The 72,089-nt window shown below is 33.3% G+C and overlaps 3 protein-coding genes, 1 long non-coding RNA gene and 3 pseudogenes across 5 annotated transcripts in view; all 7 read right to left on the reverse strand.

The window, feature by feature from the left end:
* Positions 1 to 5,590: 5,590 nt before the first annotated feature.
* Positions 5,591 to 8,768, reverse strand: LOC100786440 (kinesin-like protein KIN-14Q; annotated as a pseudogene).
* Positions 8,769 to 10,470: 1,702 nt separating this feature from the next.
* On the reverse strand, positions 10,471 to 21,026 carry LOC121173798 (uncharacterized). Its single transcript, XM_041010983.1, has 6 exons — positions 20,663 to 21,026; positions 20,521 to 20,578; positions 12,161 to 12,453; positions 11,863 to 12,075; positions 11,497 to 11,757; positions 10,471 to 11,236 (listed from the first exon to the last, which is right to left on the reverse strand). Exons 3-6 carry the CDS (start codon positions 12,443 to 12,445, stop codon positions 10,943 to 10,945), a joined length of 1,053 nt encoding a protein of 350 aa, XP_040866917.1. The 5' UTR covers positions 12,446 to 12,453; positions 20,521 to 20,578; positions 20,663 to 21,026; the 3' UTR covers positions 10,471 to 10,942.
* Positions 21,027 to 21,563: 537 nt separating this feature from the next.
* Positions 21,564 to 22,055, reverse strand: LOC112999924 (precursor of CEP9-like; annotated as a pseudogene).
* A 13,475-nt stretch (positions 22,056 to 35,530) lies between these two features.
* On the reverse strand, positions 35,531 to 36,285 carry LOC100306697 (uncharacterized). The gene has a single exon (NM_001248162.3). The coding sequence runs from the start codon at positions 36,200 to 36,202 to the stop codon at positions 35,726 to 35,728; it is 477 nt and encodes a 158-aa protein (NP_001235091.2). The 5' UTR covers positions 36,203 to 36,285; the 3' UTR covers positions 35,531 to 35,725.
* Positions 36,286 to 40,880: 4,595 nt separating this feature from the next.
* On the reverse strand, positions 40,881 to 41,956 carry LOC112999925 (L10-interacting MYB domain-containing protein-like; annotated as a pseudogene).
* An 18,830-nt stretch (positions 41,957 to 60,786) lies between these two features.
* On the reverse strand, positions 60,787 to 64,215 carry LOC121173799 (uncharacterized). The gene is made up of 3 exons (XR_005889193.1): positions 63,639 to 64,215; positions 61,415 to 62,243; positions 60,787 to 61,091 (listed from the first exon to the last, which is right to left on the reverse strand). It is a non-coding gene; the product is annotated as an uncharacterized lncRNA (long non-coding RNA).
* Positions 64,216 to 67,391: 3,176 nt separating this feature from the next.
* The window catches only part of CYP9 (peptidyl-prolyl cis-trans isomerase CYP9), a 5,093-nt gene continuing 395 nt past the window's right edge, over positions 67,392 to 72,089 (reverse strand). The window contains exons 1-8 of one of the 2 annotated variants that reach the window (XM_003550027.5): positions 72,064 to 72,089; positions 71,353 to 71,853; positions 71,032 to 71,119; positions 70,882 to 70,934; positions 70,251 to 70,352; positions 69,821 to 69,896; positions 67,804 to 67,841; positions 67,392 to 67,708 (exon numbers count right to left, since the gene is read on the reverse strand). The exon at positions 72,064 to 72,089 is cut by the window's right edge and continues 395 nt beyond it. In XM_003550027.5, coding sequence (XP_003550075.1) covers positions 67,655 to 67,708; positions 67,804 to 67,841; positions 69,821 to 69,896; positions 70,251 to 70,352; positions 70,882 to 70,934; positions 71,032 to 71,119; positions 71,353 to 71,853; positions 72,064 to 72,089 — 938 coding nt within the window. In that variant the 3' untranslated portion in view covers positions 67,392 to 67,654. Of the gene's footprint in view, positions 67,709 to 67,803; positions 67,842 to 67,911; positions 68,440 to 69,820; positions 69,897 to 70,250; positions 70,353 to 70,881; positions 70,935 to 71,031; positions 71,120 to 71,352; positions 71,854 to 72,063 lie in introns of those variants that run through there. The other variant, XM_041010984.1, reaches the window with a different exon arrangement.

Here is a 72,089-nt window from a genome sequence, read left to right on the forward strand (position 1 = left end):
AAAGCTTTTAAGTTAGAGTTATTATATCATAAATGTTGAGTAAAATTAACTATTGAAATATCAAAAAAATATAAAATTACATATTTAAAAAGAGTAATAAAAAAATTAAATAAATATTTTAAAAATAAAATATAAAAAAACTAGAAACTAACATTTTAAATTTAAAAAGTACTACTTCAAATAATATTTAAAAAAATGTTAAAAGTTACTTTAAAAATTTTGTTTACCCATTAAACAAGTTTTTCAACTATAATAAAAAAAATTAGAAACTAAATAAAATAACTTGTTTAACATAGTCGAATTTGAATTTATTTCATATATTTTAAGTATTTTAATAATATGACGTTTTTAGAAAGACAACACGTACATAGGCTGGATATTATGGTCGAGCCAACTTATATAAAATAAAGAATCATTCCATTCTTGGTAGAATATTACAGTGCGATTGTGAGTAATAATTATTCAGCCCAACTAATATACTTATACAGACTCCCTTTTAATAAAAGCTAAAGAACACTACTATAGTAGTATATTCAAAACTTCCTGCGAATTTTAATTATTTTTAAGAAACTAGGCATTCCACCTATCATATAGGCTTTTTATTTTATACATTTTAATAATAAACCTAATATATTGTATATTCTATTTTTATTGGATCGATTTGTCTAAAGCCCATTAACTTAAATGCCAAACAATTCAATCTAAATATGACGCTGTTATACAACTCATATGAGACTTGATAGGCATCGGAGATTACTTTCATACTTGTGGATTAAATTTTCTTATTTTCGAGGCACGACCTCTCTCTCTCTCTCTCTCTCTCTCTCTCTCTCTCTCTCTCTCTCTCTCTCTCTCTCTCTCTCTCTCTCTCTCTCTCTCTCTCTCTATATATATATATATATATATATATATATATATATATATATAACTATTACTAGAATCGGTATTAGTAGTAAGGTTTGAGTAATTTAAACAAAATCTTATATTTAACTTCATTGCCATTAAAAAAAATCATATATTTTTAATGATTATAATAATGAGATTTAATCCCATGACCTCATATAAAGTATCTTTAGCCCATATTATAGCTAGCAAAATCTTACTGACTTATTCTTCTACACATGTATAGTGAATACTCATTATGAAAATCATATTATTTTATTTTATTTTATTGGTATTTAATTTAATTTAATTTTTTTATTTTATAAGATTTATGAGTCATTAATATTGGTCGTATTAAATGAAGTATTTATGAGAAAAAAATTTGATCTAAATCATAGCTAAGTATTATTCACGAGAAACAATCTTGTTATAATTAGATAGAATTATTATAAGCCACAAAGTTTTTTTTTAATTATTTAACACGGTGGTATATTTCATGAAAAAAAATTATAACAAGAAAATGTAAACATAAATAAATAAATATATAGATCACCAAATCATTGCACGCATCAACTATGAGTGTGCCCTAATTAATCAAATTAAGAAATCATGTTGAAGAGGGGCAACAAAAGTAAAGTCAAGAACGGCATGGTCGCACAGTCCCTACCACTTGAAGCTGTCACCAAACGAGTCGTTGTTGTAATCAATAATAATGCACCAAACAAGAAAAAGAATGAATGAAGCAAATAAATAAATAAAGTAGGGGTGGAAAATGGAGAATCAGCTTCCAAAAAGTTGGCTTCCAGAGACTGGGGAACCCTCACTTCGGTCTTCACTAAAGTACTTGAGAATCAATATGACAGAAAATAATACTATAAGATATTAATTAGTAGTACTATAATTTATAAATTCTCAACTTTATGCTTTTAATTTGAAAAAAAAATTAAAAAAATCATAAGATGCAAAGTGCAATAGGGTATCTGTCAAAAAAAGGGTGCAATAGGGTAGTTGTGGTGGCTAGTGCCTAGATTTTTGTGCTGTAGTGCACGAGGGGTGTTTATTTTATTGGTTAATTACCATCATTAAGATGGTGACACTCAAATTAAAAAATGAGAAAAATTCGAGTCAGGCGTTAGTGAACTGTGAACTGTGATCTGTTGTGCCGTCTTTGACGGGAAGACAAAGGAATCTTTCGGGTCCCTTTCATCGAATCTCAACGGTATGCCCTGTGAGTTCTTTGTGCTTAAAATATCTTGATTCATGGTAGACATGTAGTAATATTCTATATTGCGACTTTTAAAACATTAATAAATAATAAAAAAAGTTTAATGTTAATTCTTTTTCATGAAAGAACAAAGGGGTTACATTAAACACAGTTTCCATGAAAAACTGTAAATTCTTCAAACAGAGATATGTTTAACTAGTTAATGTTGTGAATATTTTAAGAATCACTTTTAATGAGAAATATTATTCTTTAATAGTATCTTTTTCTTCTTCTTTAGTAATCTTGAACATATATATAGTGTATAAACCTTATAGTAGAAGTGATGTGCAAATAACATTGTTTACAGAACAAAGTGTGTTGTTGAATACTCTGATGGTATAATCTCAAAGGTAGTTTTGGTTTACATTGCACAAGATTCTTTTCACAATAATATATATACTAATTTTCTTTTTAATTAAGGCTTAGGTGTATTTTTTATTCTTCTAGTATTATTGTCATTGTAAAATTTTAGTCACATAAAGTCTAATTATACAAATTAGGTTCTCTAAATTTTGTAATTATACAAATTTTTTCATTCATCAATCTCTTATAAAATATTTAACACATTTTATTAACATGACACTGAATTATGATATGTTAATGACGTGTCAGTAACATATTACCTAATACATATGCTTATTTGATTTAATTATATTTTTGAAAAAAAAACACCTGATTTTATGTTAATGTTTATGTTGGTTAACAATTCTTCTCTAACCTTTTTTATCAGAGTTTTTTTTTATTATAGGGACTTTGCTCCTTTTACCCAATAAAAGAAAAAAAACAGCAACATAAACCTTCCTATGATTATGTATGAGAATAGATTTTTTTAATACGTAAGAATAAAAAAGATGTGTGATGTGTGATGTGTGATGTTGAGAACATATTGTTGTTGTTACTACGTATATAATTTTTTACCCGATCCTTATTTTATTTTTAATTATCTTTAACCGTTCTTTCTACTCGCATTTCTTGTAAATATTTGTTGCCGAGACTTTGTATTTTGATCCTAATTATTAGTGCTGTGTATATTCACCTAGCTGGTGAGTATATATTCAGTGAGAGCAAGCACTTATATAACTATGCAAACGCAACTGCTATAACCACTAGTATTCTGAGTTTTCTCAAAGAGGCTAGCCGAAGGAGAATAAGAATTTTGAATAATAGTTTGTCATGTGAAATATTAGTAAGCTTGACTATTTACATGAGAAACTTAAATAAACTGAACTGATTAAGAAGATTCTAAATTAGTCTAAATAAATTCTGTATATATAAACTAGTACAAATACTACTATATATACAAATTTCTAATATTTATGAAGAATACAAGAATACAAAAGCAAGATAGTATGATTGTAAATAATTAAAGAGAAAATGCGAACAATTTGAGTGATACATTAACGAGACCTACCGATCCCCAAGCAATAACAAATTAAAGCCATGCCCATACTACACACATATGGTTGAATATGCAAGAATATATACAGTGTCTATCTAGTGCAGAAGGAAAATCAAATACGTCATTACATATATACGTACACAAGTGGCTTGACTAGTTTTGGTACATTATTGAAGCTATAGTCAGCATGCATGGTTTTAAATTACAGTTGCAGTAGTAATAATGGTAATAATGGTGAGTCAGAAAACTTTTATAATGGTTGCAATTATGGTCATGATGTGATTGTCGTGAGTTGAAATATCTTGACATTGCGGGTGTAATTGTAGCTGTGAACTACAATTTAAAACCATGGACTGCACAACTAATTTTCGCTTCCAATTTTGGTTTTGTAAGCATGACCAACCACTATTACAAAAGCAGCATTTTAAGTCGGTTATAAACGATTTTCTACGTCGGTTAACAACAGCCGTCGTCTCCGACGTAGTGAAAAGCACTGACAATTTCAATGACGGTCATGAGGAACTGTCGTAGACGTCCTTGAATTCTAAGATGGGCAGCTGGACAAGCTCGTCTTAGACTGTACCAAAGACTACGACGGTGACCGGGACAGCACCATCGTAGAGTTCATCGGATTCTACGACAGACCTGTCTAGGTGCCTGTCTTAGACATTGGTGAATTCTACAACGGTCTCGTCCTGATAACCGTGGTAGGAATTGGTGGACTCTACGACGGGCCTATCTAGGTGACCGTCGTAGAGTAGGCTAAATATTACGACGGTCTCGTCCCGTGATCGTCATAGACAAGGATGAATGCTACTACGGTCTCGTCCAATGACTGTCGTAGTCAAGTGTTTATTCTACGACGATCGTGTCATCAGAACCGTCATAGACAAGGTTGAATGCTACTACGGTCTCGTCCAATGACCATCGTAGTCAAGTGTTTATTCTACGACGGTCGTGTCATCAGAATTGTCGTAGAATGGTTTTTTTTTTTAAATATCATTTTAGGCAATAAAAAAGGACTATATTTTCTATCCAAGCCTTGTGGATGGTTGTTGAAGGACTAAGTGCACATTTGTCCTTGAGTAATGAACATGACCCTAAAAATGGGAAAAAAATACACATTTAGTCAAATTTAATCATAAGATTGCATAATTTGAAAGCATGACAACCTAATTTTGTAAGTCAAACAATATAACTAAGGCAGCAGTGTATAAAGATTAATTAATCGCAAATCAGAAAATCACAAAGACATCTCTGGCTGTGAGTCTTCATGGACATTACAGTAGTAACATGAATAGCATAAGGGAAGCCTTTTTGGACACAATGCTATTACAATTTCATCATCACTTTGAGCAAGAGGAACACTGAAGGCAGCTAAAATTGGTGCATAATAGACTGACCTACAAATTGCAAGAGAATAAATATCAATAACACACTTAAGAACATTTCCCCCAAAATGTTTGAAAAAAACCAATAAGAAAAAGAAGTATAAAAAGACGAATTAATCAACTTCAAAATTTAGCATAAGTGATCTAATTGGCATAATAGATCGAAAAGAAAACATAAAAACACCCAATCACCCATATTTAATGTTGACACTTGAATTCAACATAGACCATGTAAAGCAACAAATATATAGTAGTAAAAGTGGTATGCGATTATGTTGGAAGGATTCAAAAGCAAAGAATGTAGTGGTTCCAACAATTACACTAGTTCAACAATAAGTAATAAGGATCAAAATACAATGCATACCTCATGATTATTCTTATATATGTCAACTTTATTCAAGACAAAAATCGCTTTCTTTTTCCATTGCTGAGAATAACGAAGAAAAGCAATCTGAAAACAACATAAAACATGTCATAGCCCTGCCAAGCCAATGATAACCAATACAAATCAAAACAAGAGAGTATGCCCCATCCACAATGACTGACCATACCTCACTTCCAGTTAAAGGGTGATCAACAGAAATGACAAAAAGAAGTAAATCTACATGGGGTACAAATTCCTCTGTAAGACGCTACAGCCTCTGAAGAATCACATTAGTTCCAAGTGTATCAACAATGGTCATTTGTTGTCAGAAGAAAAAAAATTGCTGATAGCATTCTAATTCCGAACAGAATTTTTGTGCTTTGATATGATACCTTCTCTTGGAGATTTTTGTTCTTACTGTCTCTTTCCTTCATCTTGGACTCCAATCCATGGATTGTTTCCTCCAGCTTCTTGATTTGCAAATCTTTCAGCCTTACCTCTTGTTTGACTTTCTCAACCTAACAAAGGAGAGTAACATATTGAAAATGAAACAGACTATCACAGTTAAGCAATGAAATATAGGTACTTTATAAATACAACAACATTACATCAGTCATACCATTTGTTTGTGTCTCAAAAGTTCAACAGTGTCTAACTGCTTTCTTGCTGGTCCCAATTCTATTCCTCTTACTCTACTAGCAAAGTTCAGAGAGCAAATTGTCTCACTCAAATAATTTTCATTAGGACTGATCTGTACAAACATGAGTGCCTTTGAGTCTCCTCCTACAAAAACAAAATTGTCCATCAAATTTTCTAGTTATATTTGCATACATGTGGAGGATAGAAGTCAGGCATACACGTGCAAAAGAAGCAACCCTAAATAAGTTTCTTTGCATGGAGAAACAATTACCTAATGAGTCTTGTAGTAAGTGTGTAAGCTTGGAGTTCCTGCAGCATGAAGAACAAAAATTTCAATACCAACCAATAGACCAAAAGATATTTCAGCATTTGTAATCGAAAACATAAGTTAAAACTTATGTTGACATAACCTGAAAGGAATGTGTGAACTTTTTGTTGCAAGAGCTGATATGACATCACCAAGTGCAGAGAGAGACCTATTAATATTTTGTGTCTCCTTTAGTCCATCACCATGCACTTCTGTCTTTGCCACTCGCTCACTGCCTACTAGGTCCATCAGCCATAACTTGCTTCTCGTGCATTCCCCATTCAACAAATTCTCCCCCTTAACCATAACACAGTGAATGTTGTATACAGAAACAATAGGCCATCATAAGCGGTGTTTATCCAACCAGATGGTTTAGAAATATGATTCAAATATGGTTTAGGAATCTAATTAAAAAAAGTTTAAGCTGACCACTGAGATCGGATGCTATGCTCATTGGAATTGGTTGAGCTTACTGCCCTCGCATTGCTACCGGTTTGTAGGACTTCCCAAACTTCAGTCATATTGTTCACATGTGCCTCAACCAACCCTGGAATGTGATGCATTCCTTCACCAGCTTATCGTATCTCAAGTCTACAATTAACCACATTTTAGTGACTATATCAGTTACTATTCTGAAAAACTTATAGAATAAGCTAATAATAAGTTTCACTTTAATTTCCTTGTCCAACTAATTTGTGGTATACCTTTTTGCAGTTGTTCCTGGATGATTTCCTGCAACCAGCAAATCTCTTATTTGCTCATTGTACACTTCTAAGACACTTACAGAAATATTATAACAGTAGAGCTTATGCCTCTCCTTGATTATGTCAAACATTTTCTCAAGAGTCCTGAAATTAACACCCTGAGCCTCTTTTGTGCCCTCTATTGTGAAAGTTTTTCCTGTCCCAGTCTGACCATATGCAAAAATACATACATTGAACCCTTCTAGAACCGAGGTTGCAAATGGTGTTGTGTCTTTAAAAATATCAGCTATAAAGAAAACAATACTAATCTATCAAAATGAGCATTTGTGTTCATTTCAGAATCCCATCTTAAAGAATTCATGGCATGAAAGCATTAATACCTTGCTCAGCTTGGGGACCAAAGACAACATCAAACTTGAAAGTCTTCTTAGGAGCTCCATTTGACATTATAGTTAAATCACCATCTTTCATAGATTCAAAATCTAAGGCCATTGTTGCTCCTGCATATATCTCGTTGGTGTTGAAAGACCTACAATGGCAAAAGACCCTTATGTTTCCTGTGAAGAAGGATAATTAGTTAGTGATCAATGATCATGCATATTATTTATATCCCATCCAATCCAAATCTATGAAAACAAAATCAACTGCACAACTTACCTCTCAACTCCAAAACCTTATTGTAAAGATCTTTCCGTTCCGTAGCCCCTTCAATATATTTGGACTTGAGATCTTCATGTGACTCCAGCTGTTCATTTACTATAGCATAAATAGAGGAATTAGATTATGCACAAATGCGGAACGGCAAACTATTAACGTGTGTAAGATTGAAACCTATGTTGCAACAAAATCTACTTACTTTTGGACTTAATAATAAGCCCCATTTCTCTCATATCTGCTTGATATTTTTTGCTTGCCTCTGCTTCCTCTAATAGCTTGATGTGTTCCATTTTCATAATCTATGCAATGAAATTGATTAACATGTTATAAATATATCTTTACCCTTCTTAATTTGTTTCTCACTTAACTTTGTTAACATATCAGTACCTTCAATTTCCTCGTGAAGTTTCTTAGTGATGAAAACCACTTACTTTTGTCCTTCACTTGCCCCTCAATGGCAAATGCTGCAGAGCCGAAAATATCAGTTGATCAGATAAAGAAAACCTCAAATGTTTAGTTTTATAATAGTGTAATAATAAATACAGAAAGGGTTATGCATACCCAAAGATCCTACATGCATGGACTTGCACATTAGCTCATTTTGAAGCTCTTTCAAGGAGTTCCAAGCTTCTTGGCATTCTCTACTCTTCTGTTGATTCTCTCTCTTGATCTCCCCCAACTCCCTCCTTGTTTCCGTCAGCTTCTTTCTCTGACTGTCAAAGTCTCTTTTTAGCCTCTTAAACTTCGCTTCCATCCCAATATCCTCGATACCCTACATTGGTCAAAGTCAGTGAGATACCTCATTGGTTACCTGAAGTTTATGTGACTCACAACTCAGTTTATGTCAGTCTTGTTCAACCCAAATGCATCTTTAAGGAAAGCAGCTATTTCCTCTGGTGAATTACCAACTTTGCTGCCATTGATGAGGAATTGAATTCCTTTCTTTGCCTTCCTGTATTTAGTCATATACGTTGCTGCCATAAACTTAGCATTAGTTTCCTACATGTCAAACAGTTGAAGAAATAACAGAGATGTGGTTGCAATTCCAAAATTTCTGCACTTGGTTACCTGAAGTTTGAGTTGATAATGTCGGTGTTGTTCAATACTTGAAACATGACATACCTCATTGGACATTCCAAAATGAGTGTCTGCTCCTTCACTACAGTGACCATATGCATTGTATCTGTAAAAAACACAAGTAGACTACAGCAACATTTGTATACCCATTGGTTAGTTGTTCGTGTAGTGAATTGAAATGCAGGTTACATAGAGCCACTGAGTAGGTTAAAATGAATTTGGATATAGAAATAAAATAAACACTGAAACAATGTACTGTTCAAGGAACATGCCCACAACAAAGGGCTGGATTGAAAATTGGCTCCATCATCTAAATTGAACTTTAATCATAAAATACATATGAAAAAGGAAGATGTCAAAATCAGTTTAAAAAAATGTCCACCTTCAACGAAAAATGTTCCTAAGTTATCTAAATTTTTCTAAGTTCTGATTTCTTCATTTGGAGAAAATATGCCGCCCATTTATGCCAGAGTGTGGTCATGGTCTCTTTTGTTATCGTTGTTCCATCAGAAAACCACTGCACATATGTAAATATGAATTTAGTAAATGACATTGAAGGAGGTCAAAACTAGTGAGGTCTAATTATATTAACAACTAAATGAATAATAACAAACATACGCTAATCCATTCATCCTTCAATCCGGCACTTACGATGCACCATATCCAGTGCATAACATAGTATCCACACTCGTAGTTTCCTGCTTGAACATGACTCTACAGGCAAGACGTGTACACAAAAGGTTGTTAACTCAGTCAAGGCAACCACACATGACATCCACATGGCATTTGGAATTTAAAAAAAGACGTACCTTTACTTCAATCCATTAAGGCCCATGTTGGGGTGGCTTTCCCTCTGCATTTTTGCTTACTATTTTCATTGCACTATTTTAAATATAGAAACAAAGCATTACGATCATTGGTGGTGTGATGTACGATTGCATTATTTCATTGAGTATGCCAGAGGCAACACTAACCTGTTTACTGCACCCTTGATGGCAGCATTAGGCTTCTTTCGCAAAGAACAAAATCGAACCACTAGATTGTCACCTAGGCACAAAACCAGCAGCTGCCAATGGGCACTGAACAGATAAAGGAACTTCATTCAGTCAATATGTGCAACCTAATACACATGTGGAACAACATTAACTCAACTTACTGATTTAAATAAGGTGCTATGTAAATTTGTTTTCCTGCTTCCTTTAACCATTTTCCAATGTAATTTTCATACTCTTGACGTTTGGTGTTTGCATTGTGGATACACTGAGGTTCAAGGAAACCATACAGTGCTCCATAACCTATGCTTGAACTCCAATCATGAATAAACCTGTTTAAAACATTCGACATAAAAGTTGTTAATCGATTATTTAAACTAAGTTATTTGTGCAGTGTACAGATGTTTGACCTAATAAAGATATTTGACTTACATAAGCCATAGTTGTAGAATAGAGATGTTCAAACACTTGTCACCTAAAACTATCTCAGTGACATCAGCGTGTGTGATGAAGAAGCCATCTTTGACATTATTGATCCCAAATTTAGTGCCATACCATGACAACTCAACAGGCCTTTGGTAAATATCGAACAAGTTCTTGACCAAGTCTCCCAATGGATCAACCACCACCGATGCCTTTTCCTCCTCAACAGTCTTCAATGGTGAGCTGAAAGCCTTCTCTGGATCCTACAACGAGTACAAAACATAATAAAGTGTTACGTAACTAATCATTTTACAATTTGAATAATGTTACTATCCACATTAAATTAATTACCTTAGGCAACATGGGTTTCACCAAATATGTTGGCCATGGAACAAAACTCCCTAAATCTTCTTTCACAAACTTTATTTCTAATGTAGGGATTGGAACCTCGACATCACCAAAAATAACTTTGACAACACTGACACGAACAACATCATCAGCATAGGGCACGTTGTGGATGGTGCCAAAATTATCGCATTGTGTGCCCACTGCCACTAACTTGGTTGAGTTCTCGGCAGTTACATGCAGCCCCACGCTGTCACAATGCAACTCAGAGATTTCTTTAGCTAATGCATTTGTCTCTAGTGCTGCACAACTCCCCTTGGTGCTTACCCTTGCTGCTAATAGTTGTATATCATGTGCCTGAAGTGGGGGTGATTGTTGTGATGCAATTTGTGACAACTCCAACTTGATTGCTTCTTTTATTTGTCCTTTAAATGTCTCCATAATGCATTGTTTTTCCTCTTCTACCCTTCTCATCCACGCCTCCTCTCTTTTTATGTTTTATTGTTGAACCTCTCTTCGCCATTCTTCCTTTAAGTTACCAATGATATCAGCCAACTGTTCTGGAGTGATCGAGTTTGACAAAGTCGTAGACTGACGTGATGCTGGACCAAAGTACTGGCTAATTGTAACTCCTGTCCCAGCCGCACGTACCCGACCTGGATGCTCGGGTCTTCCAATAGCCATGTTCAAAATATCGTCACGTCCAAAAGGCACAAAGCTGCCCTGTGTGCTCTGCTCTTCCAAAGAGTCATGTTCAAATAACACAAAACAACATAAAGCCGCAAAGGAACCCTTCATTGAAAACAATTATTTGTTTGTCACTAACAACATATGTGAAAGTTATGGCATAGCATATTCTAAAACAGAGAAAAAAGGCTTGAAGAAGAAAATGAAAGGATTGCTTCTCTCATTCTGCAATTCAATGATGAGAACATATTATATACAAGAGTTAGTTCATAACTAACTCATCAAACAGTTACAACTTATTATAACTGAAAATGGTCACAACAGAAAATGAGAGAGAAGGCTAATAAGATAAGTTAGTTGCTCACAATTTTGTCAGCTATTTCTTTCTTGGCTTGAGACGTCATCTGGCCATATTGCTTTGTGCGTGCCTTTTTCCACTTCTCGTGTCTAGAAATTGGGGACGGTGGGAGGTACAATGAAGGGTCCTCAGTAAATCCTGCTTTTTCTTCTCGTATATTCCTTTTTTCTTCCATTAATTTTTTTTCAAGCAACTCATAGCCTTCCCTAGACAACAAGTGCGGAGAGTCATTGTATTTTTGAATCTCTTGTGCCTTTTTCCGTATCCCCTTCCAATAAAAAAATAACCATTTGTCAAGGATTCAGAAAAACATGTCTTGCAAACAAAATACAGAGTATGTAAGGAGGTCAAAACATTAATACTGAAAAAATACCTGCCAAGTAGGGGTTTGCCTCATTTTTGCAAATTCGGCCCAATCTTTTGCATCAATGCCATATTTAACCGAAGGATCATCTTTTGGTTGCCCGTCACTATTACCATACACATATTTTGTTGTCAACGACGACTTAAATTGCCTCCAACGCGTTGCCACCATTGACATCACCTTCTTTTTGGCATTATCACCCTCGGGGATGTCGAATTTCGCCTACAAAACATTTGTGTAAAAATAACATGCAAACACATATCAATGTTTGTCAAAAAATAATAAATTACCAGCATTACAGACTTACCAATATGTCATCCCATATCATGTTCTTTAGCGTTTCTGGTACATCATTCCAGGTAGAGTGTAAAATTGGAATCTTGTCTCGTGCCACAACTCCAAGATAGTTGTGAAACTTATCTTTATGAGGTCCTGAGCCTCTACCAGTGGTTGGATTGATGTTGATTGTTTCCCTTGGTTGATCCAAGGTTCTTGCTGTCAACCTTCTTAGCCGAGTGGCTTGCCTAGTTTTCCTAGACGTCCCATCAGAAGGAATCTCGGCCTGTGTAGGTGATGGTGGGGGTGTCGTCATTCGAAGGACTATGTTGAAAGAAAATACATGAGGACAACAGTCAATAAAAGTGACATAAATAGATAGGGACAACAGCAAAGATTCAACATGATCGAAGCCAAAGATTGAACATGAAACAAAATACATGATGACATTATTTTTGTTAATTAGCCAAAGATTCAACGTGTTACAAGCCAAACAAAATACAAATCATAGCTAAAATGACATATTATATTGCTAAGGTGGAGAATCAAATAAAGATATGTGAACAAGGTAACATCAACCTCAGATATGTCAAGAAGGTACCAGTAAATTTAAGCATAATTTCTATTACTGTTGATTATTTGATGGTTACAACAAATGATTAGAAGAGTAATTTTACAGCAAATGATTAGGAGAGTAATCAAATAAACCAACCCTAAAGATATCATTTTATTTTCTTAAATTTTGTTAAATTTTCTCTCCATGTGATTTCATTATTTGAAGCTCTCATTGGATAAAAATAAACTTCCATAATGTTATGGTTTGTACTTTGTATAGTTCCTGATTTTCAAATGCTAATTAAAAAAAAGACACTAGTAAACTATCTCGATAAAACAAGTCTTGTAGGTGTTGTATTGACCCATATTGTGTAAGAACTGAAAATTAACAATGCCAATAGTAAAGGTGCTTTCCTCTCCTCTCTGAATAGCTTAAAAGTTTGTAAAAGCTGAACTATTAAGCCCCAATCTCTGTTGTCTTCCTTATCTCATTTCCCTGGTTCTTGTAATTTCTAAATTTTTGAATCTTTGTTGCTCATACTCTTGATTGCATGGATAGGCACTCCTTATGATTAATCAAAAGTTGAAATAAAATAAATGAAAGCATTACATAGAAGGAGATTCTAAACTAATAATAAACTCGAACAAAAATGAGGTCACTCCCGCTCAATCCCAATCCCTACTTAAGTGCCACCAACTTGGATTCTGCAGTGACTAACATCACATACATGGTCACGTAACGTGATCCATCTCTTCTCTCTCCCCTTCCTCTTCTACATGGTTTCAGGGTTCAAAACATAATCCTGTTTCCAAAAATCTTCTAATTTATTAAATGCATGTAGTAAAATATTGATTAGGCCCAAGAATTCCAAGATAGAATCAAATTTTTAATATGATCGACACCATTAGACATAACACAATACAGTGGCTAAAGTAAAATGAGGCAGACTCAAGCCTAACTGCTTATGCTTAAAAAATATATTATGTAATAATTGATTGGAGTTATAGACTAATAGTGGTCCTAGAATAATAATAATTTATTTAATATATCCAAAATTTTCTATTTGGATTTGCAAAGTAAAAAAAGAAAAAGAAAAAGGTAGAAGTCAAAGGATCTTCAAAAGGGTAAGTGATACAAGTTGGCGAAATTGAAAGGAAAAGACAATGATTTGACTGGAAGAATTAAAAAAGAGTGCTTATTCTATCCTAATCCATGGAATATATTACCAAATAAGCTTAATCACTGGCCTACTACTGCCTCCAAATAAATATTTTCGAAGGAAACATGCAGGTATCTTCCACACAACTTGGGCATGAGTCACGCCTTACGTCTCTTGAACTAGCTAGGTTCCACTCATTCAACATTTTAACTCCTGTAATAGATGACATCATAAGAATATTCTCGCCTTGTACCCTTCTATTTTTTTTTATATTTCCATTTAATTTTAATGTCAAGTGAACCTGGGTCAAAAAGCCAACATAATCCTTCTGGAAATGGTAGACCACAGGACTAGAAAAACCAGGCTGATATAATTTTATTTTCTCATCCTAAAGATATAATTTTATTTTCTTAAATTTTCTTAAAGTTGTATTTTTACAACATTTTCTTAAAGTTTATTAATAGATGTAGTTTATGTAGAGAATTCGCTTCTAGAGATATGCAATGTGTTTCTTAGCACACATCAACTGACAAGCAAACCCATAAACACCTAGAAGGGATGGGGGGTTGTCAATTTTTATGATCTAGACAAAATTTTTAGCATTAGAATTTAATCCAAGTACCTCGTACCTAATGGGTTGTATAAAAACTATGATAGGCAAGTGGAATAAAATTGCTAGAATTTTATGTGAGTTAATATACAAAGTTTCAAGTATTGGTTGCCACCAACCAGCACTTGGAAAGTTGGAACAATGTGGACTAGCACCAAGAACTGACAAGCAATCAACATAATGTTTGTACACTAGCAAGGATCATTCATGCATATATAAAGGAGATAAGCATTGGCCATGCTGTGTGTGAGGATGGAAATTTTTTGTGATACTAAATGTAACTATGATTTGTGTATAAAGGAGATAAGCATTGGCCAGCCATGTTACTTAATTTTCTTATAACTTATGTAGTATTAAACTTTTTAAGGATTCGTTAAAATAAAAATAGATCTTTCGTTAAAGTTTATTTTTCTTGAGGAAAAAAATCTTTTTATTGAAACAAAAACTAATGTTTGAAAAAATATTTAAATTCAAGTGTTAATTACACAGTAAATACTAAATATATTGAAGCTCGAGAAAAGTATGACTGACATTTAATAGCCACCAATTCATATTCAGGATTCTTATTAAATCAAGGAATGAAGTCAAGAAACCACTAGAAATTTCAGATGCTGTAGCCTTAGAAAATGTGGCAGCTATTTTTGGGTTGCATGTGACACCTACCTTGCCAATAGGTGATGTGGCCTTTAGGTCTGGTCCATTTTTGTATGATAGGTAGTTAGGTGTCGTTATTCTCCCATAGCCCTTCATGATGGTCATGTCTAGTTGCATGTTCAACATCATGACTAAAGTCGGTCATATCAAATTTTCTGCCTTGTACAACCACGGACCAAGTTGGGTCAAATGGATCTTGGACATAAAAAACTTGTCCGGCTTGCACTGCCATTATAAATGGGTCATCATTGTAACCACCCTTTTTCAGGTCAACTAAAGTAAAGCCCATTTTGTCTTTGCTTACCCTTGTATTCGCATTAACCCATCGACAACTAAACACAGGAACTCTAAATTGATCGTAATCAAGCTCCCAAATATCTTCAATGACTCCATAATACGGCATTGACACGTTAATCAGATTGTTATCAGAAACACTACTAAAGTGAGTTGACTCACCGTCAACAATAACCCCACTGTTCTGCATGGTACTTCTTGCATCCTGTGACTTTGTGTAGAAAGCATAGCCATTGATATCATATCCTTGCCAGGTGGGCACATTCAGATTTGGACCAATAGCTAACAGTCGTAGCGTATTAGAAACTGTGTCATCGGCGAAAATGGTGTGCTTGAACCAGTTCACGAAAGTTCTATTATGTTCCTGCAACAACCTCATCTTGTTCATTTTTGGGTTTTTAGCTGACAATTGGTTTTTGTGACAATCTATGTAAGGCATCACCTCTGCTGTATTGTTTAAGACATATAGATGAGCTTGGGACAACCTTTGGCAATCCATGGTGACAACATTAAATCCTCGACTTCCCCTACCTTGAGTCATGGCCTAATGACGACTTGGTGGAACCCTGACTGGTTGTTCGTTACTTATATAATATGATGAAAACTCTATTGCTTCTTCAACAACATATCTTTCAACAATGCTTGCTTTTGGACGATATTGATTCTTTGTATATCCTTTCAGCACCTTCATGAACCTTTCAACCGAATACATCCATCGTAAATAAACTGGGCCACACAACCGAATCTCGTGAACTAGATGAACAATTAAGTGAATCATTATGTCAAAGAATGAGGGGGGGAAATACATCTCCAATTGACAAACAAGAATGGTGGCTTCATTCTCCAAAACATCCAACTGCGATGGGTCAATAACCTTGTTACAGATAGCATTAAAGAAAAAACACAACCGAGTGATGGCATTACGAACTTTTCAGGCAAGATTCCATGAACGGCCACTAGTAAAAGTTGTTGGATTAGTACGTGGCAATCATGGGATTTCAGCCCAATCAATTTCAATTCCTTAATTGACACAAGGCTCTTGATATTTGAAGAGTATCCTTGAGGAACTTTCACATTTAGTTGACAATGACAAAAACTTTTTTTCTCAGTCGTGGACATTGTGTAACATGCTGGGGGCAAATATGTTCGAGCACCTCGTAAAACTGGATGTAGTTGCTCCCGTATACCCAACTCAACCAAATCCTGACAAGATTTTACACCATCCTTTGTCTTCCTCTTAATGTTAAGAAAGGTGCCAATCAAACTATCACACACATTTTTCTCGACATGCATAACGTCCAAACAATGCTGAACATCTAGATTGCACCAATATAGGAGATCAAAGAATATCGACTTTTTTTTCCAAATGTTCTTCGCAGACAAGTCCTTTTTTGTGACTTACCAAAGGTTGTTTCTATGTCTCTGACCCGATCATAAACATCATGTCCACGTAATGATTCAGGCGCTATTTCAATCTCATTATCTCCATTAAATGCCTTCTTCAAATGCCGATATGGGTGATTCTTGCTTAAAAATATTTTGTGCCTTGTATAGACTGTCTTCTTCCCATGGGTTAGTTGGATGTAACAATTATTTTTTTCACAAATAGGACATGTGTGGTGTCCTTTAACACTGTATCCGTTCAAATTACCATAAGCGGGAAAATCGTTAATTGTACAAAAGAGCATAGCACACAAGTTGAATGACTATTTTTCATTTGCATCATACACTTCAACCCCGTCTACCCACAGATTGCTCAGGTCTTCTATCAAATGAGCCAGATACACGTCAATATCATTTCCAGGTTGTTTTGGATCGGCTATCATCATAGACAGTAACATGTATTTTCGCTTCATGCACAACCACAGAGGAAGGTTGTAAATCATTAATAATACCGACCACGAACTATGATTGGTGGTCAAGTTACCAAAAGGATTCATTCCATCTTAAGCTAGTGCAAGCCTTAGGTTTCTAGGCTTATGTGCAAAAGTTGGATATAAGCAGTCAAATGTCTTCCATTGTGTACAATCAGCGGGGTGTCTGATCATGCCATCCATTCTTCTTTCATCTACATGCCACCTTAAGTATTTACAATCCTGTGCACTGGAAAACAACCGCTTGAACCTAGGTATTATTGGCAAATACCAACAAACCTTTGCTGGACGAATACTAGGGGTGCCTGAACCTTCACTGCTTTCCCCATCGTTGGCCTTGTAGCGTGAAAGTCCACAGGTGGGGCAGAATTGCATATCCGCAAACTCATTTCTGTACAGAATGCAATCATTCAGACATGCATGTATTCTTCGGTACTCCATGCCAACGGGACATAATATCTTTTTTGCCTTATAATGACTCTTCGGTAAGGTGTTATCTTCTGGAAGAATATTTTTCAATAACAAAACCAACTCAGTGAAGCTTTTGTCACTCCACCCAAATCTAGCCTTTAGGTTAACCAAAGCTAGCACAACTGATAACCTACTGAAGCTTTTGCATCCAACATACAATGGCGTCTGCGCATCTATTTGAAGATCATCATAAATATATGTATGAAAATCCCGAAAGCCCTCTTGCCCAAGATCACGTATCATGTCTTCCATTCAATTGCCGCTTTCTAGCTCAACCGGCTGAGCTGGACATGTTGTTCTATGACCAAGCAACTCACCATGCCATATCCACTTTGTGTAAGTGGGGCTAAACCCATCACATATCAGATGCGATCTAATTTCATTCAAGGAATGACGCCTGTCGTTCACACATTTAACACAAGATGGAAGGAAGACTCAATTCAATTCAAAAGATCATGGAAGCAGATCACAAAGGCTATAATGCAGGATTCAAGCGGATGGAAGAAATGATGGAGCTATTTACAGATTGGATTGGGGAGCAAGTCAATCAAACACCAATATACAAATTTGAGCATGGCCACATAAAGGATAAAATTAGAGGGAGAACACATGACTTTAGACTTCAGCAACAAATGAAGGTCGAGGTTCAAGTGTTCGTAGGGGATATGCATGCATATGGATGGGTACACAAGTTAAAGACATCTTTCAAACTGAGGGTAGCATCAGAAAAATAACACATGCATGCAATCGTCGTGTCTAAGGATAGTCAACCACTTATTAGGTTCCAATGGTGTGAATATTGCAATCTCACCCTTCTTTGATGCAACAAAACTGCATCATCCAACATTTTGTTGCCATTAAAGGTTTCATTTGAAAACATGATGTTATTCCTCTGCTAATGGTGAACATTTGTTTTCAATTTTCTTTGAATTCACAATTCTTTGCAGCCAAATCTGTATTATATAATACACTATAATTTTTTAATGCTACACTTTTTTGTTCTTTTTAATTTTTATATATGCATGGTTTCTGTCATTGTGTACTTAGAAGAAGGTCAACTGAAAATGCAATCAAGATTGGAATAAGAATAGGAAGCCAAGGCTGCTGTTATGAGTAGGATCCAAAGGCTAACCAAACTCATTCCGGTTTCCTCAAAGAATGCAAATCCAGGATAACTATCTCATTTTTTCAATCATCAGCGAAGTTGGTTAGTTGGTTGGGATGATGTGACCTGACTTTAATGTCAAATAATGTACATTATGTATTCTTGTTACTATCTTATTCAGTTTTGTCCTACTGCGTATACTTTGAACTCCACACTAGACAAATTGAAAATGAGAGTGACAAAGATTCATCAGATCTTTGTAGGGCCAGATATACACACAAATCAGACTCGCTTATTGGACTCTTATCCAGCTATATGAAGGGCCCTACTCTTCTCACCTCACATACTACTCTTTCCACCTCTTACTTTTCAAAATCAGGATAAAAAGACACTTTTTTCCTCTCCCTATTTTCCTACACCCCCACACATATTTATTTTACTTTTAGATTTAACAGAAACACAATTCGATCAGATGTGTTTTTGGAAATAAAAATAATAATGAATGGGGTGTGAAGAGCTGAAAGCAGGATGACAATAACAAAGCCTCAACATGATTTAGGAGTATTTGAACCGTTTTATATAAAAAATGACAAATTAGGCAAGGTCTTAAGTAACTCTTGACTTGTTCTCGTGGAGATGACAACCAAGCAAGGTTAGAATTTAATTCAAAGATCAAGGGACCCACTTGAACTATGTTGTCGGATAGTCTACCTAAGTAAACAAGTTGTTCTTATTAACAGCAGCACATTAGTTTCCGAAACAACAACTCATTCCGGTTTCCTCAAAGAATGCAAATCCAGGATAACTATCTCATTTTTTCAATCATCAGCGAAGTTGGTTAGTTGGCTAGGATGATGTAACCTGACTCTAATGTCAAATAATGTACATTATGTATTCCTGTTACTATCTTTTTCAGTTTTGTCCTACAAGGTGTGTACACTTTGAACTCCACACTAGACAAATTGAAAATAAGAGTCACAAAGATTCATCAGATCTGTTTCATGATGTTAGACATAAAACATCATCTACTACATGGAATGAAGAGTTCTCCCCAGCTAGCAATAGTGTTACCGATAGGTGGAAATTAGATTAGAGGGATTGGTTACAAATAGGTGGAAACTACTTCATTACTTGTCAAGGGCAGCAGTTAGGCAATTAGTCCATTAGTCCATTACTTAATTAGCAATAAGGGATTGGTTACAAATAGGTCCAAATTAGGTTAGAGGGATTAATTCGGTGAATTTCATATTTACAACTTTGCATGTGAAAGGATAAATTCCTTAAAAGCCATAGCACATGCAATGGTAGCTAACATAAACTCATTACTACAGACTACCAACACAAATCCAAAATCCTAAATGACCAACTACTACACTACTACACTACTACATTTCACATAATCCCCACTGAAATGCAAAACAAAACAAAAATTAACAGCTTCAGATTACATAAAAAGATAAACAAAAATCAGAGCTTCTCTCACAAAACACACAATGTATCTTACCTTATGGAACCAGCTTTCTCTATAAACCAAATAATGGTTTGCTTTTGAGGGATAAAATGAAAAAGGACAATTACAAAACTAACATGCACAATAGTACAACACAACAACACTAGCCTTTCAACTGTGCATACAAACAGTAAACAATACAATGTTATAAACCTTACCTTTTATGGGACGCAGCTTCACGACAATGTAGACCACCAACAACGTATAACTAACAGCCTGAGACGACAACAAAGCAGATTCCTCAAATGAATGAATGAATATAAGCAATGCAAATGAAGAAGAAGCAACGGTGGACCTTACCTTTGTCGGCGGCGACTGCAAACGGAAGAAGAAGCAACGGCGAACCTCTTTGTCGGAGACTATGCTCTCTGTAGCTACCTAGGGCGCGAAGTTGTGAGTAATTGTGGGCTAATTTCGAGCTTCCAAATGCTAGGGCGCACCAAAGCAAGAGAAAGTAACAAGCACATGCCTGCCACATGATACCATTTAGGATACAAAGACGGGTCTTAGAAAAGACCGTCTTTGTATTGCAATAAAGTCAAACATCACGTGTACGCCACGTGTCACCAAATAACATACAAAGACAGGTCATGGGAGAAGACCGTCTTTGTATTTTTACGCCTCAAATCACGTGGCCTCCACGTGAAACCACCAACAATACAAAGACGACTCTTACCGCAAGACCGTCTTTGTATCCTACTGACGAAAATGATGATGTGTTTGCACCTTAACAATACAAAGACGGGTCTGGAGACAAGTTCGTCTTTGTATTGTTACGCCTCTAATCACATGGCCTCCACGTGAAACCACCAACAATACAAAGACGGGTCTTACCACAAGACCATCTTTGTATCCTAATGACAAAAATCATGACGTGTTTACACCTTAACAATACAAAGACGGGTCTATGGACAAGACCGTCTTTGTATTTTAAATTGTCAAATCACGTGGCTGCCACGTGAAACTACTAACAATACAAAGACGGTCTCACCACACCACCCTCTTTGTATAGTCGTCGGCCCACTCACGTGTTTGCCACGTGAAACCATTAACGATACAAAGACGGTTTTAACCACAAGACCGTCTTTGTAAGTTAGTCACGTAAATACAAATTGCCACGCCAACTACATGTCTACGACGGTTAGTGGCAAATGACGTCGTTCACATGCTCTTAATTACGAATATGCCACCGCCTCACCTTCTAAGACGGTTGTTTGCAACCGTCATTGAATCCCCGACGTAGAATGTTGCTTTTGTAGTAGTGAACGCTAGGGTTGTGACCTAGGTCAGTAGGCTTGAAATCATCTTTTGAACCCTCAGTCACCAAAACTTTAGCATTTGGGCTCTAAACTAGCACCATTGTTTTCATCTTGTTATCTTCCGATGGTGTAATCATTTTGTGGCCAACACTAGGACTCCCTCTTGGTGTAGTGGGTTGAAAAGCATTTGTGTCTGCACCTGAATCTCCCAATTTACTAGCTTCCTCAAAGTGTTCTGGTGATTCAACTTTGGTTTTAAGTGATGGAAGGGAAGGGTTAGGATTATTAGCTACAATTTTTGTGTTTAGTAAGGAATGTTGTTGATTCAATGGCTTTATATTTATTTTCCTGCCATGTGCTAAAAGGGAACCATGGCACACAACTAGTACTAGAAAAATGAAAAAATATTTGTGCAAAACTTGAAATTTGGCCATGATATATATATATATATATATATATATATATATATATATATATATATATATATATATATATATCACTAAGCAAGAGGTATGAATAAGGGAAATTAAGGTCTTTGTGTAGGTAAAGACTAGAAAAATGAGCTAGTTGTCTCAGATAATGTATAATGAAGAGTGGAAGATGCAAAGGGAGTTGATATGACAAATTTATGTTAGTGTGAGTGCTCATTCCTAAGATTCTAATTGCCAATTATGTAATTTGACTAAATATGTGGAGTTGTTTCAATGTGAATGTGGACCGTTTATATGTCAAATAGCTTTCAATCCCTTGGGCCCATTATCTCTTGTGCAAGCTTGCTTTTGTGTGTATGTGCATAAAATAAATTGGGCACATCAACTTTTTTCCCAAGTATTTGCATTTGATTTGAATGTTGGATCTTCTTCTTTTGTTGCATATAATCTTGTATATATGCTTGATTTGCAAAGTATCTGAACTTAGTTAGAATAGTCCCAGTAAAAGTTGCTTTAAAATGCAAATGAGGAAGAAATTTTTCACTCGTAATAGGTTTAATTGTGAAAATAGTCCCCATATTTTTCCCAACTCACTAAATTGGTCCCCATATTTTTAATTTATTATTAGAGTCCTTTTTTTTCCAAATTGACTATCTGAATCTCCAGAACAGAAATTAAAAGTTGATTGTTAAGGGAAAACATTGACTACCACATGTCATTATGTAATTGGTCTTTTAATAGGTGTATGGCAAGTAACTCTCATCAGTAATTTTTCTTTGTAACTATTATTGATGACCTAAAAAATTACCTCCCAAGACCTCATAAGCTTCTCCCTCTCTCTGCAACCCGTAAACCCAAACCCTATCATTACCCCCAAATCCCTAACCTTTTGGTCGCGTTGTCAAAGAATCCCTAATCCCCTGGAACCCAAACCGAGCAACCTCCTCATCGTGTTGTCACCTCCACGTCCCGTTTGCAACCTCTTCGTCGTGTTTTCCATGTCCTTGTCGCGTTCGCAACCTCATCGTCACGTTTGTAACCTTCTCGTTGCATTTGCCACCTCCTCATCGGTGTCGTTCCCATTGAAAGGAGTGCATCGTCATACAGCTCTGAGTCCCAAAGTCATGTGATGTGTTTGTGTAATGTAGAAGTTCCACTGGTCACAAACAAAAAAACAAGATTTAGCGACCAACAAATCATTAAATTCGGTCGCTAAAACTCTTAGCAGTCGAAATAGCGACCGAACCGTGTACGTCGCAAAACCCTAACCACTAAGCCCTTAGCGACTAAATTCATACTCGGTTGCTATTTGGCGACCGAAACAGTCGGTCGCAAGTACATAACATTCTATCGCTGTCTTCGGTTGCTATTTTAAATAATCAAAATTTAAATAAAAAATAAACTAAAATTTGATTTCGTCGCTACGTCAGTCGCTATTAAATAATTACTTTTAATATAAATTAAATATAAATCGGTTCGGTCGCTAATTTTGTAATATAAAATGCATTTAAACTAAATTCAGTCGCTACTAAGTAATTAATTTTTACACATGAAATAAATTTTAAATACATTTATGTCGCTACTTAATAGTTAATTTTTAAATATAAAATAAATTAAAATACAATTTGGTTGCTATTTAGTAATTAATTTTCTAATAAAATAAATCGGTCACAAATTCGGTTGCTAAATGAAAATATGCGGTATTGTTTTGTTTTATCATTTAGTACATTTTGACTTGCTTAATAATTATCAATTGTAAATATAATTCTTAATTAAACTTTATAATCAAACTTATAAATAAAATTGGAGATTCATAATGTGTAAATATATCTAATAATATAGTTCTACTAATATTCTTATATAATTTATAATGTGTAAATATATCTAATTAACAGTGAGTCAACAATTTAATACTAGTGATAGAACCAACTAGTTGAATCCACTTTTGTTGAAAGAAAGCATCAAATCTACCATGCATCTACTACTATGTTATAAAACTTAAAATTGTGAGTACAAATATTATACCTATTGTAGCGTGTATTGAAACAACTATTGAACTCAAAGAAAAAGAAACAACTATTGAAGAAAAACAAAAGAATCGATTTTCCTACATGTAAACTGTTCGGAAAAGAAATTGACAAGATTAAAATGATAGGAAAATATAAATAAGGTAAAGTTAAAGTAGACAAAGTGCAAAAAACTTAGAGAAGTTAAAAATAAAAGTGTAAAGCTTAAATAAGTATAATTCTCAATCCCCCTATATTTCAAAATTTATTATCTAAGTCCCTAGAGTTGACTCCTAAAGTTGATTTTAACCGTTGATTAAATTAGAAAGTTGACCAATAATTTTTTTAAAAATAATAACTTTAAAAATGTTTGAGGAAGAACTAGAAACATGGTCCTTAACCACTACACCCACATGCCTATTTGCATGTTTGATGCAAAATATTGTATTAATATAAGTTTTATGCGAAAATAGTTCAAAATTCAAAATTTATTCTTTTTTAATTTATTATATTTTTATAATCTTATATATTACCTTTTAAAATATAATATATAAGATTAAATTCTATTTTCGCGTAAATTAGAATATGTATACTTATATAAGTTTTATTTTTATTTTATATATTATATTTTTATAATCTTGTGTATTTTTATCACATTATTCAAAAATCATTTTACACAGTAAAGATATAATATAAATTTTATCTTTAATGTATATTTTTAATATAAATTATAATTTCATAAAATAGCAGTATTTTATTATCCTTAAAATATTTATATATGTGATTTAATAATAGCATTTTTTTGCCTATATTAACATATTCTTGTTATTTATCATAATAGTATTTTTATTTATATTTAACTTTATTTAATCGGGTATGCAATTTTTTTAAAGAAATAAATTATATAGTAAAAATATGTAATTAAATAAAATGAAAGTATTTACTATTTTTAAAAATATTTATGTGTATGATTTATTGGCAGTATTTTTTTTTATCTATATTACAGTAAATAACATGAATATCTTAATATAGATAAAAAAAATGTGTCACTAAATCGCAAACATTATTCTAAAAGATAAATATAATATATAAAATAAAAATAAACTTATATAAATATACATATTCTAATTTATATGAAAATAGAATTTAATCTTATATATAATATTTTAAAAGATAATGTATAAGATTATAAAAATATAATAAATTAAAAAAGAATATCACGCTTGACAAGATGCTTTTAAGCAAGTAAGGAACCCTCTTGCTATGAATAAGTTAAATGTCTTGTTATGAATCCTCTGTCATTGGCAAGTATAAAAGAAAATAAAAGTGCATAGATTGAATCATAATTGTAACCTGCAAAATCAAATTGCATAATGCAGTAAAATATATCAAACTTGTATTTCAAATTTCCAAAGAGCTTTCTGTTCTGTAGGAGTGGCTGAGAAGACAAATGAGAAGAAAGAAAGTAGGCAGCGAGTTAGTAGGAGTCTTTGCCTCTTTGGAGGAACATCATCAAGGGTCCAGGTCCTCGAGGAGTGACCATGATAAACTTGTAAAGGAACAAAGGATGAAGACAACTCACATACCCCTGGGTAACCTTTTTCATTTAGAAATAATAGAACACTCCTTTATCATGTCTCTCTAATTTTTCTCTCATTATTAACATGGTATCAAAGTGTGTAGACCTACTGAATCTTCTTAGTATATTCTTACATTCTACATACTTGATATAAATATGTATCAAGTTTCATAAATTCAAGGACCAACTAGTACATTTAAATGCAGATAAATTCAAAGAAGAGAGAGAACCAAAAACAAAGTGTAAAAAGAACTTGCATATAAAGAACTTGTGGGCTTACAACCAGCAAACAAGAACCAAAATAAAGTTCATCTTCTCTAATTGGTTTAACTGGCTATACTTGTAACATTATACATTATACTTTTTAGTTTCTTTCCTCAACAACCACAAGGGATAATTAATACAACTTGGACTAGAGTATATTCTCGAGCTTGATTTTCAGCTTTGCTTAAGGCATCAATAAAATGAAGAAAATTAGGCATTTGACGCAATAGCAAGCTAATTAAAACTTAAACAGTTACAAAATCAGACAAACCAAATACTAAATTCCACAGTGAGTAAAAGAAAGAAAAAGTACCAGTTCAGCACGAGCACGACCAGATCGAGTCAACTAGGAGGGTGTTTGGCGGCGCGATGGCATGGTTGGCGGCACGAGCACAAGCACGAGCACGACCAGATCGAGCGCAGATTTGTGATGGCATGGTTGGCGGCATGAGCACGGATTTGCGGTTGCAACCAAGAATGACGGCGGATCTGCAGTGGTGCAGTGACGTGGTGGCGGCCAACACCGTTGAACGCGAGCAGGGACTGCCAAACGTGGATTTGTGTGTTGTGGGTTTGTGTGTTTTTATTTTTAGTGTGTTTTTACTAAGTGTGTTTGGGTGTGTTTTTGTTTTTAGTGTGTTTTTACTAAGTGTATTTGTGTGTTTTTATTTTTACTAAGTTCGTTTTTAGTCTTTTAGGCTTGCTTTAACTTTAGTAAAATTGGTTTTACTAAGACTCTTTATTTTTACTATGTTTGTTTTTATTTTTATCGAGTGTTTTTTTAGTCGTTTAGGCTGGCTTTAACTTCAGTAAAAAAATTAAAGAAAGCTATTTATTTTTAAAGATAAAATAACAAAAAAAGTGTAATTTTTAGAGAATTTCATATTTAAGGGTTGTACACTCAATTATTTTGTCTAACTTTTAATTTAAAAGAAGTTTTTAATGTATAAAAATGAAAAATAATAAACAAATACTGCTTTTTTTTTAAGTTCTAATTTTTTTTACTTTAACTCATAAGTAACTTTTAAGTCCAAAAAAAGTTGGACCAAACAAAACCTAAGGCTATTTCGGTCCCCTAACCGAAAATTATAGTTTAATTATTTTTATTAATTTTTCCTAACTTAATTATAACTCAATTATATTTATTATTTTTTCTTAAATTATTTAATAAATTTATCAATGTAATATGTAATAATTATTTTTATACAAGATAATTAAAAAAGGAGCTTAGCAAGTAATATATGAAATGTAAAAAAAATAAGAACTTGAGCTTGACTCTTTTACATAATCAAGTGAGAGTGGTATCTAAAAAAACAAAAAGTGGTATCTTAAAAAAAAGTGAGAGTATAGTACACATTTGTATATTTCAGCCCATGATTGGTAACTTTTAATTAATTGTTAAACTTTGATTAATGTATATGTTACACTAAAGTCATATATTAGGCCTTGATTGAGCTTTATTAGATTTCAATCAATTATTAGTGCATATGTTACACTAAATTGATATTGGGCCTTAAAAAATGCTTAAGAAAGGACTAGAACCAAGGTCCTTAAAGTGAATAACACACTCTTCTACCACCACACCCAATTGTTCATTTAAATATTTGATATAAAATATAGTATTAATATAAATTTTATGCAAAAATAGTTTAAAATTCAAACTTTATTCTTTTTAATTTATTATATTTTTATTAATATAAGATTATAAAAATATAATAAATTAAAAAGAATAAAGTTTGAATTTTAAACTATTTTTGTATAAAATTTATATTAATACTAAATTTTGCACCAAATATCCAAATGGTCATATGGGTATAGTGGTAAAGGAGTGTTCTTCTTGCAATTAAGTCTTAAATAAGTCAATTTGGACTTTTAGTGAATGCGTAAGTTACACATTGCATCTTATTGGCCTTGCTTAGAGTACATGTTGTACTAAAGTCAAATTAGGTCTTCATCAATGCATATTTTTCGCTTACACCATATTGAACCTTAATGAATCATTAGTGTTACACTTATGCCTTATATTTTAAAATACTTAATTTTTCAAATTTTGATTATGACATATTTTTATAATATAAAGGGCATTTATTTATTATAATTTTTAAATAATTATATAAAATAAACAATTGTTTTGTACAAAACACAAATTAAAGTCAAATGATAAGCATGATTTATGTATCTTAATCAAATAATGTAAATATTTGTTTGTGAATTTTATTAAAAAGTATCATAGTATAATTAAAAATATTACATATTGATTATGATTTATATAATATTGTAAATATTGGTTTGTTAATTTAAAAATATTACTAATATAATAATTTCAATAATTTTCAACTATAAAATGTTTTTAAGTATATTATATATTTATTATGATTTATAATAAATTAAAATTTTAGTTTCTTAACTTTTTAAGAAAAAAATACGTTCAGTCGCTAGTCTCAAAATAATTTTGCCCTATAGCGAACGAAAACATTTCGGTCGCTATATCATAATATAGCAACCGAATGGTATTCGGATGCTATCTTCAAGTATATTTCAATCGTCAATTTAGTCGCTAATCTCAAAATAATGGAGTCCTATAGCGACCGAACCCATTTTAGTCACTATGCTCATGACAGCAACCAAATAGTTTTCGGTGGCTATCTTCAAGTCGACTTCGATCGCTAAAATCCTTTGGTATTTATAGATATATAGCGACTGGATTAGCGACGACTTTTTCAGCGACCCTTCAGTCCGACCGCTAAGTTGGTCGCTGACGCAAGTTAGCCGACGCATATAATAATATTAGTCGCAAATTCACTCGCAATTAGTGTCAACAATTTTCCAGCCACTAATATCGATCAAAAGTTTTTTGTCGCTAATTTCAGTTGCTAAATTGTATTTTTATAGTAGTGGGTGACATTGTGGACTAAGGATAATCCAAGGAGGTATTTTTATGGTTGTGTTCTATACAAGGTAAGGAATAGTGTTTAGTGTTGGTTTTGTTTTGGTTTGTGTGTTGATTTTTGTGTTTATTTTGTCCATGTAGGTTGCAGGTAGAAAAGGGTGTCAATTTTTTTAGTGACACGATCTAGTTGTCTACAGTCGTGAGAAGAGAATCATTGTAGCATTAATGAAGAAGGTTGATGAATTGAAGCTTAGAGAAAAAGGTTTGCAAAGCAAGATTGGTGACTTGAAGATGAAGGGAAAATTTTTAGGGATTGGATTGGTTTTGTCTTGGGTCACTGTTTGCTTGTTGTTGCTTTTATAATGTAGCAGGGGCATGTGATGTAATGGTAGTAATAGTAATCCATTGCATTTGGGGTTTGGGTTTAGGATGAAATTAAGCTATATTGTGTGGTCTTTGATCATATTAGTCATGGTGTTTGTATTATGTTGTCATAAGTTTTAGTGTGCAAATTGTTTGTAATTACTAAATGGTTATGTTAATGAAAGAAGAGTTTATTGGTGTTTGACTTTGTTTGGTTTTCGTTTTTTAGCTTGTGCGGTAACTAAAATTATTAAATGGACCTATATTGATCTCATGGTGCAATTCTGTTTGGATAGAAAGAGGACAAATTCTCTTTGCAGGTGAGGAAGGAGCTTAAGAAATTACCAGGCAAGGTCCTTGGTCATTAAGGATATCAAAAGAATGGTGAAATTACCTCTATTATTTTCAAGAACATGTGGAAGAACAAAGTGTTTAGAGTAGTTACTTCTGTCTTCTCTTATTTTCTCATTAGTTAGTTGCAGGTGACATGGATTAGAGTGGTGAAATTACCTAGGCTTACTACACATGACAACAAAGTTTTCAATGAAAATTTGTATGCACTTTTTAAAAAACTATTTACAGCTTTAATGAGTTGTGGTCATATGACTATCTCCAAATCAACTATAATATGAAACACTTGACATGAAGTATAATACGCATTTCATATATATGTTACTGTATAAGAAAGATAATTAGATATAACTGCATTACATAGCCTCATAAAACAGTACATAGAAAAAAACAACAAAAGATAATTAGATAAGAGTGCATTACATAGCCTCATTAAACAGTACATAAAAAAACAATAAAAGATAATTACATAAGAGTGCATTACAAAGCCTCATTAAACGATAACTTGAACATCCAAAAAACTTCAACAGAGAATCCAATTGTGGCAAAAAATTTGCTTCAGTTCTCCATCTCTACTCCATTAACCGATTCTTGATTCTTGAGTTAGATTGGTAGTTTCACCTCCTTCAATTCCTGTAGTTGTGGTCCCACTTGTAGATGAAACATTTTTTGTTTCTTTTTTACAGCATTTGTGTTATATGCTGATTTTCTCTTTAAATTATGTTACAATTCAAAGCAAATAACGTATAATTTTGGGACAGATTGTACCCTCATACCTCATCATCATAGTCCTTAACTTGACAATTTTGGAACTAATGTAAAATCGGATTTCTTCTAGCAAACTGAAAATTGGCTTGTCTCTATACTCTAAAATTGCCAATGCTTCACACATGTTGTTGACATGCAAATCACACTTGGTGTTTAGTTTGAAAGCATATCTTGTCCAAGCAATAACAAGGTTTAACTTATCCAGATCCTTCCAAGCGTTTGCATCATATGCCTTAATCTGATTCATAGCCTTTTCCCAATCAAGGATTGTAGTTGCTCGAGTTGCCATCCACATCAATTCTTTCATATGTGCTCCAGGATACTTCTTTTTCCAATTCCCATATAAATGTTTCACACAGCCTATGTTCAACATTATGTCCAAGCTCCTTGATTACTTCAACCAACCCCTACAAATAACAGTGCAAAAAGTAAATAAAAGTACAAACAAAGAATTGTAATGTTCATATCAAATTTAATTTTACCTTTTTTTGGTCAGAAATGAATGCCTAACATCCTTCTTGAATACCATCTAAATTAGCTAGTAAAAGATCAGTAAACCACTTCCAAGAAGATTAATTTTCATATTCAACAACAACATAAGTAATATGAAGCATTTGATTGTTTCCATCTTTACCTACTACAGACAACAATTTGCCACCAAACTCTCCTTTCAAAAAGTAGCCATCCAATCCTATTAAAAGCCTACAAGTGGTTGCAAATGCAGCCTTACAAGCCTCAGGGCATACATAAATACGCTCAAACACAGGACCATAAGGAGTTAAGTCACATTTTAATTTGACTGTGTTGTTCTTGTTTTTGTCTAGTATCTCAACAGCATAACTTCTCATGTGCTTATACTGATCTTTGGTTGCACCTTTAATTTTTTCCATTGCTCTAACCTTTGCTTTGTATGCCTGATCCACGGTTAACCAGATTCCTCATTTTTCTACACCATAAGCAATTAAAGCTTTTAGCTTCATATCAGGAGTGTGCATTAATAAAGACATCAACCTTTTTCCCACCCATTCAAGTGCAGCCTGGTTGTTTTTGCCAGTTCTAAAGCAACAATATTGATCTTTGAATGTCACTACTTGCCAATAAGTCGCTTGCATGGACTTGCTAACCCGTAAGTAGAATGGACAACCCCCCTTTTTTTTTACAGATTGTAATCACTCTCTTGTTATCATTTTTTTACCTTCAAATTCTTCTTAGATACTATAGCAAAGGTTTTGATAGCCTATATAATTTCTTTCTTATTACTAAATTGCACATGACAAGACAAATCACACACTAGTAAGTCAGGTCACTCTCACTAGGTAAAATCATAGGGAGACCAGTCAGGGTCACGCTATCTAAAGTATCTAATTCATCAGAATGTCCATCTTCATCAATAAAATTGGGATTTGTTTGCAGCTAAAGTATCATGACCATGGAAATTTGCTTCATTAGACTGATATGTGGGTGGATCAGTCAATGTAAATGTCTCCGGGTCCAAGGATTTTGTCCAATCCCAATTTTCTTCAAAGTCACAATCTGAAACTTCACTATAATCATTGTTATCATCATCATCCTCCTCAGTCTAAACATCAGCTCAACCTTAGTTTGAACATCAGCCTCCCCTTCGGCCTCCACCTGAACCTCCATCTTAGCCTGAACATCAACCTCCCCTTCAGCCTCCACCTGAACCTCAGCCTCAACTTCACCCTCCACCTCAGCTTCAACCTCAGTCTCCACTTCATAAATTACAACAATGTCCTCATCCTCAACATCATTAAAGTTTTTTGAGGATGTGTCAATCACCCCCTGGTCCACATAGACATCAACCACATCGAAACCAGAAACATTTTGAGCCAATTGCAAAATATCAGAGTCAGAATTAACTGGCTTCAACCCTCTGCTCAGTGCTAACCTGGGGTTCCTATACCATAAGCACTAGAATGATTTGTACCCGAGGGCATTAATCAGCTTCTTCAAGTCAATATGGGACATAGTATCCACATCCCAAGCCCATTGTTCTTCTTTGATGTCACCATTGATATACAAAGTAAAGGGTTGATAAATAAACATCCCACCATGATTTTTTAACCTCATTGTTTGTTCTTCAATTGGCCTAAAAAATGACAATAATAAGGCAGAAGCCATGTTTCAATGCATACAACAACCATAAAAATAACAACAAATAAATAATTCATTTACACAGTAACACCCACTTTATATGTGAATTCAATAAATAAAAAACATTGAACAAGAAAAAAAACCAACACACACCCCATGGAGCCCAAAACATGAATAAAAAAATGAACACTCACGTGGAAAACAAACCGTGGACCATATCAACCAAACAACCTCACATAGGGACCACAACCATCGACATGGTAATATACAAAAAAAACTTCAATACAATAAGGAATCTTACCTGCAAAAGTACTGGCGTTCCATCTCCCTACGAGTATCGTGATGCTCATGCGCACAAACTCACAAAGCTTCCATGCCTCCCCTCGTTCAACCACCAAGTGATGATGACTTCCATCGAATCGAAAGCCTAAAAATGCGAGGAAAACTAGAGAGAAGGAGGAGACTAATCACCTCACGCATCTCACATTCTAGTAATTCACTTTGGGTTCGTGTTGCTGATGTGATTTTGGGAATTAAGGATTTGAGGGTAACAAGAAGATATGCGTTTACAGGTTCCAGGGAGAGGGAGAAGCTTACGAGGTCTTGGGAAATTGTTGAGGTAAGTTTTTAGGTCATCAATAATAGTTACAAGGATAATTACTAATGAGGGTTAAATTCCATACACATATTAAACAACCAATTACATAATGACACGTGATAGTCAACATTTTTTCTAAACAGTCAACGTCCAATTTTTGCTCTAGGGGATTCAGATAGTCAATTTGGAAAAAATGGGAACTCTAATAGTGAATTAAAAAATAGGGGGACCGATTTAGTGAGTTGGGAAAAATAGGACTATTTTTGCAATTAAGCCATCATAATAATTATATCCAACTCGAATAAAATTATTTCTAGTTCAATAGCAGACAAATATATAAGAATTTTTCTTTTATTTATATCAGTGTAATAAAAAATTGCCCCATAAAAAATAATTATTGCCCTCATAAGATAATTTGTTTTTAAATGAATGTTAAAAAATATAAGAAACAAACAAATAATAAATTGATACTAGTTTCATTAATTTCTTCTTTTATTTTTCGATAATATTAATAATGAAAAATTATAGAATAATTTTAAAGAATAAAAATGCGTAGAAGACAATTGTAAAGTGTAAAAGCACTAAACATTTTGACTTTCTTTTGTTATGAAATCATGTATTTTTGTAAAAGTTTTTGATATTTTTCTCTTGCAAAAATATTATAAACTATTGCGTTAATTATGTTTTTGTTCCCTAAACCCTTTGTAAATTTCATTTGTATTCCCTAAACAATTTTTTTAACGTGTTTTCCTATTTGGTCCCTATAATTTTCTTCGATTACTAGTTATAGTTCTTATTATCAAGTAACAATATTAATTAATTAATTAATGATGTAACTAGTCATATTAGCAGTAACTTGTCACGTACGTCATCAAGCGTGGACAATCTCATGCAATTTTTTTTCATAAATCATGTTTTCAATATCTCATTTATTTGTATTGGTTGATGAATATGTCGAATAGGTTTATGAGAGACTAAAAACACAACTTACTAAAAAAATTACATGTGATTTCCTAGTCAGATTACTTGATGGTGCCATAAGTCACTAGGCTATTAACTTAAATATTACATCATTAAATAATTTTGTTACTCAATAGCAAAAAAAAAAAAAATTATTGGCATATAGAAGAAAAGTATATGAACCAAAATTACTATAAAAAATTATTTAGGAGCTAAAAGTGAAATTTGCAAAAATGTTTAGAACAAAAACATAATTAGCTCTAAATTATTTTTTGTCCTCGATCACTAAAATTTTTTTTTGGATTCAGCATTGCTCTTGTTAGTAGAGGGTACATGTCATTTATACCCAAAGTTTGAAAGGAAAAAAAACTTGTATCTTCCCTAAACTCGGATGAGTAATAATTTTAATTCTAATTCATGTACCCACAGGTACCTATATACCCACACTTACCCGCTACATATACTTATGTTAAAAAAGACTGCATTCAAATTAAAAACTCACTCTTAAGTCATTCAAACATAATTTTATGTGAATAATGTACATGAAAAACAACTAATTATTTTAATACAATAACACAATACAATTTGTAAATTTAATCCATATTACAATACAACTTTTTAAAATTAACCATATCGCAGTAGGATAAAAATAACAATGTCAATTTCACGCATACTTAGTGATGGGTCTAAGGGAGCACAAGGGGGGCCTTGACCCCTCCCTTGAGATCCTTCATGTATCTTTAAGAAAAAAAAATACTAATGCTAATTCAAAATTTCAAATTCATAATAAAACAAGGTAGCAAACCACATTTATAAAGTGCCATATATAGTACTCTAATTAAATAAGATCAAGCTACACAAATGACCAATTAAATCATATATAAATTCATAAAAACTTATTAAAGTGAAACATTTCAAAGATGAGTTAGCTTATTCAAAATATTTGAGCCTAGTAAAACATTAATTGTCATTATGGGGTAAATGACGGGTAAAAATTATATTTGATTTCAAACTCAATGACTTCTTGACTAGAGAGTTGATGGAAGTTTACATGAGTTTGACAAGTTTAATTGATTACAATGTTCTTCAAATTAAACAATTCTAGGTAGTTTGATTATCAAAATATTCAATTCTTAGTTTGTTGTAATTGATTATATTAGTGTATGTGATAAACTAACAAAGAAAAAAGTAATTTTTTCTTGGCTATTTTTGAAGCCCAAGCCAGTTGCTTTATTAATAGTTATCTTTCATTGACTTCAGATCGAAAAAGTTAAAAAACTAGGCTTAACTGAGCTGGTTCTTGAAAAAAGTAGAGTAAACCTTAAGTTTTATAAAATAAAAAAATATATAATACTGGGAATGATATTATTATTATTATTATTATTATTATTATTATTATTATTATTATTATTATTATTATTATTATTATTTTATTATTATTATTATTTCTTGAGAAAGAGTCTCTATAATTTGTATTTTAAAAAACATCTTTTATTTATTTGCATTTTGCATTACACAGTAAACCCTGCACCTATAAATAAAAATGCTAACAAATTGAATGATACATTTAGGAAAGCTACTCATCCCAAGCAATAACCAATTAATTAAAGCCATGCTCATACTACAAGTATGGTACTTAGGCATGCAAGAATATACAGACTCTAATATTGCAAAAAGATAAACAAAGTATGTGAAAGAAAAACAAAACATACACATGCGATTGGAGACTCTTGGACTAGTTTTGCTACACATTGAAATTATAGCTAAGTTTACGATAGACTAATTTCCATCTCCAATTTTGTTTTTGTAAGCATGACCAACTCCTGGGCTGTGACCTGGGTCAGTAGGTTTGAAATCATCTTTTGAACCCTCAGTCTTGAAAACTTCAACATCTGGGCTATGAACTACCACCATTGTTTTCACCTTATTATCTTCTGATGATGATGTAATCATTTTGTGGCCAACACCAGGACTCCCTCCCGGCGTAGTCGGTCGGAAAGCATTGGTGTTGTCTGCACCTGAATCTTCCAATTTACTAGATTCCTCATGGTGTTGTGGTGATTCAACTTTGGTTTTAAGTGATGGAAGGGAAGTAGGGTTAGGATGATTAGCGACGGTTTTTGTGTTTAGTGAGGAATGTAGTTGGTTCAATGGCTTTATATTTATTTTCCTACCATGTGTTAGAAGGGAACCATCGCACACAACTAGTGCAAGAAAAATGAAAAAATATTTGTGCAAAACCTGAAATTTGGCCATATGATCGATCACTGAAGAAGCAATTAAGAGTTTGGTATAAGTGAAAGGCCCTTTAGTGTGGGTAGAGACTAGAGAGAATGGGTGATATGACAAGTTATATGATCCTCAAGGTATTTATAATATGTTGAGTGTCATTGTGTTAGTGCTCTCTGTTAAAGATTCTAATTTTTAATTATGTAATTTGACTAAGTATGTGGAGTGCATGATCTGTGAATGTGGACCGTTTATATGTCAAATAGCTTTCAATTACATGGGCCCCAGGCCCACCTGCGCAGCCATGCTCTTTTGCATGTGTCCATAAAATAAACTGGGCTCATCATTTTGATTCTAAGGTATGAATATATATATATATATATATATATATATATATATATATATATATATATATATATATATATATATATATATGATTTGATATTTGCTTCTTTTAATCTTTGTGTTTATATGAATTTGATATGCAAAGTATCTTATTTTACAAGAATGTATGATGATATATATAATGCATGTTTTAATAGAAAAATTAGATGTGAGGGATGGAGTGAAGTCAAATTAGTTCTTTCAGAATATACTAAATTTAATTTTTGTGAACCAACCAGCTGGAGAGCTATGAGGCACGGACAATTCTATTATGCAAAGTGTAATCGTGTCGAACAGGTTTTCGATACTAACATACCTATATATTTATTCAACATTTGTTTGACATTTCTTATTATGTGTCTGATTCAAAAATTATTTTTTGTTAGTTTGAACACTTTAATTGTCACTTTTATACAATTAATGCACTTGAAAAAATATAAAAAATTAGTTTAAAAAGATAAATGAATATATCATCATTTAAATATTTAGTTATATGTTACTCATAGTTCATTTAATTAGAATCTCTTCATTTTTGTGTATATATATGATATTCTCATATCCTATATTTAGACATTAGTGTGCCGAAATGTTTGTATATGTGTTGTATTTGGTGTCCATATCAGAGTCTGTGTTTCATGGCTGGAGAAGAACTTCTAGTGTTAACATGTAACCTCGGATACTGAGATTCTTGAGAATTTTTTTGCTTTTCTTTTTCATGTGGCAAACAGATACAAATTGATGAGTTATGATAAACCAATAAAAAAAATAGTAAGTCGACTTACGCACCATCAGAATGGAGGCAGCAGAAAGATACCGGGGATTCTCCAGTACGTTCCCTCCACTTAGAGTGGTATAGTATTAATCTCAGAAATCTTCTACACTTTGGTCGACAAGTTGTAGTGAAAGAAATCTTTTGTTTTGAAATACTGATGTATAATTTTGTTACTGGAACGCCTTAAATGGTTATTGATTTATTTGATGGGGTGTGGGACTGTATCTTCTTGACACTGCCTGCTCTTATATATAGGAAATTTAATTAATTTATAAGAATTAAGAAAGTTTGATTAATGTAATTGGCGATATTAAATTTACTAACAACTTATATTATTTTTTAAAATTAACTTAAAAATTATTGACACCCGTTATCTTATTATTTTCACTTAATTACTTTTTATCTAATTAATTAATAGAAGAGTGTTAGTAATATATTTGCTAACATACTTTTTCTAAAACATAGTTTATGATTAATTAAAATTTATTAAAAATACAAAAGAGAAAGAGAAAGTTATTAAACAAGAACTGTACCCATAAAAATTATAATTTTCAATCAATACTTAATACTTAAGAACATGTTGAAAAGGATGTTTCTGGTAATTGTGAATATTTCTGTTTGATGAATATGCGTGGAGATCTTAGAATTGTGATTATTCATCTTATCTTATTAATTTATAGCTAGTAATCTTCCGCAATCTTCAAAAGAGAGAAAGTATATCTTACAACATTTTTATTTATTGACTAAAAAAATTGTAAAGTAATTAAAAGTATATTTAGATAAAAAGAATAAACAATAATGCAAGAAAAAATTTAAATGAAATCTTATAAAAAGAGATAAACAAAATTCTCAAATGGTTCTTATATAAAGAAACAAAAGTAATAGTTGGTATAACAAGAAAATAAAAATTGTTGAGCCTGGATTGTTATAATAAGTATTGTGCATGTTCTTCAATTTCATGTTCTAAAACAATGAACACATGCCCAACATTTACTTGTACACTTATCAGCTTGAGATGGATTGAACTTATTTGTCCATGGTTGACCATTTATTGGGTCATGGTCATGTTAGGTTCCGGATGAAATGGAATTCTAAGTGAACTGAGATTCAAGATCTTTAGAAGGATGACAAGTTCTTTGACGTGGCCGAGAGATTTCACATGAAATGGGCGAACTCTAACGCTCGATCAATAAAAGATTAGACCAGAGCAATGACTGTGACGTGTTGGTTGTATTTATAAGGGTTTAAAGTAGGTTATATATATTCCCTGGCATGAAGCCAAAGACCTCTCTTAGGAAACAATTATTTGTCTTGGTGTACTAACATTATAACTTTACTTTTGGGATCACGTGTTGTACTGTTCAGAAGTGTATGTTACAAATCTTATACCTAATATTAACCTCCGTTACTTGGGCTAATCATGTGTTTGGGCAAAGGCAACTCACTGTACGAATTTGGCCTAAGCCCAATCCATAATAGTTTTCCCAGGTCGATTATGCTTGCAAGCCGAACATGTCAAGTTATATATAAATAATTTCTTAGATATGAACTTAATTTCCTTCCCCATAAGTTTCACACTTCTATTTTTTATGATAATTAATGTTGTCACTTGGCCATTCATATTAAGTGCGTGTTGGGATGAACTTTGATAAAATTAATTTTAAATCAAGGTGATTTTATATAATTAATTTTGAAGTAACGTGATTTTTGTTTGAGTAACATATATTAAAAAGTTGATTTTTAAAGAGAGTAATGTTTGAATACTTTTAGTCATAATTGATTTTGAAAGTAAAATTATTAAAATAGATCTTAAGTCTTTGAATATTTATTTGTTATTATAATTTGTTATTTTTTGATATACATATAAATAAATTAAAATTAAATAGATATATAAACTCGTATTCATTGTAAAAAATTAAAATTAACATAAATACACAAATGTATCTAAATTAAAAAGTACAGATAAGGAACATATATAAAGTCAATCAAATTCAATAATAAATATAATATTAGTTTTTTTTTTCTTGCACCGTATAATTTCATCTCGAATATAGTCTCGAACATGATCCATCTCTGGTGCAGAAATTATATTTAAAACTTGGGATTGGTCAAAGCTAGTCTCATTGTGATTATTATAATCTACATCAACAAGTATGTCTTCTTCTTCATAGCATATAAAATCAGAATTCATTTCAGCATTCCTTCTGATAAAATTATGTACAGTCATTGTTGCACAAACTATTTGAACTTGTGTTTCAAATTTGTATTTAGGCATTTAGGCATATGACGTAAAATTGCAAACCTATTATTCCACACACCAAAAGCTCTTTCTATTGTGCACCTTAAACTTGAGTGATAAAAATTGAAGACCTCATCATCATTTGCATATCCAAATTTACGTCTAAAATCAGGGAGATGGTAACGTTCACATCTGTAAGGACCAAGATACCCCATTGGTGTTGGGTAGCCAACATCCACTAAATAATATTTACCTAATAAAACAATTAAAAAAGTGAATAAACATGATATTTTTATTCAAATTATAAATCATGTATATTTATATAAAAAAAACCTGGAAGAGGATGTGGAAAATTCAAGTTAGCATTTATGAGAGCATGGTCAAAAACACGAGCATCGTGAGCACTACCTTCCCATCCAGCTAATACAAAAGTGAAGCAGATACTCCAATCACATACAACCATTATATTTTGTGTTGGAATACATTTTCGTCCAATAAACCTTGCTTGTTCAACAGGGCTAACTATACATGGAATATGTGTACCATCAATTACTCCTATGACATTTTTAAAAAATGGCCAATATCGTTGATCACTTTCAATTTTGACCTCACAATCACGAAACATGGGATCTTGTGGTCTAATATATTTGAATGACAATTTAAGGCAAGCAAGTAGGACATCATGATATGCCTACTTATAGTCTCTCCTGAGTGTTGAAATCGTTCTTGAAGCATTATATTACCTAACCCATGGCCAACCATATTTAAGAAAATTGCAACCATTTCTTGAACCCACATGCCCTTAGTTTCCTTTAAGCCTTGCTCAACTAATTCAGTGCAAAGTTTATGGAAAATTGATTTTTCCATGCAAAACATCTCATAACAACGAATTGGATGCCCTTGTAATATTTCATAAACCTATGTATGACCTGTATGTTCACTAGTTCTACGTGGCTCTTTACATATATGCATTATTGCATACTCACCAACCAATGCAGCCACATAAGAAGCATCTTCCAAAATGACATTGTCTTCATTGCTTTCAAGCTTAAATCATTTAATCCAATTATTCATTTAACTGTTAACACCTGTCCAAATACATGACTTAATAATGATAACAAAGAAATAATATAACAATTGTACATTTATACATATTATAATAATCCATTTAATTCATTACATAAATGAAAGAAGCCAATAATAGTCAAAAGCCCCTACTACATTACGTAAATGACAAAAGCAAATAATAGTAAAATAATACATATAATAGTCAAAAGCACACACTAGCAGTCCAACTCCTATGACATAAACTAAAGTGACATATTCATGAATAAGCGATTTTTAACTGCATCTTTAAGCCAATGTAACCTTTTCTCATCTTCACCTCGCAAAGCAATGAGCATCTCCCTTGCTGGCTTAAATAACATCAAGTTACAACATTTGGTATGTAACTCAGTGTCATTTGCAACTTCAGGTAAGGTCTTAAGTTCTTTCACCACTTCATTAATAGATGCACTAGTTACATTTTCTATACGTGACCTACATGTTTTTGCAATGTCACTAACTGCCTCACCTATCTTTGATGAGGCATTTAATTTCTTTTTACCAATCTTCTCAGTACGATCAATTCGCTTGCGCTTCTCTCCACTCTTTTGGCTACCAATTGCTTGACTACCAGTTCATTTATATTAATGTCTCCAAATTCATTTGTTGCTCCTACACTAACATCATCACTGTCTCCTGGTCCTTCTTCCATATTTATGTTAATACCATCAAGACACGGGCAATACGCATCATTAACATCACCAACAAGTGTACTTGGCAATATCCCTGATGATGGTGCCCACATAAAATCTTTGGTAACCACTACATCCTTAAAAAGTATAGTTAGTTGATGAGCAAATGGAAGTCCCTTGTACCTAAATTTTCCATATAAAGGATTTTCCTGCATGTTTACAACTCATCATATATAATAGTCACACTAAATATAAGCTTTTACCATATATTAAGTACACTTAAATATGACATACAAGTTGTTTGGTCTCCCACCATTCATTTGGTGCACCAACAGTGTTTCTGGTATTGTCCCATCCTAAACCAGTTTCTTTTCTAAATAATTTGTACCATACACGCCAATCTTTTATCAAGTTATCATACTTATTTTTTAATTGTGCCTTGTTATAAGTCCTTCCAGTAATTGTGTAAACTTGGATTGAATACCTTTCCACCCTACCTTAGTAAAGCTAGAACCAAGGTGTTCCCCTTTAGTAATTTGCTCCAAACATGCTTCAATAAAAGCTTCATTTTCTTTTGGATCCCAAGTAGCTTTTTCTTTGTCAATATTTTGTAAAGGATTCACAACAGTTTTTCCTCTAATAGTACTCATAATCTAAATAAATTTTTATGAATAAATAAATATTAATTTATTAAAAGAAAAGAAAAAATAGTAAAGCAGTGTTTTTTATTTTATCATGTATGTTACATACACACTTAATATCAACCAATACATTTTTGTCCCTACTATACTCATCAAATATATCAAGAACAAATCATAGAAACTATATAATAAAAATAAAAATAAAATAAGAACAAATGAAAAAGTAAAACATATTATTTTTAAAAAATTATCATACATTTTTTTTGGAAGTCCACTTTAAAAAATATTTTGTAAACGGTGATAATAATAAGATAATAGTCCAATAAGAGATGTTAATATTCTAAAGCATAAGCATAAATTTGAAATACAACTCTAATAAGATAAAATAGTGCAAGAGGTTCTTAAAACATTTCTTTCAACACAACACAATAATAAAATGAAATAGTATTATTAACTTACCTTTGAGCTAAGAGAGTCAGGCACAAGATTTCAGCACAATATGCGTACCACAAGATTTTAGCACAAGATGTGTACTATTGTTTCAATGGAGGTCCTATGAAGTGAAGATGGTAATATTCTTTCTTTAACCGAGAGAACAAGTAAATGTAATAATAAATTTTCAACTACCGAAATAAATGAAGTCTTAAGGAAATATGAATGTCCAACTATTGCAGTATAATATAGTCTGTCACAAAAAGTACAAGGGTATTATAAAGAAACATGTAAATAATAATATTTTATGATTTCTTGAATCAAGTCACGTTGAATTGAAAGCTTCTCCTACCTGCTTCGAAGTCACCGTGGTTTTGAGGGCTGAACATGAAATTATAAAATGGTATCCAAACATATTATTATATAGTCAAATCAAGTTTGACCAAAATCACCATGATTCACCGTGGTTACACCGCCAAACCAAACATGCTCTAAATGGTTGTTATATTCCTCCGCCTTTATTGTTTGTCATTTTCTATGCAATATCTTGTACCTAGTGTTCATTTATTTACTTTTTACCCATGAGTTGATCTTTAGTAGTTAGTTATTTCAATTATTTTGATTATTCTAGAATTATCAGTTAATTAAACAGAAGTAGCAGTTGATTTTTTTATAGTTACTTTTGTTCATAAAAGTAAGGTTTTTTTCTCCCTCTTTGACTCTGGCAAACTTAAACCATCATGATTTTCAACTTTTCCCAATGTTCCTCTCCTTTTTCTTTTCATATATATCTTTAACTCTCATGTATTATCTACCCTTTTTTTTCTTTTTTTTCTTTACCTCATTTCACACTTAAGTCATTGAAAACTTGAGGTAATAGTAATACATGTATATGAGTTAGAACACATAATATCATCTTACGAAGTTCTAGCTTCTCCAAGTAAGCATTCCCTTCGAGGCCTGATTGAACACTTTTGGGGTATGGGCTACTCAATTGATGGCCTTAAGTCAAGGTGAGAAAAATTATCCTAATGGTTCAAAGTGTTATAACATCCCAATTGAAATGAATCAGAAGGCTACTAGAAAGGGTTAAATAGTGACACTTAACTGATTATGACTTTTTCTACACAAAACATGTTGCTTCTGAAGTTTCCTCTCAAGCTTCTAGTTGGTTTTTCATATGTATTATTAGGAGAAAAGCTTGTCCTTCTAAAGTACTTGGATAGAATTAATAATCTAATAAAAGTTCTTCCAAGTAAAACACGAAATACTGCTTCAAAAGATACTTTAAAAAGTTTAAATTCTTGTTATTATAGATTTCAATTTATGTCTTTTCTAGAGAACCATAGACGTTGCTTCTGATCTTTAAAATATTTAGTAAAATCATTAAGAAATATATCAAAGATATGCTTTTGTAAAACATGTTTTTCCAATACTTAAAACAAGTATCTAACATGTAAAAGTAAATGAGAAGCAGTAAAGAATGGCATAACACCCACAAAAATTATACCAGTTCACCCACAACCTTTGACTATGTCTAGTCCTACGCCTATAGGATTTCCAAACACAAAAACTTATAACAAAGTAGCCTTTCTCCTAAATCCTCCTCGTGCTTTCATTGTATTCTTTAAGCATATGCAGGTTCCCCCCAAGTATTCTTTCAAAAAGTCTCTTCAGGCTTCATCCAAGTATTCTTTTGAAAATTCTCTCTAGGCTTCTCCACAATAGTTTTTAAGCCTCTGCAGGCTTCTCTTTAGTATTTTTTAAGCCTCTGTAGGCTTTCCTCTAGTATTCTCTAAGCTTTTGTAAGCTTTACTCAAGTGTTCTTTCAAAAAGCCTTTACATACTTCAAACCCAAAGTGGCAAATGCTACTTTACTCACACAACACCTATTATGATCTCTCAACCTTCAGAAGCAACAATCCCCTAACTGATATTCTAAGGTTTTCCTATCCTAAAGGGTTTTGTTTAAGAAAAGGTTCCTAAGACACCTTTCAAGAAGCTATCATTTGTATGGCTTCTCTAACGAAGCTGTTTACATATACTCTATGGCTAAAAGGATTTGGCTCTACATCCTATAGTGTTTGGGCTAAGGAAGACTAGTATTAGAAGCAAAAGATATATATGTACAATACGCCTTCTTGATCTTACCCTCTCTATCTTATATTCCTTCCTAGCAATGAGATCCAACAACTATTTTTCCTTTTATAGAGCATGAAGATTATCATTGTTGGTTTCTCGAGAAGATTAGAGGCCAAGGAGACCCGTTGTGAGTTATATTTGTTGAACAATTGGCTCATCCCTTCTTCCTTAGCTAGGTAATAGCTTGCACAATTTAAATTTCAAAATTATGGCATGTTGGTACTTTTTGTTGTTAGTGGCTCATGACTTCTCCTTTCTTTAGCATAGTCATGAGTCGATACTTCAGAGGATTGTGTTTTCTACATATTGAGATTTCAGCCTTTTCTCCAACTGATTGTGGATCTTCTTAAAAGACAACCATCTTCTCTTTTGACATGCCTTGATTTGATTAGGACTTGTAGATGTTAGCAATCTTTTGTTAGACAAGTGGCCTCAGATATCTTAAGAAGGGGGGTTTGAATTAAGATATCCCAAACTACTTCCCCAATTAAAAATCTATTTGACTTTTTTATTCAAGTTATAAATTCCCTTAACAATGAACTTCTTAAATATTGATTCAAATAAAACAATTTGAATATGAATATAAAGCAATAATAAATAAAGAAGTTTAAGGGAAGAGAAAGTGCAAACTCAGATTTATACTGGTTCGGTCACACCCTTGTGCCTACGTTCAATCCCCAAGCAACCCGCTTGAGAGTTCCACTATCTTGTAAATTCCTTTTACAAGTTCTAAACACACAAGGACAATCCTTCCCTTGTGTTTAGAATTCTTTTACAACAAGAGACCCTCGGTCTCTTAATCCCTTAGAGAATTAGAAGGAGAAGAAGAATGAATCTCTCTTGAAAGAGATAGATTTTACAATCAGAGCACTCAAATGATTCCTTAATGAATTGCAATTGAATTGGCCAAGGAATTCTTAAGAGGATAAAACGATTTTGCTTTTTGAGAGAATAAACACTTGTTGTTTTGAAAAGCTCTAAGCAAATTCGTGTTCTAAGTCACATATATATAGACCATTGGTGGTCATGTAAAAACCTTTTGAGAAGTTGTGACTCTTAGAAATATTTTTCTGAAAATCTTGTCTGGTAATCGATTACAGGATTTGTGTAATTGATTACAGCTTTTAAAATTTGAATTAAAACGTTTATTAACTGCTGGTAATCGATTACCAAAATTATGTAATCGATTACACAGTCTAAAATTTGAATTCAAATTTTTGGTAGCTGTTGTAAAGCATATTTGGCCACTGGTAATCGATTACATCCTCTGGTAATCAATTACCAGAGAGTAAATCCTTTGAAAAGCACTTTTTAATTTAATTACTTGGCCAAACCTTTTGCTAATTCAATTAGGAATTCTCTTCCTAATATACTAGTGATCATCTTGATGTTGTGACTTGTATTCTTGAAGTATTGTCTTGAATTTAAACTTGAAAAGCCCATTTGCATCTATTGCATCATATCATCATGATCATCATCAAAACACCAAAGGCATTTGCATCTACAAACTCCCCCTTTTTGATGATGACAATACAAGTCGTGAAATCAAGATTCAAGAGCAAGCAACAAACATTTGTATATATATAAAATTTACTTTTACTCCCCCTATGTTTTGGAATTTATGATCACTTGCTTGCAAAGTTTGTTAAGCTTTTTCTACATCCCATTTTTCTCCCCCTTTGGCAACATCAAAAAGCCAAAGTTCTTGAGAAGTAAACCAGAGATAACAATGGAATAGAAACAAATGAACATCAAAGTGTAAGGCATAAGCAATTAAACTCACAAATGAGAAATAACCAAACCATAATCCAAATAATTTAAAACCAAACCACAGAGTATCAAAGCATAAAAGTTGGAAATTCAAATTCTACAAGATAAATAGAGTACTTAACATAATAATTTAAACTCTAAGAAACTAAACAGCCAAAATACACGGCTTATAAGAGACATATAATTAGAAACTAAATTCTAAGAAGGTGGAGGTGGTGGTGGAAGATCGAAACTCTGACGAATGTATCCTACATCCTCTTCGAGCTGTGTGAGGCGAATGTCCATGTCGGCAAAGCGTATATCTAATGAGTCGAAATGGTCACCAACATAAGAACGAAGACCCCGTAATTCGGAGAGGACTTCATTCATGAGTGTCGAATCATCGTGCTGAGGAGGAGGTGAAGGAGTACGTTCATCTTGAGGAGGGAGTGCATCCTTCTTCAGCCATTGACCATTCCGATCTTTACGGTACCCAAAGGAAGTCACTGCACCAGCACCAATTGCAAAGGAACGCTTGACTTGAACAAATGGTTCATCATCAAGCGGAATTTGAAAATGACGCAGAAATAGAGTAATCAAATGTGGATAAGGGAGAGGTGCATTGGCCCGTAATGCCTTATGCATTCGGTACCAAACCAAATGGGCCCAGTCGATCTGACGACCGGTAAGAAAAGCCCACATAAGAATCAAATCCTCCTCAAAGGCTTGTGCTAAATTTGAAGACCGAGGAAGCAAAATTCTAACAATTATATAATGCATGATGCGATTATCAAATGTTAATGACCCGGCCAGCAATCTACCAGTCATTTTAGCTTGATCATTGCAGACCATACGACGAGCATCATGACTCGAATAATCAAATTTCCAGTCATCAACAATGGTGCCCTCAAAAGGTGCACCTTGACTGGGTAAATTAGTTAAAGAAAAGAACAATGACTGAATAATAATGCCATCCTGAATTTTTAAATTGCAGTAGAAGACCTTTACAAATTCAGGATAATATGACAATTTTAATGACATGAAATCAATAAGGCCAGAATTTTGAAACACTTGATAGCAGTCAAACGTTTCATCATTAAAGAACTCTACATCTAGGTACTTAGGGTCTAAGATGATCCTAGAAGAAAATTGAGAGAGGTACCGTAGACACTGATCATCGGAAGAAAACAATGTGGATGATCTTGGAGATGATAAAGATGGGTGAATAGGTGTTGTGGGTACTTCGGATGGTCCGTGGCGGCGATGGGCAGCAGCAGCGGTGGTGGAGGATGATCCCTTTCTCTTCTTTGATGGCTCTGCCATTTGAGGAAGTTTTAGTGGATTTTAATCGGTGGAAGTTAAAGAGGAGTGAAAAAGAGGAAGATTGGGCTTTACGAAACGTAATTTGGTGAAGAATTGAGTGAGATTCGAAGATTTGAAGTTTTAGGTATGAAGGAGACGTGAAAGGAGGCTGTGGCTGTGCAGCAGCTCTGATTTCGTGAATATTTATAGATGAGGACGAGTTGTAATCAATTACAGGGATTGGTAATCGATTACAGGAGCAATAAGCCTTCTGGTAATCGATTACAGGATGCTGTAATCGATTACAGGTTGCCTGCTCATGTGTAATCGATTACACTGGATGGTAATCGATTACCAGAGCCTATCCTAGGCTAGTTTCTTAAGAGAGTATCTATGTTTATGCTAAAACACATCCAATATGATTAATTATAACTACTAATGCACTTAAATCAATTATTCAACTATAAAACACACAGGAATACATAAATTCTATCATAATAACAAGAATTAAACAAAATCAATCAAAGTAACATATAAACAATCAATCAAAAGAGTAAATTAATCAATCAATCATAAAGCTTTACCTATCCAAATTACTAAGATCTAAAAGTCCTAATTCTCTTCTTATTGAAAAGAAAATATCCTTTGGGAGAGGTTTTGTAAAGATATCAGCAAGCTGATTCTTTGTATCAACAAACTCTAACAAACAATCTCCCTTTAGAACATGGTCTCTTAGAAAATGGTGCCTAATTTCTATATGTTTCGTTCTAGAATTTTGTACAGGGTTTTTGGATAGATTTATGGCACTAGTGTTATCACACCTAATAGGTATTCGATCAAGAAGAATACCATAATCAGATAATTGTTGCTTCATGCATAAAATCTGTGCACAACAACTGCTAGCATAAATATATTCCGCTTCAGCGGTGGATAAAACAACACTGTTTTGTTTCTTACTATGCCATGAGACAAGAGCCGATCCAATGAATTGACAAGTTCCACTTGTGCTCTTTCTATCAGTTTTAGATCCGGCAAAATCAGAATCAGAATATCCTATTAAGTTACATGTTGAATTCTTAGGATACCATAATCCTAAATTGATTGTACCTAATAGATATCTCATGATTCTCTTTACTGCACTCAAATGTGATTGTTTGGGGTTGGATTGAAACCTAGCACACATGCATACACTAAACATAATATCAGGTCTACTAACAGATAAATAGAGAAGAGATCCGATCATACCTCGATATTGTTTTATGTCTATAGACTGACCAGATTCATCTTTATCTAAGTAACAGCTAGTGCTTATTGGTGTAGACATGTGTTTTGCACTTTCCATCCCAAATCTTTTGATCAATTCCCTGCAGTACTTGGATTGATTGATGAATATACCTTCTTGAGTTTGCTTGACTTGTAATCCCAGAAAGTACTTTAGTTCTCCCATCATTGACATTTCAAATTCACTTTGCATATCAAGGGAAAATTCCTTGCACAATGAATCATTAGTGGATCCAAAAATTATATCATCAACATATATTTGAACCAACAAAATATCATTGTGCTTTCTCTTTATGAATAATGTGGTATCCACTTTACCTCTAGAGAATTCTTTTTCTAGAAGAAAATTACTTAAGCGTTCATACCACGCCCTAGGGGCTTGTTTCAAACCATAAAGAGCCTTTTGTAATTTATAAACATGATTTGGTTTATCCGGAATTTCAAAACCAGGGGGTTGTTCAACATATACCTCTTCTTGAATTAAGCCATTTAGAAAAAGCACTCTTAACATCCATTTGATAAAGTTTAAAATCCATTATGGATGCATATGCTAAGAGCATTCTAATGGCTTCTAATCTTGCAACAAGAGCATATGTTTCTTCATAGTCTATTCCTTTTCTTGATTATACCTTTTTGCTACTAACCTAGCTTTATTTCCAATAATTATACCATGTTCATCTAATTTATTTCTAAAAACCCATTTTGTTCCTATGACAGGATAATTTTCAGGTTTTTCTACTAATTTCTACACATTGTTTCTTTCAAATTGATTCAGTTCTTCTTGCATGGCAATGATCCAGTTATCATCTATTATGGCTTCTTTTATATTTTTAGGTTCAATCATAGATACAAAAGCCATATTATTGCATAAATCTTTAAGAGAATGTCTAGTTGTTACCCCTTTTGAGATATCACCAATAATATTGTCGAGGGGATGATCTCTTGAAGCTTTCCATTCTCTTGGAAGTTCATCATTGGATTTGACTTCTTCTAGAGGATCTTCATTGTTTCCTTTATCATTTCCTTTGGAATCTAGTTCATGAATATTCATATGTTCTAAAGAATCTGCAATATCATCTAGCATATTCTTTCTTGACAAGATAGCATTAGATTCATCAAAGGTAACATGAATGGATTCCTCGATATTCATAGTTCTTTTATTATATATCCTATATGCTTTGCTTTGTAATGAACAACCAAGAAAAATACCTTCATCAGATTTTGCATCGAATTTTCCTAAGTTATCTTTACCATTATTGAGCACAAAGAATTTGCAACAAAAAACATGTAGATGAGAAATATTAGGTTTTCTACCATTATATAACTCGTATGGGGTTTTCTTTAAAATGGGTCTTATTAAGGCCCTATTCATGATGTAACATGCAGTATTGACCGCTTCAGCCCAAAAATACTTTGGAAGAGAAGTATCATTTAATAAAGTTCTAGCAATTTCTTCCAATGACCTATTTTTCCTCTCAACAACTCCATTTTGTTGAGGGGTTCTAGGTGCAGAAAAATTGTGTTCAATACCATGTTCATCACAGAATAATTCAAAATCTTTGTTTTCAAACTCACCCCCATGATCACTTCTAATGTATGCAATCTTAAGATTTTTCTTGTTTTGTATAACTTTAGCAAGTTTTCTAAATGCTTGGAATGCATCACTTTTATGTGTAATAAATAATGTCCAAGTATATCTAGAGAAATCATCAACTATAACTAGGGCATAGTAATTTCCTCCAAAACTCATGGTTCTAGACGGACCAAATAAATCCATATGTAATAATTGTAAGGGTTGAGTGGTTGAAACAACATTTTTAGGTTTGAATGAGACTCTTGTTTGTTTGCCCTTTTGACATGCATCACATAGTTTATCTTTTTCAAATTTCAATTTAGGCAAACCAACTACTAAATCTTTTGAAATTAATTTATTTAAGTGATCCATGTTTATGTGAGCAATTCTTTTATGTCATAACCATGGATCATCATCTTTGCTAAGAAAGCAATGATTGTTTTCTAGTTTTATGCTTAAGTCTATCATGTAAACATTATTAACTCTATGTCCTACATGCTTTATATTAATGTCATGCTTATGTTCTATAAGACATTTCTGAGAATCAAATGATACTAGATAGCCTTTGTCGCATAATTGACTAACGCTAAGTAGGTTGTGCTTAAGGCCTTCAACAAGTAGAACATTTTCAATGGAGTTTGAAGAATTTGTACCTATTTTACCAACTCCAAGGATTCTTCCTTTGTTGTTGTCACCATATGTTACATGCCCGCTTTTCTTTGGAGAGATATATGTAAACTTTGATGCATCTCCAGTCATATGTTTTGAGTATCCGCTATCTATGTACCACTTCTTTCTCAAAGATACCTACATAATCAAGTTTTTGACTTAGGTACCCAAACTTTATTGGGTCCTTGTATGTTAGTATAAACTGAGGATCCTTTTGGGACCCATATCATTTTAATGTTGCTGTAATTTTTCTTGAAGTAGCAAGTTGATATGCCATGTCCTCTTCTTCCACAGTAAAAACAAGTAATAGAATTAGAATTACATTGTTGTGTGGAAGTAGAGAAGTTTTTATGAAACTTTTGTTGTTTTTCAAATTTATACCCTAGTCCATTCTTATTGGAAACATATCTTTGTTTACTTAATATAACATCTAAATTTTTTTTACTATAAGAAAATTTTGCAAGTGAATTTTTCAACTCTTTAATTTCTTTTTCATATTTTTCACAACAACAGCAAGAATCTGATATTTTCTTGTCAGAAATAGTGGAGATATTAACTTTTTCATTTGTTTTAGAAATTGAGACTTCATTTCTAAGATGATCTAATTCTTTGTTTAATTTTGAAATTTCATTTTCTAAATTTAAAATTGTTTTCTTAGAAGATGAAACTAACTTTGCAAGTTTAATTGACTCTTTATGCATATCAGAAAATGCATCTAGCAATTCATCAAAAGAAATAGATAAGTTATTTGAAGATGTTACCTCTTCATCACTTTCATAACTTTTAGCCATAAGGCAGAGATTTATCTCTTCATTTTCTGAATCTTCAGAAGATTCCATATCGTTTTCATCCCATGTGATGTATGCTTTCTTCAGTTTCTTTTCATTAAGATTTTTCTTTTCAGATTTCTCCATCTTTTTCTTGAAGATGGGACAATCAACCCTCAGATGTCCAGGTTGATTGCATTCAAAGCATTTTAAAGTAGAGGATGAAGTTTCTGTCCTTCTCTTTGATTTAAAATTGGGTCGCCTCTGATTTCCTCTTACTTTAAGAAACTTGTTGAATCTTTTTACAAAAAGACTTAGATCATCATCATCATCTGGATCATTTTCCTGATCACTTTCTTCTTGAATTGAGGATGATGCTTTAAGAGCAATTCCTTTCTTTTTCTTGTCATTTTCTTCATGTTGGTGTAATCTCAATAATTCTATCTCGTGTTCCTGTAACTTTCCAAATAAAGTGGCAAGGGACATGTTAGACAAATCTCTTGATTCAGTAATGGCCGTTACTTTAGGTCGTCATTCTCTACTTAAACATCTTAACACCTTGTTTATGAGATCCTCATTTTGAAATTCTTTACCTAAGGCTGCTAGATGATTTACTATATGTGTAAATCTCTTTTGCATGCTTTGAATATTTTCATTTGCATTCATTCTAAATAGTTCATACTCATGAGTTAGTGCATTTATCCTAGATCTTTTAACATCTGTAGTTCCTTCATGTGTTAATCGAAGAGTGTCCCACATTTCTTTAACACTCTTACAATTTGAAACCCTGAAATATTCATCCATTCCCAGGGCAGATGTTATTATGTTTTTGGCTTTTAAATTGTATTGTACTCGTTTTCTATCCTCTTCAGACCATCTATCTCTAGGTTTTTCTATTGTTATACTTTCACTTGATGAACTGCCATCTATTGTAACTCTTTCTACTGTGGTGGGTATATAAGGCCCTATTTCTATGGCTTCCCAAATATTTAGGTCTATTGCCTCAATAAAAATTTGTATTCGGGTTTTCCAGTAATGGTAACCCTCTCCATTAAAGATTGGAGGTCTATTGATAGAATTCCCTTCTGGAAATAAGGAGTTTGTTGAGGCCATCTTTTTCTTGAAGCTTCTAAACTTTATACAAGAATGAAGCTCTGATACCACTTGTTAGACAAATGGCCTCAGATATCTTAAGAAGGGGGGGGTTGAATTAAGATATCCCAAACTACTTCCCCAATTAAAAATCTATTTGACTTTTTTATTCAAGTTATAAATTCCCTTAACAATGAACTTCTTAAATATTGATTCAAATAAAACAATTTGAATATGAATATAAAGCAATAATAAATAAAGAAGTTTAAGGGAAGAGAAAGTGCAAACTCAGATTTATACTGGTTCGGTCACACCCTTGTGCCTACGTCCAGTCCCCAAGCAACCCGCTTGAGAGTTCCACTATCTTGTAAATTCCTTTTACAAGTTCTAAACACACAAGGACAATCCTTCCCTTGTGTTTAGAATTCTTTTACAACAAGAGACCATCGGTCTCTTAATCCCTTAGAGAATTAGAAGGAGAAGAAGAATGAATCTCTCTTGAAAGAGATAGATTTTACAATCAGAGCACTCAAATGATTCCTTAATGAATTGCAATTGAATTGGCCAAGGAATTCTTAAGAGGATAAAACGATTTTGCTTTTTGAGAGAATAAACACTTGTTGTTCTGAAAAGCTCTAAGCAAATTCGTGTTCTAAGTCACATATATATAGACCATTGGTGGTCATGTAAAAACCTTTTGAGAAGTTGTGACTCTTAGAAATATTTTTCTGAAAATCTTGTCTGGTAATCGATTATAGGATTTGTGTAATTGATTACAACTTTTAAAATTTGAATTAAAACATTTATTAACTGCTGGTAATCGATTACCAAAATTGTGTAATCGATTACACAGTCTAAAATTTGAATTCAAATTTTTGGTAGCTGTTGTAAAGCATATTTGGCCACTGGTAATCGATTACATCCTCTGGTAATCGATTACCAGAGAGTAAATCCTTTGAAAAGCACTTTTTAATTTAATTACTTGGCCAAACCTTTTGCTAATTCAATTAGGAATTCCCTTCCTAATATACTATTGATCAGCTTGATGTTGTGACTTGTATTCTTGAAGTATTGTCTTGAATTTAAACTTGAAAAGCCCATTTGCATCAATTGCATCATATCATCATGATCATCATCAAAACACCAAAGGCATTTGCATCTACATCTTTCTTCTTCATATTCATTTGTGTCTTCTAGAGAGATTGTTATTTTAGAATCAGTGCTTTAGTACATTGATGCATGGTGTCCTTATTTGTTTCTTTTGGTGCATGCTAGCTTCTTAACAATGTAGACTCTTTTATCTTTAGTCTTTTGTTTTGCATTGCATATTCTTATGATCCTTTAGCTATGTCTAGCTTATGATATCTACCCATTGGCTAAAGCTACCTTTGATATCATGATTCTAGTTGTAGACAACTTCCAATATTTGCACTTCAACATAAAAAAACATGACTATTCTTCTGCTAGCTTCTGAATTTGGATATCCCAAGCTTGAAAAATCTTCACAGTAGGTTAATGCTTCACACATCATATATGTTTCTTAATTAAGTTCTATCTTAATTCAAGCACTCAAGACAAATCATTAGTAGCATAAGTTTCGAAAACTTAAAATTTATTTCTTGAGAGTTGTTGTCATTAAATCATTTTGATTCAAAAAAGTTTATGTTTCAACACCTACAATTTGAAATATGCATCAAACTTATTACATATATATCAAGATGTATTTAAATCAAACCCATTAAGTGAGACTTGCCTTGAGGCCAATTTAAAATACTACTCATCTTTAAATTAAGAGATTTATTACAAAAGATCTTGAAGTGAGTCTTTCAGAGTTGTTACATGTTTCACACCACTAACTAAGAAAATAAAAATATCAAACTTTTTACTTACAATCATTGAACTTAGTTATATTTTAATAACACTTGATCTTTCATTATTGTGCTTGATATGGAGTGCTAGCGAAAAAAGTAAATTACTATGCATAATATAACCACCATGTAATGTCATACGATTCTATAAACTTTTTGCTTTTATAATATTTAAGAGGTGGAAGCATTGACAAGTGTAAGAATATAAAATATAATGTAATAAATAAATAATCAGCGCACCCATGACTACTATATGAATCTACCTTGATTAATCAAATTAGGAAATCATGTTGAAGAGGGTTTCAAAGTTGAGTCAAAAGCAGCTTGGTCTCACTGTCCCTACCACTTGAATATGTAACCCAACCAGTCATTTTGGTAACCAATATATCAATATATATTTTATAAAGGAGTATTATTCTTAGAAACCAATATGTTAATCTATATTTATAGAGAAAAAGAAATAATAGAAAAAAGTGATAAATATAATAAGCATTCAAATGTTACATAAAAATAAAAATGAAAAATGAAAAAGCATTCAAATGTGACAAGAAGAGACAAATAGAAACAAATAAAAGGAATTAATGGAATTTTTTGAAATATTGAAATGTCTAAATTCCATTACCCTTCCATAAAACAAGCCTAACAAACAAAAGGAATAAATTAACATTTAGCCGTGGGAGAGTCATATGCAAAATGTTGACTCCCGGAACTGGGGAACAACCCTCACTTGTATGCCCACTTACTCAATTAATCAACTCATTTATGTACGAAAAAGTAATATGACAAATAAATTTAATGAGATTACCATAGATCTTAATTTTCTTTAAAAAAAAAAAGAGACTTAATTATGAATAAATCTTAAATTTGTCTTGCTACTTAACCAACTAGACCGCTTTAAATGGAAATAATTTAGTTTTTTATTTGAGAAACCAGAAGCAAAATGCATTAGGGATTTAGGATCGTTGGTCTATGATAGCTACGTACTGGCCCACTGCCTAGTGCCTAGGCACATTGCTCTAGTGCGCAAGCGTTGAGCGGTGTTTATTCAATTATTTTTAATATTAAACTAGTTTGTTCTTATATTTTTTATTTATTAGTAAACTAGTTTATTCTTATGGTGGTGTTGTGAGACTTTTTTTTTAAGGCTTAAATAATTTTTTCCCAATAAAATAAAAGATATTTTTATTTTAATCCTTTAAAGATTTTTGTTTTAATTTGAATCTTTATTTTTTTGTTTTAGTTTTTGTTTCAAGTAATAACGTTAATTGATTATAATGATATTGATAATTCATTGACTTGTTACACCAATAAAAAATCTAATATGCAATCAAATATAATTGTTTTGGTAAATTATATTTTTAAATTATCATTTATTCAAAATAGTTAATAACATGAGACTACCTAATGAAGAATTTAAAAACACATAGTTTACTAAAAAAAAAATATGTGATTATCATGTCTAATTTCTTGATAAAGTAATAACTTAATAAGCTTACAATATCATTATTATGTCATCAGTTAATGTTATTATTTAAAAGCAAAAATTATTAAAGAACTAAAATAGAAAATGATCAAAATAATATTTAAATCTTATTTTAATATTATCACAAATAAGGAGTACCTCGATGATTTTTTTTAAGGTTTAAACATTATCTTTTTAAGAGTGACTTTTTAATCACCTAACCCTTGTTATCTTGATTTGCTGCTAGTGATAATAACACCCTCATGGTAGCTTTGTAACTGGTGCATAGTAAACACTCATCTACAACCAATTGTACTTTTTTCATCCGGTAAGGTTACAAGTTCTCAAGTAGCATTTTTCTCCAATGCTTCCATTTCTGTTTTCATTACCTGAATCCATCTAGAATCTGTTATATCTTCTTGCAAACTACTAGGAGTAAAAGCAGTAGATAATTGAGATACAAAATTGACATATGACTTGGACGGCCTTTCAGATGACATGTAACATCCCAATTTTTCGTAAATACATTTAAAAAGATTTTTAGTATAAATAAATAAATAAATATAGAGAAAATAATAGGCTGAGTACCCTAGGTATAAATAGCTATGATAAGTCAGGTGCCTCCTCTTGGCCTCATTTTCATTTTTCTCCTTCTCCTCTCAAAACTCTTTCTTTTTCCCGCAGCCCACCAAACCTATCTCAGAAAAATAATAATCTCTTACTCATTCACCGTTGGATTGTCGTGAAATTTGAGCACCACATTCGCAATCGATTTCCGAGCATTCTCACCGTTGGGAATTTTTATATCATGTCTGAGCTAAGAGAAATACCCCTCGCTTTGTAGTCTTTCCCTTTCCCGCAGAAACCCAGAGCTGTTTCGATAAAACTACGATCCCGGTTTTGCTAACTGTTGGATTGTCGTGAAAGTTTGATATGTTGTGCGAAATTCAATTGTGCACACCTTCACCGTTGGGATTTGCGAAATAATATTCGTGGAGGGAGAAAACGGAATCGCACAATGACAGTACAAATGGAGGCTTCAATCTCTTATCATTCTCTCTAACATTTGGGAACCCTATCAGAGCAATCAGAGAAAGAAATTGAGGAATCCTAGGAACTTGCTAGAGATGCCGCTATCGCTTTCGGAAGACATGTGAGTCCGCTTAGAGGTAAGGGATGAGTTATTCACAATTGGGGATTAGTGAGAACATGTGTAGGGATCCTTAGAGTATCAATTGGAATGGGTTCTGGGTGCTTCCGTCATTTTTATTCTATCCTTATAGTTATAATTGTGAATTATATATGTTTGACAAACCAATTGTTGTGAAATTGATATGCTATTGTGTTGAGCGTGAACCCTATAAATCGAGCATTTTTCTAATTAACATGAATTGATGAAATAAAGTAAGGAGAAATTTAAAGTGAGACATTGATTTTGTATTTTTTCTTTTTCTTGTTTTTTTAGGTTTTTTATATATAATTTAAAAATTAATATCATAATTGAAATTGACCAAATTGTTCATATAATTATTTAGAATTTGTGCATTGAAAGCTTAATTTGAAATTAGTGATTCAATATGATGTATGCTAGTTTATATATATATATAGAAGTAGTTATTTATATTAATAATTTATGTAAATAATATTGTAAAGTGTTATAGTATGATTCCAAAAATTATTAAGTGTTGGAGTTTGAGAATATTATGGTTAAATTTGATGAACATGTGTATGTTGTACCTTATGAATATCATTAGGAATGTTATGATATGGTTGATGTGATGTTATAAGATGTTAAAGTGTGGGCATGATATTCGATTGTGAATAAGTGGATGTGTTTAACACTTGATGTTACATTAATTATATTGTGAGCTATGAATTATACAATAACCCGACTAGTGTTTATGCGCAGTGTTAAAGAGAAAGTGTAGGTTCCTAGTTAGGAACTAGTGTTAAATTGTAGCGCAATGTGTTAAACGTGTTTGAAACATGAGTGTGAGGTTGTGGTATTGTGTAATTCATGAGCAGTGTTTATAAATGAAATATGTGATGAATTGTGGAATAACATGTTGCTTTGAGATTATAATATTGTTATTGGGATTGAGTATAAGTGTAAAGTTGAACATGTGTTAATTTGTGAGATACGTGTAAACATGTGATGGTGGATTGGGACACTATGTGATGTGAAATTGTGAATGAGTTTTAGTTGTGGATAAGTGTGTAGTTAACACTTAATGTGAAATTACTTGTGTTGTAAACTATGAATTGTACAATAACTTGACCAGTGTTATCTTGAGAAAAGCGTTGATGCGCAATGTTAAAGAGAAAATGTAGGTTTCCTATTTAGGAACCAATGTTAAATTGTAGCGCAATTTCCTATTTAGGAACCAGTGTTAAATCGTAGCTCAATGGTGTTGAACGTGTTTAAAACACGAGTGTAAGGTCGTGGGTATTGTATAATTCATGAGTAGTGTTTGCATGCAAAAATTATTTTAGGGATTGGACCTGAATCAGGAGGGAGAGACCCTGACGGACTCTTCGGAGTGTAGGCCTTGGGGGTCACCGGGTTTGAGTGCTCCTTTAAGCCTATGCTGATCTCATATGGTTGGAGCATTCTCGCAAAACATCGTGACCCTGACTGGTCTTCCTATGATTACTTAGTGAGAGTGACCTGACAAACCCATTGTGTGGTGTGTCTTGTTATGTACTCCTAAGCGCCCCAGGGTGGTTTTTCGCGGATATGGTACCACATTACATATAGGTTTGAGTCTTAGCATAACTGTTGCATACGCTTGCTAATTGTTTATTATGAAATTGATGTACTATTATGTCTTGATCGGAGTGTGTGATTCTTGTGTAATGTGATTGATGATTGAAAAGTGTGATTGATGATTAAAAGGTGAATTTCGAATGACAAAGTGGTGAAATTATGTGAGTTATATTTAAGTAAGTTTTATTTTATTTATATGATATGTATATCTAGTTGTCTTGCTTCTCTATTAGTTAGGAATGTGATAACTCACTCTCTGTGTGTTGTTTGTGTTTGGATCCTGTGATGATCTTGAACTTTATGTTCGGGGGAGCATATGACTAGGTGAATTGCTTTAAGGAACCTTGTTCTGAAGGACATCAAGACACAACGCTCTGATAGGATGTGACATTGGGGTATAGGACTTTGTATTAATTGTATGAAGAAAGTGATTGTGAACCTTTTATCCCTTTGAAAGGCTTGTATTTAAAAATGTTTTAAAAAATACTTTTAATTAATATTTGAATTTTTATTCCTTGTTTGTATATATGTGAGGGGTAGAGGGTGTCACATGACACGTAATTGTTTATGGGGTATTTGACCTTATAACTAAGAATGGATTCATACTTAATTAGGGCTAGTCCTCTATTAGTACGGGGTAGAAGAATGTAAGGGTTCACTATAGAGTCAGAATTTAGGGTGGAAGAGACATTGCATTGTATATCAGTGGAAACATAGTTTTGTGTATCAGCAACAGAATGAAAAGGAGCAAAAGTTTTAGGTGATACCTCTACAAAATTATTTTCGGATTGGATCAATAATGGATTTGAGGTTGAAGGAAAGATTATACTATCATCTTCGACCATATTCTCATTTACATTATTCTGAATTTGATCCTCCATGTTCTCATCTTTATTATCTTGAATTCCATCCTCTGTTGTTGTTGGCATAACATCGAATAACCTAATATCTTGGTCAAGTGTATCATGATTCTGCACCTCTAAATCACACCCCCTTTGAGGTGAAGAATGAAATGTTTTCAAGGGAAAAAACATTTCATGCTCATGAAATGTAACAGCCATTGATACAAAAAATCTTTTTGTAGATGGATGATAGGCCTTATATCCCTTTTGAGTGGTGTTGTATCCCACAAAAACACATTTCATTGCTCTAGATTCTAATTTTGTCGCTGGTGAGGATGCAAATGCAGATATAAGACACAACAAAAAATATGGGGTGGTAAATGATTGACAAAATTATGGGTGAAACGATGAGAAAGGACACCAAGAGTTCTCTTAAAATTTAACACACTCGAGGGAACTCTATTAATAAGATAAACTACATAGCTTAAAGTTTCACCCCATAAGTAAGAAGGAATATTACCGCCAATCAATAGTGATCTAGTAACCTCCAAAAGATGTCTATTTTTTTCTCGACTACTCCATTTTGCTGAGGGGAATTAGGACATGATGTTTGATGAAAAATACCAATAGATTTCTTAAAATTTGTCAACTCATTTTTGTAATATTCCCCTCCATTATCAAACCTAACTATCTTTATTGGAGTATTAAACTGTGTGCTTATCATTTTGTGAAAAACTTGAAAAACATTACACACATCACTTTTGTGTTTAAGAAGGTATAACCAAGTCATTCTTGTACAATCATCCACAAATGTCACAAACCATCGCATTCCATTATGTGTGGGAAGAAGGGCAGGTTCCCAAACATCAGAGTAAATAATAGAGAAAGGAGCATCAACTCTATTGTTATTTATAGGAAAAGTAACATGATGGCCTTTTTCCATTACACAACTTTCACATTTAAAATTAGAGATATTACAATAGTTAAACGAGGAAGGAAATAATCTCTTAAGGTAGCTAAAAGATAGATGTCCTAATCGCTTATGCCATTGCCAAATATCTCTTTTATTTTTAGCTTGTGTATCATCACTTGTAGAGTGAACCAGTGCTTTTCCTTTGGTATATTGAGAATTACCTTCAAGATAGTATAATCCTTCACTTCTTTTACCACCACCAATATTGTCCTTCGTATGTATATTCTGTAGAGTACAATATGTGGGAAAGAACAAGAAAACACAGTTATGGGACTTGGTTAATTGACTAACAGAGAGAATATTGCAATTGAGAGAAGGAACAAAAAGCACATTAGAAATGGATAACAAGGGAGGAATGGATATTGTACCACTACCCATAACTAGGGATGATACACCATTAGCGTTTATAATGACTGAAACAAAACTGTTAGAGGAAAACTATGTAAACATATTTTTATCACAAGTCATATGGTTTGTTACACCTGTATCAATTATCCAATCACTACTCTTAGTAACAACAGAAAAACCACAAATTGGTTGAAATGTACCTGACTTAGCAACAAATCCAGTAGCGTTGAGGGAGTTGTCCTTGGGAGACTCCACCTTTTTTCCTTTTGAGTGTCGTTTAGGATAATCGTGTAGCTTAAAGCAAGTATCCACAATATGGTTGGTTCCATTACAATGTGCGCATTTACGAATTGCTTTCTTGGAGTTGGCTAAATTTTTCATAGCCATGGCAATGCCTTCATTCTGCGTTCCACTAAGCATGACTTCTTGACGATTTGCCTCAACACAAACATTTGCATACATTGTTTGTATAGTAGGGAGTGGTATGGTTGCAAGGATTCGTCCACATACACCATCCAAATGTGAATCAAGTCCAGCTAAGAAGATCTATACACGTTGGGCATTCAATTTGTTGGTATACATCTCAACATCTTTAGAGCATTCCATGGTACAATTCTCAATCTCATCAATTTACTGCCACAATTTCTGCAATTTTGCAAAGTAAGAAACAATAGAACCTTCATTTTGTTTAGCAGATAGTACCTCACAATAAAGTTGGTACACCTTTGATTCATCTTGACTGATTGAGTAAGTTGCTTTGATAGAATCCCAAATCTTCTTGGTTGTAGGTAAACGAATGAAAAGTGCCCTAACATCTTTGGTCATTGCATCCAAGAGCCAAGATTTAACCATACAGTTCTCATCTTCTCATGTGTCATATTCTTTAGAGGTTTTATCAATGGGTGCATTCGTTTTTCCGGAGATGTAACCCCAACGCCTACGACCTCCGATCTTGTTCTCTGCATTTAGGGTCCATTCAGTATAATTTGTACCATCAAAATACTCAGGTGTAAGGATTGAAGACAGATCCTGCATATGCGAAGCAGAATCTAATTTATTTGACCTATTCTCCATTTTTGTACTCAAAATCTAATCTCCAATTCCTAAAGAAGAGAGGTAATTGGAGTTGACTCTGATACCATATTAAGAAAATGATATATAATAGTTTTCATTTATATGAGACAGTGAATAAATATATGATCATCTCTATAATCTTTCCATGATTATTGAGGACAAAATATCAAAATAGAATCACAAATAAAAAAAATATACAAGGATTTGGATAAATTATAATTTAAATTCAAATCATAGTTAATCCCTACAATTAATGGATTCTAACAAAACATGGTCCATTTTGAAAGAGTAACTGTTAGAGAAACAGTTGCATGAATCACTAAGAATAATGAGCTAATAGCGACAGCCTTAACTCTAAATCTAGTACATCCAAAGCTTAGTGGAAAAGCTACAATTCTAGAATAAGTGATACATGGTTTCCTTACAAGCATCACAAAGGCTGCAAATAGAGACTGTAATACAGCCCCGCTGCTATAAGTTTTCATTAGTGCAAAGTTTTCCATGGAGTAACCGCCACACAAGAAACGGCCTTGGGGGACGGATCACTGGCTCCAAATCTTCTTACCCAATTAGAAGTGGAATTCAGAGGATTGAGAGCTTGAAAGGCAATTTTTCTCCAACCGCAAAAGGAGTACAAAGTTCATCCCAAGTAATTGTGACAATTTTCCTTATGATTCCGTGAATGATGGAGGACACAAGTTGCACTCTATCCATGGGAGAATGAAGTATTCCCTTCCAAGAGGCAAGCTTAGATGTGATCCTGCCAGCAATAGGAAGCATGTGAGATTTCTTAGGCTTCCCACTGAATATCGGAACCCCCAGATAAGAGAAAGGCAGGGTACCCCCCTTAAACCCCAGCCAATTTCTTATGAACAACTTTCTAGAAGAATGCACAACACCAGAAAAGAATTTACATTTCTCCAAGCTCAAGAGTTGTCTAGAGGCAATACCAGGAGCGGACCCAGACTGGGATAAGGGGGGACATTCACAAAAAAAAAAAAAAAAATCCAACCAACAATTACATATTATTAATTTTTGGCTAAAATATGTTAGATCCCTATAAAATATGAAAAACATTAATTTAATCTCCTTACAAGTTTTCTTATTAATTTCATCCTATAAAATTTTAACATGTTTTTTAAGGTCCTTGGTGTTAACTTCGCTAAACATTATGTTAAACACTAATCTAATGTGGCCGACAGAATTACACGTGGATGGTTACATTCATGTTTTCTGTCTTTCATGCTCTTCTATCTAATATGCTACTCTAGATGCGATTAAGAATGTTCAGTCCAGGATGGTGGATGGTATGCGTGATGTGTGGGCACTTATTCAACCAAGAGTACTTACAATTGGCTTCGGGAGGGAAAACATGTGTTGGAGGACTCGGGCTCGTGGTCATGGCTCTAGAAACAACAGCTACCAACCAACGCTCAATTCTTTTTATGGCAAGTGCTTCACGGTGCAATTCCGGTGAGAGCAATTCTGGTCCCCTCATCACGATGAGATTGCGTTGAATGTGGATGGGAGTGGAATGGAAGGGCCAATTCTTTTTTGGGTATTATGGAGAAATCCAGTTCACTGATATCCTTTATGCGGAGATTATGGCGTTGTTGAGGGGACTTCAGCTTTGTGTATTTATCCAAGAGTTCGTTGCTACTCTGACTCCTCTTTGACAGTTGGGTTAGTGAAGAGTACTCTGTGTATATATCACTAGTTTAGGAATGAGATCTACCTCATCAACAAACTCATGGAAAAGGATTGGATTTGCACTTTGGAGCATACTCTGAGGGAACCAAATCATGAAGCTTCCTTGGCCAGACCTTTGGTTGTCATTCATGAAGCATCCCAGTTACTGATGCCCAAGTTGCATTGTTATGCCCTCGGAACCATGTTTCCACGAGGGTTCTAATTTATTTCTGCTATGCTAAGGTTTTTAGCCGTCAATATTTATATTTTATTAATGGTGTTAAGTTAGCACTAACGGAAGGATCAATTTGATCTTCTTTTTTAAATATAAATGATTAAAATAATGTTTCTAAAACATAAAAAATCAAATTGAACCAATAAAATAAAATAAAATATCAAATTGTTTATTTGACCTATTTTTAATCTATCGAAGGTTTTACTCATCAGTGTTATTTTTTTTATCATCCTTAATCGTTAGTCAAGTTATTTAGTCGACGAAGTATATCATCATGCCTCAAAGGTCAAGCCTTCATCTAAGAAATATTCACCACAATGCTTCATTAGCCCTTTACTATAATGGTCCTTTGAAGTTACAAACTTCATAATCGTTAATTCACTCAAAAACCATAGTCATCCAATAGCTCTTTGATTCCCATTGCTGAAAATTACCTAACTCATAGGAAACCACCTGATCCATGTAGGTATTCAACTTAGATTTAGTGGCCTCAATTTGTGCCTAAAAATACCAAGACCATTCGACATTTGGTTTGAGCTTTACCTATATACATATATTTCTATCACCTTAAATGCTTTCTGACTTAAACATCAAAATCTTTACAAGTGGAACCACCTCACTCATGTTCCACTGCACTACAAACAATCTTGGACCAACAACTACTTCTATAAGCACCTAATTTAAGTGCAACCCTACCTTACAAAGAGTACCTAGGATTAGAAATTGTGAAAATTATAAACTAGGATTTATATAAATGTACATTTACTTTCTTTTCCATCTCATTTTCTTCTTTATCACTCTGTTTCACATCATATAACTATTTTTTTTCTTACTTCCTTCCACTTCAATCCATCTCATAATAGGGTGGGTGTTTATTATTTTCTTATCAAGTAATTTAAATTTTATAGAAAAAAATATATGCTTGTAACCAACATGCAAGAGTTTTCAATTAATAAAAATGTTAAAAGGTATAACTCGATTCTTGACCAGAGAGTTTGAGTTTAAAGAGTTTGTCAAAGTCTTATCTAGAAGAGTTTGAGAATTAACACATTTTCTCTACCTCTAATCCTAAACTTGAGTTTAAAATAAGTGTAACATTTGAAGAAAAAAATTTATCTTAAAATAAGTGTTATGTTAATTTTTCAATGTAGTATTAATTATGTTTTCTCCACAAATACTCCTAATAAATATCACTTTAACTTTTTGATGCAATAATAATTTGTTTTATAAAATTACTATTCTCTTTCATATGTTTAATAACTTTCTTAGTCTATGTAAAAAAAATGATACGGAAGAAATACAAAAATAAATATAAAAAAAAGGCTTAATTATTGTTTTAGTTCTTAAATTTGAGGAATATATTTTTTTAGTCCTTAAAATTTAAAAATATTTTTTTAGTCCTTGAATTTCTACAAATTATTTTCTTAGTCCCTAACATAATAACTTGATGCTTTATGGCAATTAACATTTTATAGTGATTTTTTTAGCACTTTATAGTAATTTTAAAATGCAAATTCAAGCGGTTAAAAAATAAAAATTAATTTATGACATCTAAAAATCCTACTATAAAGTGTCAATTTATTATGCCAAATACTAAAAAGAACAATTTATCAAAATTCAGGGGAAAAAAACAATTTTAAATTTTGTGGACTAAAAAAACACACTCCAAATTCAAGGACTAAAACAATAATTAAGCAAAAATAAAATAAAGACATCAAATTTATAAAAAAAAAAAAAAAAAAAAAATACTACTACTCTCAGTGTTACACAACGTGACTTGTACAACCGTCCTTTGAAATTCTTAAGTATCTTTTTCCCGTGAAAAACTGCTCTCGGAAAAAAATAAAAAAAAGCATACCCGCATAGTATTATGTATCCATTCACCATACCCGCATAAAAGAATCATTCCAAGGATGAGATACTAACTTAAATGGTTTCAACATCATGCCTAACTAAGGTTTCGTCATGTCAAACGAGGAAACATCAGAGAGAATCATGTACAAAGAAAAAGTGGAAGGGAACCAAATAATTATTCCGGAAGCTGCAAAAGCAGAACTAGCCAAGGCAAAGGAAAAGCCCAATAGAGCTAAAGAGAGTTCCGTGCAATCCTGGCTTGACTCCGAGCCTCTCATAGATGAACTCGAGAAGCAGAAAAAACCAATCTTGCTAATGCTCAACAGAGTTCGAATGCATCAAAAACTACCATTGAGGAGTTGGAATCCCAGCAAGAGATCATCCACAAGAGCATCAAATCCAAAAGAGAGGATCAGCTCAAGACAGAATTGATGATCCAAGACATCCAAAATGCTTTTGATCACACGCATAACGGCATGGAAAGGCTCAAACTTGAGGGAAAGAAAGCAATGCAAATACTAGCAAAACTGAGGCAAACCCTGCATCAAAGGAAGCAGACAGTTCAAACCTTGCAACTCACTCTTCAAGCTGTGCTACTGGAGTCGGATGCAGTGGAAAAATCTTCTGCCAAAGCTCTTCAACAGATCAAGCTTTCAGAAAATCAGAGATGTTGTGCAGCTTACTAATGAAAACTACAATGACCTAACAAGGAGAGCCAAATAAAAAATTTCACAGGCAAATTCGCATGTTTCTGTTTCCATGGAGCAAAAACTTGCAGCTGAGGCTACCTGTGAGTTGGTGTTATCAAGATTGAAGATTTACTCTAGTAGATCATGGAGCATGAACAAAAGAAACACAATGAGGCAATAGTATACAGAAAGGAATGCAAAAGGCCAAGACATAATTGTTGAAGAGGAAGTGACAACTAAAATAACAAGTGCTTCACTCAAACCCTCTGCTAAAGAATCATTACCCAAGTCCAAAGGGGGAAAACTACAACAGTCCAGAAAATCAGGGAGTAACAATATGAAAACTAAAGAAAAAGTCATCTATTTTGTATAAAATGAGAAAATGTCTTTATGGAAGTTAAGGAAATCAGGTGGATGACTCCACATATTCAATCAATAAAGCAACAATTAAGTTACAGACACCAAAATGCATTGTTTAAATTTTTAATAAAGCTAGTATCACTTAAATTCAAATCAACAGAAGTTGAGTTTTACTAATTTGTTCTGTCTTGAGATTAACTTGATGTCAGAAACACTTCTGATTGTGGGCAATAAAAGAAAATCAGGGAAAGTGAGTTGGGAAGTCTCATTCTGAGATGTCTCAATCTGCTTGCTCTATTACAAAAAATCACCAGTTAACGGTTGATGATTAACGAGTTTGACAGAAGAAAAAAAAGTATGATGATATGAATGGCTCTATCACAACTTCACAATCTAGAAAGAATAAATTCAAAAACATACACTATATCTGATGTTTTCATAACTACTGACAGAAAAATCAGAAATTGTTCAAAATTTAATTGACATGTCCCCCACAAATATCTGATTTTTCAGCCACATGTACCATTACAGCAAAAACTCTATTTGAACATTCTAGAATAAGCTTTTTTCTCTTGATCACGTCTATCAGCAACCTGTATCCAAAAACAGCAATCAGAAGAAATTTAATAAATCATTAAATAAATGGCATGCAAAATTATAAAAGAAAACAAAAGGTGAAATGACTGACCCTCCTCCTGGCAGTGGCATACTCTTTTTTAATCCCTCCTGCAGAACAGAGCAGCAAGTGGATTAAGCTTTATTACAAATACCATAGGTTAACTTTGCAACACCAGTAAACTTTAAATATCAAAGTGTCGTGGTCTAATGATTAAAAGGATCTATATACTTCTGTTTCACATTGTAATACAGCATCGAAAATCATAATTTTTTTGAAGTAAACATTAATTCCAATCACACTGATATTTCATATTTTCCTTTCAAGAGATTTCAGAATTCAGACTCAAATGATTGTGGAAAATGTGTTTTAGAGGATTCATTTGCCCAAACAGGATGATTTTATAATACTGAAAACTGAAAGGGACTAAAGACAGACATAATGAAATGGAAAGAGTAATTTATTAAAAACTTCGTACCCCATTGCCCAGAGGCTCTTCGCTATGCGAAGGTATGGGGGAGGGATGTTGTACGCAGCCTTACCCTTGCATATGCAAAGAGACTGTTTCCGGATTCGAACCCATGACCAACAAGTCACCAAGACACAACTTTACCGCTGCACCAGGGCTCGCCCTTTATTAGCCAGAATAAAAACTACACCATGATCTCATTTTAGCATTGTATCGTATTATCATGGACAACTTCAACCCTGATAAGACAAAACAATGGTCCTAAATGAGAAAAATCTCCTCAGTCCAAACAACTTCATTAAGAACCCAGGATATTCGCAACTAAACAATATCTTCCCCCATGAAGAAAAAGAAATCCATTGATTAAGAAAAACAATTTCTACAATAGATCACTTAGACTATTTCTTGGGGCTGGAGATTAAGTATCTTCCTAACAGATCTATTTTGATGTCTCAAAGCAAGTATGTCAGAGATCTACTTCATAAAACTCAAATGGCTGAGGCACACTCTATCTCTACTCCTATGGTTACAAACTGCAAACTGTCCAAACATGGAGCTGATCTATTTCATGATCCAACTCTCTATAGGCCAGTAGTGGGTGCCCTGCAGTATGCTACCCTTACTAGACTTAAGATTAGTTATGTTGTTAATAAGGTTTGTCAGTATATGGCTAATCCATTGGATTCTCATTGGGCTGTGGCCAAAAGGATATTAAGATATCTCAAGGTACTGTATTTCATGGTTTATTCCTTCAACCTGCTTCTGTTTCAAAACCTATGGCACTCTATGTTTTCTGTGATGCTGATTGGGCATCAAATATTGATGACAGACATTCCACATCAGGAGCAACTATCTTTCTTGGCTCAAACTTGATATCCTGATGGTCCAGGAAGCAAAAAGTCATGGCAAGGTCCAGCACTGAAGCTGAATATCGAAGCTTGGCTCAAACATCTACTGAATTAACCTGGATTCGAACCCTTCTAACAGAATTACATGTTTCTTTTCAAACTCCTGTGATTTACTGTGATAATCAAAGTGCAGTGTCCATAGCTCACAATCCAGTGTTCCATAGTAGAACAAAGCATATGGAAATTGATATCTTTTTTGTAAGAGAACAAGTTTTGGCCAAACAACTCTCAGTTGTGCATCTTCCTGCCTTAGATCAATGGGCAGATGTCTTAACCAAGCCACTTTCCTCAACAAGATTTGAAGCACTAAGGGACAAACTCAATGTGAAGCATTTTTCTGTAGAAAAACCTTCCCCTTGAGTTTGTGGGGGGGTATTAGAATGAATGTATAAAAATAACTGTTACAAACAGTTATTGCAAGACAGTTAGACAGCTAACAACTTTTCTTTCAGTAACAGAATTTTGTTAGTTAGTTGTTAGTTAGTTTGTGATTAACTTCAAGGTCTAGAGGTTTATAAATACCTCCTTTGTAACAGCATTAAAGACTAACTTTTTCAGAATCAATAATATCAGTTTTTACTTTTTCTGTTCTCAATGTTTTCTCTTATTTTCTCTGTTATCTCAGTTCTCTAAATCTGATATACAAAGCCTGCATGACATGAGCTCAGGCCAGAAATGAAAATAAAAACTCAGAATTTAAGTAGACAACTACCATCATTCGGCTCCAACTCTAATGCTTTCTTGAAACTTTCAACAGCAGCATCTAGGTCGTTGAGTAACATATATGCCTGAGATTAAGCAAACAAAACATAAACAGCAGATTACCAGAATACAAGACAATGTTCAGCTCGCAAAGTACACAAACAATGTATCCCCCATGTAGTTGGCACTTAAAGGTATAACAATTCCCATAAGCAAACAGAACAAGGACGCAAACACAGTTCAGACACCTAATGGCTTAGGCCTAATCAAAGTTAGCATAAAACAAAATAGAAATATAGGAAGTGGAAAGCACCATCGGACCATCCTAAATCCAAAAGCACAATGACAGATTAAAACACTTTACAGAGCATACAATTGAGTAGCCAGTATCAAGCACTTCCATCATCATCCTATTTTCTTCATTGGAAGTGTCAACTAACCTGGCCTTTGCGAAACAGAGCTTTCGCATTATCTCCGTCATGCATCGCAAAGTCTGAATCCAGTAACGCTCCTTGTAGATCACCTAATTTCAATTTACAAGCCTAAAAATTCAAACAAAAGTACTCTGGCCATTAGTGTAAGATACCTGATCAAAGAAACTAAAATCACTGTGTAAAATAAGAATACAACATAAGTTATAACAGCAAAAACAAAAAAAAGCTGAAAGGCTTCCACTATGATTCTAGCAGATCAAGTCATAGCCATACATAAGCAATAATTAAAACACATTTTCATGGTTATATCTATGATCTCCATTCTCTTGCCTCCCCAATCTGAATCTGACCCTGAGTAAGTTTTCTGGTAAAAACACATGCATGATCCTAACAAAACAATCAATTGCAAGGCGGTGGTCTGATCCTCAAGTTAACAATCAATCATCAAGTCAGCTTGTTATAATTGAATATACACCATTAATGATTCCCTATAAGTATAATAATGCAAATGCTAGACATATAAAATCATGGCCGAGTCTCTACCTAAACAACTAGAGCTTTTTGCATAGCTTCTCCTTGACAATAAACAATAATGTTTTAGCCTTAGCAACCGATAGCAGAAGAATTGGTTACTTACAGAACTGTTTGTAAAGATTTGAGATTTTGTCTTTCTCAAAGCAGCGCTATTCTCTGCTAAGTCAGAAAAGAAAAAAAGAATGAAGATGTGAGATAGTAAAGAAGTAACCAATGTAGTTCAACAAGAGAGCAAGAAACTAAAGAGGTTGACCTTGGTCAATGTCCTCCTTCTCCCAACACACATCCAAATAGCGCAAAGCTTTGCGATACTTTCTGAGAGCCATCTTATAATCTAGCTTCTGTTTTGTGAGAAACAAGCAAATAAGACTCAAACATTAGATTCAATTTCTATGCACTATCAGTCTGAAAAATTTTATACACTGAGGGATCAGGTGACAATGTAGAGTGCATAGACTATTTTCTTAAAACAATTTGTGATTGGATAACAATGTAAGGTGCATAGTGTATTTTTTCAAAACATTGCACTATACTATATCACAAATTACAATCATCATAACAAAAAAGCTTTAACCTTGTACTGCTCATTCCCAAGGGTTTTGATAGCGTCCACAGCACTCATCCACCAAGAAAGTTCATCAGGTTTGACATCGAGATCAGCGGGCCAATCGGGATAGGTGTCACCATCCTTAAAGAAGTTAACAACTCCATCATCTTCCCCTTCAGCAATTTCCCCACAATCAACTACCACAACATCCTGAGTGGGACGGTCATTCTCCCCAGTAACAACGTGTTCCACAGATCGAACAATGCCCATTCCTTTCAGAACTTTCCCAAACACGACGTGCTTTCCGTCCAAGTGAGGAGTGCGCGTGGTGGTGATGAAGAACTGGGAGCCGTTGGTGTTGGGTCCCGCATTGGCCATGGAAAGCGTCCCCTTCCTCTCGTGCTTCATCTCCAAGTTCTCGTCCTCGAACTTGGCGCCATAGATTGATTCCCCACCGGTGCCATCCCCAGCGGAGATGTCGCCGCCCTGGATCATGAACCCTTTGATCACGCGGTGGAAACACATGCCCTGCAATAATTAAAAGACGCCAAAAAATCTTAGAATGCGGATTTTGGACCTAACTCAACCATACAAATCTTAGAATGCGGATTTTTTACATAACTCAACCCTAAAAAACCGGCTTGTAAGATTATTATTTCCTTAACAGGCCTCAAAATCATTCTAGTAATTTTGATAATAACAAATTTATTAAAGTTTTGCATAGAATTAATGAATGACCTTGTAGTGGAGGGGGACGCCGGTGT

This window comes from Glycine max, chromosome 17 (genome assembly GCF_000004515.6).
Source record: "Glycine max cultivar Williams 82 chromosome 17, Glycine_max_v4.0, whole genome shotgun sequence".
NCBI lineage: Eukaryota > Viridiplantae > Streptophyta > Magnoliopsida > Fabales > Fabaceae > Glycine > Glycine max.

Bases quoted from the DNA above. Each gene is read 5' to 3' on its own strand.
- LOC100306697 (NM_001248162.3), bottom strand. From the start codon at position 36,202: ATGGCCAAATTTCAGGTTTTGCACAAATATTTTTTCATTTTTCTTGCA.
- LOC121173798 (XM_041010983.1), bottom strand. From the start codon at position 12,445: ATGACGACACCCCCACCATCACCTACACAGGCCGAGATTCCTTCTGAT. The intron at 12,076-12,160 runs GTAAGTCTGTAA...AATGTTTTGTAG, and splicing joins TGATATGGGATGACATATTG to GCGAAATTCGACATCCCCGA. The intron at 11,758-11,862 runs GTATTTTTTCAG...TTTTATTGGAAG, and splicing joins GGCAAACCCCTACTTGGCAG to GGGATACGGAAAAAGGCACA.